The sequence below is a fragment of the Macaca fascicularis genome, chromosome 5, assembly GCF_037993035.2.
Source record: "Macaca fascicularis isolate 582-1 chromosome 5, T2T-MFA8v1.1".
Lineage (NCBI taxonomy): Eukaryota > Metazoa > Chordata > Mammalia > Primates > Cercopithecidae > Macaca > Macaca fascicularis.
In genome coordinates this window covers 97,249,931-97,322,019 of record NC_088379.1, presented here as the reverse complement: position 1 = coordinate 97,322,019, position 72,089 = coordinate 97,249,931, and positions in this window count along the sequence as shown.

The window sequence follows — 72,089 nt, the reverse complement described above, 5'->3', positions numbered from 1 at the left end:
CAAAAAGAAATTATCGTCAGTGTGAACAGGCAACCTACAGAATGGGAGAAAATCTGACAAAGGGCTAATATCCAGAATCTACAAGGAATTTAAACAAATTTACAATAAAAAAAAAAAAAAACCCTATCAAAAAGTGGACAAAGCATATAAAGAGACACTTCTCAAATGAAGACATTTGTGCGGCCAACACGCCTATGAAAAAAAAGCTCATCATCACTGGTCATTAGAGGAATGCAAATTAATACCTCAATGAGATACAATCTCGTGACAGTTAGAATAGTAATCATTAAAAGTCATGAAACAACAGATGCTGGAGAGGATGTGTAGAAATAGGAACACTTTTACACTGTTGGTGGGAGTGTAAATTAGTTCGACCATTGTGGAAGACAGTGTGGCAACTCCTCAAGGATCTAGAACCAGAAATACTATTTGACCCAGCAATACCATTACTGGGTAGATACCCAAAGGATAATAAATCTTTCTACTATAAAGACACATGCACACGTATGTTTATTGTAGCACTATTCACAATAGCAAAGACTTGGAACAAACCCAAATGCCCATCAATGATAGACTGGATTAAGAAAATGTGGCACATATACACCATGGAATACTATGCAGCCATAAAAAAGGATGAGTTCATGTCCTTTTCAGGGAAATGGATGAAGCTGGAAACCATCATTCTCACCAAACTAGCACAGGAACAGAAAACAAAACACTGCATGTTCTCACTCATAAGTGGGAGTTGAACAATGAGAACACATGAACACAGGGAGGGGAATATCACACACCAGGGCCTGTTGGGAGGTGGGGGGATAGGGGAGGGACAGCATTAGGAGAAATACCAAATGTAGATGGCGGGTTGATGGGTGCAGCAAACCACCATGGCACGTGTATACCTATGTAACAAACCTGAACATTCTGCACATATATACCAGAACTTAAAGTATAATTAAAAAAAAAAAAAGATTTACTACAAAAAAAAAAAAAAGAAAGAAAATTTACCAAAATATGCTATTTGTTCTTTTGCAGCTTGAGTTCTTAGAAGAAGAATATTTTCCTGGTAAGTTGAACACAAATTCACTTTTACAAATGGTTGAAAGATACAAGAACATTTCACTTTTTGGAACTCTAGACTCTTACTAGTTCAGGCAAAATTTATTAACACAAAATTTATAAACACAGTATTTTATAAAAACTATAAATTTCACTTATATAACCCATTCTTTTGCAATTCTTTGTATTCATATTAAAGTACAATTTTTGCAAACATTCTATTTTGTATTTGAAACTTTTTCTTTTACATCTAGGCAAAAGTGAAATACTACAGCAAATTTGATATTTACATCCAACATGAATCCAAAAGTTTATACCATTTCCCAAGGCTTAGCTTACTAAAGTCTATTATTGTGCATTATATTAGATAAGCACTTAGTTATAAACCCAAATATTGCAAGCTACAGGGGAAATAATCTGAGAATTATGAGTTTCAGCTGGTTAATGTGTAAAAACTAAGACAATACATCTTCCCTAATTTTGCCCACAATTTGACATGAGGGTATTGTACTAAGTGTCTAAGCAAGCTGGACTGGTTGGAAAGGCTCACCAGGCTGATGAAAGTTTGAAAGATGGTAATGATCAAGGGGGTAAGTCAGGACATAAATATTTATTCATTTAAGACATAAGTCAGGAGAGGACTCCAGGGAGTCTTTTGATCAAATAATAGTGGTTACTAGTTCAGTTTTCAGAAAAAGATACTTGAAAGTTAAAAGCATGGTTAAATATAATTAAACTCATTTATTTGATAACAAGTTCTCAGTTTTTTATAATCATAAAAAGCCAATAAATATCAAAATTTAAACCTAAAAACTAAGCCATATTAAATGCTCAAGAGTTATGAAGAAAAGAGCCTTGATTTCAGAGCTTCCTTAAGGGGCACATATTTTAAAAGTTAAGCAATGTCATGATTAATAATAAATATGTAACAAAAAATATTATTAGACTCTAAAGAGGTTTGAGATATTTAAGGGTTCTCTTTCCTAATAGGCCTAATCATTTCATCATGATAAGCATGTTCTATTACTGTTTGGATCAAACCTTGTCACCCTTACCATCTTCAGCCAGCTCTTTTGTTTCTGAACCTATTGACACAGTCTAAGATATGGTCTTCCTATCTGTGTCCTTTATTTGCTGCTGCCAGGCCTTCTTGCTCAGATACTTAGCTCTCTAGATGCACCTGTATCGCTTCCGCAGGTGTTTGGCCAAAAAGAAAAACAAAGTGAAGGAGAATTAGGCACGGTTGTTTCTCTATCACATAAAACTTTAACAAAAGAGATTTAAACTGGTGTCTAAATAGACAAATAGACAGGTTAGGGCGCCAAGAAAGTTATCTACATTTTTATAGAAACGTAATATATGTGAGAGCAAGTAGTAATGACGAAAAGTTAAATTTTAAAAAATGATTACACATATGGGGAGAAAACATAAATTTGATTGTCTCTTCAGACCATAAATAAAACTCAATTCTAGGAGGATTAAAACTTTAAATATGACTTTAGGATGGGAAAGGACTTCTTAACTCAGATTTATGAATGACAAATATTGAAAATATTAGTTAACTAAATTATCATAAATTTTTAAAATGAAAAGACAAAAAACTGAAGGTTTTTCATATTAGATTAATTTTTGCAACATATTTAACAACATATACGTCGTATAAAATATGACACAAAAACATAATGTAACAGATAAACTATAAAAATATATATAGTAATAGTCAATTTTAAAAGTAATTTTTAATGTCATTTAAAAAATCACCATAACAAAATATGAAAAAAATCTAAAGGCAAAATAAAATTTTTACAAAAGCTTACACATAATTAGCCAATAAATTAAAAATAGGCTCAGTCTTTTAGCTTCTGGTAATACAAATTTAACCAAAATAAGTCATTATTCATTCAACAATTTGGCAAAAATAAATAAACAGTGACAACACAGTAGGTTGATAAAGATATAGGACAAGACAAATTTAATTTGTTGTTTGTAGATATATAAATTGGTATATCCACATTGAAAAGCATACATACTTCATTATTATTTTTTTCTCTACAGAACATTTGTTTGAATGAGAACTGTTATAAGAATATTCATAGAGTTATTGTTTGTAATAGGAAAAATATGCATAAGCCACCCAAATATCTATTGACAAGGTAATAAATATATCTGTCATATATTTACACAGTAAAATATAATGCCCTATTTTAATGAATAAGAATACAACTTCTAGAGTCAGATTTCATAGATTTGAATTTCACATCTGCTACTAATTTTTATATTACAAATGTATTTCTATATTATACTAATTGTTCTATATTTTTATCTCTGTACCTCAGCTTGATTATGTATAAAATAATGATATGATAATTTCTACCACTTTTTCTGTAGAAAATAAAGAATGTGGATACACAAAGGCTTAGAACAGTTTCTGGAACATAATGAGTACCAGATAAGCACTGTTTATTGCATTATTTGTGCACAATGATGAAAACGAATAAATATATTTCTTGTATGATCACATGATAAAATGAAGTTATTTAGTATCATGTTAAACCATAAAATCATGTGCCAGAAAGACATGTACAGTATGTTACTAATTGTAATGATTTCCAAAACAATGATAATCAATACAATGCCATGTTTGGATGTGGTTAAATTTGTGATAAAAAATATTTAAAAAAGAAAAGAAAAGCAAGAAGCAGTTAATTACAATTTTAATTAAAGCAACAACATCTCGAAACAGAAGGGTGGGAAAGGAACAGGAAACACAGTGGCTTTAAGGAGAGCAGTAATTTCAAAGGTTTTAAGCAGGTTGTGGGTTTACCAGTGCCATTCATTATACACTACTGATAGATTACATATTATTTTGTGTATAAAATATTTCTGAATAAAAATAAAAAAACATTATTCATAACCATTTGTAGCACACTCACTTTCAGGATTACTAGAAATAGAGTAGGCAGCCATCTTGGGTTTCCAAGGACTGAAGAGTCTCCCTAAAAGCTGGAATTTCAGTGCTAAAATCGGGATAGTCAATAGGCAAACTGGAATGGTTGGTCACCCCAGAAATACGTGAGCATATGTGCAAATAACTGAACGCCACCAAAAAAAAAAAAAAAAAAATTCATCAAGCTCTCCATTATTTTCGCATATAATAACAAACAAATTTCAAATATAGTAATAAATGTAAGTTTTTGGAGATTCTTGTGCTCCTTTTCTTATATGCATGTATCTCTATTTATATCACTTTCAAGTTGTTTTCATCCATATCCTTTTTAGTAAACTATCTGAGGCTCTTTTTTCTTTTTTTGGAAACTCTGTAACTGTTGTTAATGAAGATTTTAAGTAAATTTGGCTTAAGGCATGAAGCCAAACAGAAGTGTACATCTCTTGTCCAAACTGCATGTGTTGTCATTTGTGATAAAGAGCATATGTTCTTAATCCCGGTAATTAATACATGCACTTTGTAATTTCAAGTATCGCCTATTGTTAAATAATACATTCTTATTACTAATGTCAGAAAATGGAAACCATAATTTTTTGTTGGTGATATTTTCTACTATCAATCATTCTGACGCATAATATCCTGGAACTATTAGATCATTAAGACATGAGCAGATCACAGTCTCAAGAGTCAAATCTTCTCAGGAAAGATAGCTTATTGTCCTGTTTGCACATGTTAGTTAAATCTTTTTTCTAGTCACATTTAGACCAGTGACTACTTGAATGCAAATGGAATTTATTTTTCTATAAAAGCCAAATACTTTACCATGCTTGATATGATCTAGACACTTGCTTGTCTCTGTAAGACTTAATATCTTATCCTTTTACAACTCCTGCTACCCTGTTTATTCAGGTCACAGCAGTCCCTTTGTTCCAGAACGTGTCAAGCAGGCTTTCACCTCTGGAACTTAGTTATTTTACAGTGTGTCTGCTTGTCCCTGAACTACTTTACTGTTAAGTTATTCTCCCTTAATAGGTCTCTCTCTCTCTTTTTATTCAAATATTGCCTCAATGAAGGACCTTCCCTTTATTAAATGGAAAAACCACGATGACATTCAACAAATGATTTTATTATATTATTGGAACTTTTAAAGAACAAATGAAAGTCTCTGTGCATATATCAGATTCATGGTTTTTTTTACTGGTAACATTACTAACTTATTTAAAAGTGGTTTTGTGTTTTACACTTTCTCTTGTGATATGTGAATTTAGATAATATTATATAATATGTGAATTTAGAAAATATAATATGATATTTCTAGTTACATGGCTTAATGGAAAATGTAACTTGTGGCCATGAATAAAAAGGAGTTAAAGACTTAACTTCTGTCTTTATTTTTGTAGACTTTGATAAATGACTTACACAAGTCACTTGGCTCTTTTGGCCTCCATTACGGAATAAAGATTATAATAATATTTTATACCAGTGTAAAGCAGGGAGAAAACAGAACATCTCAGGAGGTTCTTCCTGCTATGAGATTCATTTTTCACTCTCATTTGTTTACCATGACCATTGGGCTATTATTTGGTTGAGAAGGAGTGGTTAGAAACTTTTAACATTTAGTGTAAAAGGGCTTACTACCTTCTCATATTTACAGTTGACTGAGGTATAATTGTAGTACCATAAACTACAAATGCTTAAAGTGTACAATTTGATAAGTTCATTATATGTTTATGTATTTATATATATTTGTATGTCACTACAATCATTATAATAAACATTTCCATTCACCCATTTGTAATAGATCCTTTGATCCACTACCTCCTACCCAGGCAATCACTAGTCTGTTTTCACTATAGATTAGTTTGCATTTTCTAAAAGTATTCATCAATGAAATCACACACTATGTAGTTTTATTTTGTTTGGATTTTATCACTCAGGATAATTATTTTAATATTTATATGTTGTATTTTTTTTGTTTGTTTGTTACATATGTATACTTGTGCCATGTTGGTGTGCTGCACCCATCAACTCATCATTTACATCAGGTATAACTCCCAATGCAATCCCTCCCGCCTCCCCCCTCCCCATGATAGGCCCCGGTGTGTGATGTTCCCCTTCCTGAGTCCAAGTGATCTCATTGTTCAGTTCCCACCTATGAGTGAGAACATGCGGTGTTTGGTTTTCTGTTCTTGTGATAGTTTGCTAAGAATGATGGTTTCCAGCTGCATCCATGTCCCTACAAAGGACACAAACTCATCCTTTTTTATGGCTGCATAGTATTCCATGGTGTATATGTGCCACATTTTCTTAATCCAATCTGTCACTGATGGACATTTGGGTTGATTCCAAGTCTTTGCTATTGTGAATAGTGCTGCAATAAACATACGTGTGCATGTGTCTTTATAGCAGCATAATTTATAATCCTTTGGGTATATACCCAGTAATGGGATGGCTGGGTCATATGGTACATCTAGTTCTAGATCTTTGAGGAATCGCCATACTGTTTTCCATAATGGTTGAACTAGTTTACAATCCCACCAACAGTTTAAAAGTGTTCCTATTTCTCCACATCCTCTCCAGCACCTGTTGTTTCCTGACTTTTTAATGATCGCCATTCTAACTGGTGTGAGATGGTATCTCATTGTGGTTTTGATTTGCATTTCTCTTATGGCCAGTGATGATGAACATTTTTTCATGTGTCTGTTGGCTGTATGCATGTCTTCTTTTGAGAAATGTCTGTTCATATCCTTTGCCCACTTTTTGATGGGGTTGTTTGTTTTTTCTTGTAAATTTGTTTGAGTTCTTTGTAGGTTCTGGATATTAGCCCTTTGTCAGATGAGTAGATTGCAAAAATTTTCTCCCATTCTGTAGGTTGCCTGTTCACTCTGATGGTAGTTTCTTTTGCTGTGCAGAAGCTCTTTAGTTTAATGAGATCCCATTTGTCAATTTTGGCTTTTGCTGCCGTTGCTTTTGGTGTTTTAGACATGAAGTCTTTGCCCATGCCCATGTCCTGAATGGTACTACCTAGGTTTTCTTCTAGGATTTTTATGGTATTAGGTCTAACATTTAAGTCTCTAATCCATCTTGAATTAATTTTCGTATAAGGAGTAAGGAAAGGATCCAGTTTCAGCTTTCTAATTATGGCTAGCCAATTTTCCCAGCACCATTTATTAAATAGGGAATCCTTTCCCCATTTCTTGTTTCTCTCAGGTTTGTCAAAGATCAGATGGCTGTAGATGTGTGGTATTATTTCTGAGGACTCTGTTCTGTTCCATTGGTCTATATCTCTGTTTTGGTACCAGTACCATGCTGTTTTGGTTACTGTAGCCTTGTAGTATAGTTTGAAGTCAGGTAGCGTGATGCCTCCAGCTTTGTTCTTTTGACTTACGATTGTCTTGGAGATGCGGGCTCTTTTTTGGTTCCATATGAACTTTAAAGCAGTTTTTTCCAATTCTGTGAAGAAACTCATTGGTAGCTTGATGGGTATGGCATTGAATCTATAAATTACCTTGGGCAGTATGGCCATTTTCATGATATTGATTCGTCCTATCCATGAGCATGGTATGTTCTTCCATTTGTTTGTGTCCTCTTTTATTTCACTGAGCAGTGGTTTGTAGTTCTCCTTGAAGAGGTCCTTGACATCCCTTGTAAGTTGGATTCCTAGGTATTTGATTCTCTTTGAAGCAATTGTGAATGGAAGTTCATTCCTGATTTGGCTCTCTGTTTGTGTGTTACTGGTGTATAAGAATGCTTGTGATTTTTGCACATTAATTTTGTATCCTGAGACTTTGCTGAAGTTGCTTAGCAGCTTAAGGAGATTTTGGGCTGAGACAATGGGGTTCTCTAAATATACAATCATGTCATCTGCAAACAGGGACAGTTTGACTTCTTCTTTTCCTAACTGAATACCCTTGATTTCTTTCTCTTGCCTGATTGCCCTAGCCAGAATTTCCAACACTATGTTGAATAGGAGTGGTGAGAGAGGGCATCCCTGTCTTGTGCCAGTTTTCAAAGGGAATTTTTCCAGTTTTTGCCCATTCAGTATGATATTGGCTGTGGGTTTGTCATAAATAGCTCTTATTATTTTGAGGTACGTTCCATCAATACCAAATTTATTGAGCGTTTTTAGCATGAAGGGCTGTTGAATTTTGTCAAAAGCCTTTTCTGCATCTATTGAGATAATCATGTGGTTCTTGTCTTTGGTTCTGTTTATATGCTGGATTATGTTTATTGATTTGCGAATGTTGAACCAGCCTTGCATCCCAGGGATGAAGCCCACTTGATCATGGTGGATAAGCTTTTTGATGTGTTGCTGAATCCGGTTTGCCAGTATTTTATTGAGAATTTTTGCATCGATGTTCATCAGGGATATTGGTCTAAAATTCTCTTTTTTTGTTGTGTCTCTGCCAGGCTTTGGTATCAGGATGATGTTGGCCTCATCAAATGAGTTAGGGAGGATTCCCTCTTTTTCTATTCATTGGAATAGTTTCAGAAGGAATGGTACCAACTCCTCCTTGTACCTCTGGTAGAATTCAGCTGTGAATCCATCTGGTCCTGGACTTTTTTTGGTTGGTAGGCTATTAATTGTTGCCTCAATTTCAGAGCCTGCTATTGGTCTATTCAGGGATTCAACTTCTTCCTGGTTTAGTCTTGGAAGAGTGTAAGTGTCCAGGAAATTATCCATTTCTTCTAGATTTTCCAGTTTATTTGCATAGAGGTGTTTATAGTATTCTCTGATGGTAGTTTGTATTTCTGTGGGGTCAGTGGTGATATCCCCTTTATCATTTTTAATTGCGTCAATTTGATTCTTCTCTCTTTTCTTCTTTATTAGTCTTGCTAGTGGTCTGTCAATTTTGTTGATCTTTTCAAAAAACCAACTCCTGGATTCATTGATTTTTTGGAGAGTTTTTTGTGTCTCTATCTCCTTCAGTTCTGCTCTGATATTAGTTATTTCTAGCCTTCTGCTAGCTTTCAAATGTCTTTGCTCTTGCTTCTCTAGTTCTTTTAATTGTGATGTTAGAGTGTCAATTTTAGATCTTTCCTGCTTTCTCTTGTGGGCATTTAGTGCTATAAATTTCCCTCTACACACTGCTTTAAATGTGTCCCAGAGATTCTGGTATGTTGTATCTTTGTTCTCATTGGTTTCAAAAACATCTTTATTTCTGCCTTCATTTCGTTATGTACCCAGTAGTCATTCAGGAGCAGGTTGTTCAGTTTCCATGTAGTTGAGCGGTTTTGATTGAGTTTCTTAGTCCTGAGTTCTAGTTTGATTGCACTGTGGTCTGAGAGACAGTTTGTTATAATTTCTGTTCTTGTACATTTGCTGAGGAGTGCTTTACTTCCAATTACGTGGTCAATTTTGGAGTAAGTACGATGTGGTGCTGAGAAGAATGTATATTCTGTTGATTTGGGGTGGAGAGTTCTATAGATGTCTATTAGGTCTGCTTGCTGCAGAGATGAGTTCAATTCCTGGATATCCTTGTTAACTTTCTGTCTTGTTGATCTGTCTAATGTTGACAGTGGAGTGTTGAAGTCTCCCATTATTATTGTATGGGAGTCTAAGTCTCTTTGTAAGTCTCTAAGGACTTGCTTGATGAATATGGGTGCTCCTGTATTGGGTGCATATATATTTAGGATAGTTAGCTCTTCCTGTTGAATTGATCCCTTTACCATTATGTAATGGCCTTCTTTGTCTCTTTTGATCTTTGATGGTTTAAAGTCTGTTTTATCAGAGACTAGTATTGCAACCCCTGCTTTTTTTTGTTCTCCATTTGCTTGGTAAATCTTCCTCCATCCCTTTATTTTGAGCCTATGTATGTCTCTGTGTGTGAGATGGGTCTCCTGAATACAGCAGACTGATGGGTTTCGACTCTTTATCCAGTTTGCCAGTCTGTGTCTTTTAATTGGAGCATTTAGTCCATTTACATTTAAGGTTAAGATTGTTATGTGTGAACTTGATCCTGCCATTATGATATTAACTGGTTATTTTGCTCGTTAGTTGATGCAGTTTCTTCCTAGCCTCAATGGTCTTTACATTTTGGCAATGGCTGGTTTTTGCAATGGCTGGTACCGGTTGTTCCTTTCCATGTTGAGTGCTTCCTTCAGGGTCTCTTGTAAGGCAGGCCTAGTGGTGACAAAATCTCTAAGCATTTGCTTATCTGTAAAGGATTTTATTTCTCCTTCACTTATGAAACTTAGTTTGGCTGGATATGAAATTCTGGGTTGAAAATTATTTTCTTTAAGAATGTTGAATATTGGCCCCCACTCTCTTCTGGCTTGGAGAGTTTCTGCCGAGAGATCTGCTGTTAGTCTGATGGGCTTCCCTTTGTGGGTAACCCGACCTTTCTCTCTGGCTGCCCTTAAGATTTTTTCCTTCATTTCAACTTTGGTGAATCTGGCAATTATGTGTCTTGGAGTTGCTCTTCTCGAGGAGTATCTTTGTGGCGTTCTCTGTATTTCCTGGATTTGAATGTTGGCCTGCCCTACTAGGTTGGGGAAGTTTTCCTGGATGATATCCTGAAGAGTGTTTTCCAACTTGGTTCCATTTTCCCCCTCACTTTCAGGCACCCCAATCAGATGTAGATTTGTTCTTTTTACATAATCCCATACTTCTTGCAGGCTTTGTTCATTTCTTTTTCTTCTTTTTTCTTTTGGTTTCTCTTCTCGCTTCATTTCATTCATTTGATCCTCAATCGCAGATACTCTTTCTTCCAGTTGATCGAGTCGGTTACTGAAGCTTGTGCATTTGTCACGTATTTCTCGTGTCATGGTTTTCATCTCTTTCATTTCGTTTAGGACCTTCTCTGCATTAATTACTCTAGCCATCAATTCTTCCACTTTTTTTTCAAGATTTTTAGTTTCTTTGTGCTGGGTACGTAATTCCTCCTTTAGCTCTGAGAAATTTGATGGACTGAAGCCTTCTTCTCTCATCTCGTCAAAGTCATTCTCCGTCCAGCTTTGATCCGTTGCTGGCGATGAGCTGCGCTCCTTTGCCGGGGGAGATGCGCTCTTATTTTTTGAATTTCCAGCTTTTCTGCCCTGCTTTTTCCCCATCTTTGTGGTTTTATCTGCCTCTGGTCTTTGATGATGGTGATGTACTGATGGGGTTTTGGTGTAGGTGTCCTTCCTGTTTGATTGTTTTCCTTCTAACTGTCAGGACCCTCAGCTGTAGGTCTGTTGGAGATTGCTTGAGGTCCACTCCAGACCCTGTTTGCCTGGGTATCAGCAACAGAGGCTGCAGAAGATAGAATATTTCTGAACAGCGAGTGTACCTGTCTGATTCTTGCTTTGGAAGCTTCCTCTCAGGGGTGTACTCCACCCTGTGAGGTGTGGAGTGTCAGACTGCCCCTAGTGGAGGATGTCTCCCAGTTAGGCTACTCAGGTGTCAGGGACCCACTTGAGCAGGGAGTCTGTCCCTTCTCAGATCTCAACCTCCGTGTTGGGAGATCCACTGCTGTCTTCAAAGCTGTCAGACAGAGTCGTTTGCGTCTGCAGACGTTTCGACTGTGTTTGTTATTGCCCTGTCCCCAGAGGTGGAGTCTACAGAGACAGGCAGGTTTCCTTGAGCTGCTGTGAGCTCCACCCAGTTCGAGCTTCCCAGCAGCTTTGTTTACCTACTTAAGCCTCAGCAATGGCGGGCGCCCCTCCCCCAGCCTCGCTGCTGCCTTGCCAGTAGATCACAGACTGCTGTGCTAGCAATGAGGGAGGCTCCCTGGGTGTGGGACCCTCCCGGCCAGGTGTGGGATATGATCTCCTGGTGTGCCTGTTTGCTTAAAGCGCAGTATTGGGGTGGGAGTTACCCGATTGTCCAGGTGTTGTGTGTCTCAGTTCCCCTGGCTAGGAAAAGGGATTCCCTTCCCCCTTGCGCTTCCCGGGTGAGGCAATGCCTCGCCCTGCTTCAGCTCTCGCTGGTCGGGCTGCAGCAGCTGACCAGCACTGATCGTCCGGCACTCCCCAGTGAGATGAACCCAGTACCTCAGTTGAAAATGCAGAAATCACAGGTCTTCTGTGTCGCTCACGCTGGGAGTTGGAGACTGGAGCTGTTCCTATTTGGCCATCTTGCTCCGCCACCCTGTATGTTTTAACTTATTTAAAATTTCTGAATATTATTCCCTTATGTCAATATGCCACGATTTATTTATCCATTTACTTATTGATAGACATTTGTATTATTTAGAGTTTTTTTGTTTTGTTTTTGCTATTACTAATAAAGCTGCTCTGAACATTTATGCAAAAAATGCTTACATGAACATACGCTTTGATTTCTTTTAAGGAAACACCTAAATGTGGAATGACTGGGTCAAATGTTGAGTGTAACTTTCGAAGAAACTACCAAACAGTATTCCAGAGGGCTTGTAAAATTTTACATTCCCTCCAGAAGAGATGAGAGATGATCTCATCAAGGAGAGATGAGAGTAGCAGTTCTTCCTCATGCTTGACAATGTTTCAAATGGTCAGTCTTTTTAGTTTTTGATTTAGATTTAATTTTAGAAATTCCAGTGGGTATAAATTGACAGCAATTGGCATTTTCCTAATGACTGATGATGTTGAGCTTCTTTTCACGTGCTTATTGCCATCAACACACCATCTTCAACAGTGTCTATTAAAATCTGTTGTTTTAGATTGTAAGGATAATTTACATATGCTATTATTAAAATAGCATATATTTGTTGGGCATGAGATAATATTTCTCCCAGCCTGTGGTTTGCCTTTTTACTTTCCTAAAAGAATCTTGCAAATAATGAAAGTTGCAAATGGTGTAAAATCAAATATAGTGACTTTTTTCATTTTTGATGCTTTTTGTGTTATTTAAACATCTTTTACAATTTTTGTTTTATCAAGAAGCTTTAGAATTTTAGTTTTACATTTGGGTCAATAATCCATTTTAACTAAACTCATGTATGTAATGTAAGAAAAGGGTCATTTTGCTGACTGTTAATTGACCATATGTATATATAACCATATTTCTGGGCATTATATTCTGTTATATTGACCTATGTGTTCACTTTTAGGACAATATCATACAGTCTTCATTACTATAGCTTTGTAATATAAATTGATATCAAATAGCGTAAAGACCTTTGATTTTGTTCTTTTTCGAAATTGTTTTTGACTCTCTTAGGTTCTTTCCATTTCCATACGTACTATAGAATAAATTCTTCATTTTCTACAAAGCAACCTGCTGAGATTTTTATAGGTATTATGTTAAAATGTATACATTAATACGAGAATAATTGGCATTTGAAGAATAGTGATAATTCTGACTCATGGACATAGTATATCTTGTCATTTATTTAGGTCTTCTTTAATTTTTCTAAGGAATTTATTGTACTTCTTAATGTACTAAAATTATACTGCATTTGTCAAATATATTTCTACCTTATTGCAGGTTTTTAATGCTGTTGTAAATGATACTAATTAAAATATTATTTTTGGCTGATCATTGCTAGCATCAATAAATAGAATCAATTGCTGTAGACAGCATTGACTTTCTACCCAGTAAACTTACTTACCTCTCATTAGTTCTAAAATCTTTTACGTCGATTCCTTAGGATATTCTAGATAGATGGTTATGTTTCTGTGAATTGAAACACTGGTAATTCTTTTTTTTGCTATTTAATGATATTGTGTTTCTCCCCTCCTTTCAACTTTATTATATTAGTTAAGAAGGTCATTTTTTTGCATTTTACTATGGTGAATTATATTGATTTTCAAATGTTACACTGATTTTGCATTCCTTGGAGGAAAATACCCTATAGCATCTTGATGCTACTTTTTCATATAATGTTGACTTCATCTTGCAAAAATTGTGTTAATAATTTTTTTATCTGTATTCATAAGAAATACCAATCTAGAGTTTTCTTGAAATAATTTTTTATCTAGTTTTAGTATCAGGGAAATGTTCGTCTCAAAAAATGAAATTACAGAGAGAATTGGTAAAATATCTCAGTAAATTATGAAATCATCAGAAGTTGATGTTTTCCTCAGGGAAATATTTTAACTGCAAATTCAATTTCTTTAATAAATATAAGGTTACTCAAATTGTGTATTGTGTCTGATATGCACTGTAGTAATAAATATGCCTGTTGCATCTATGTTATTAAATTTATTGCCATAAACCTGTTAGTAATATTTATGAATTAACATTTTAAATTTGTACAATGTAGAATTTACACTGATCTACCCTCACTTATTCTGTCATTGGTAAATTTTGTGTTCTCTGCCTATTTCATGGTCAGAGTTTATAGAGAGCTATCATTAGGATTATTTTAAAAACTAGCTTTGCCTATATTTTTTCCTATTATTTCTGCATTGTCTCTTTTAATAATGTTTGTTATTATTTTTATTATTAAATTTCTTCTATTTGCTTGGTTTTCATTTTCTTTCCTTTGTTTTCTAATTTATTAATTTGGGAAGTTAGGTCATTGGTTTTAACATTTATTCTTGAGAGTTGTCCCACATGAATGTGCTGATCAACACTCAACTGAAGACTTGAGGAAAACCCTCTGAAGTTCTTGGGTCCTCTCTCTCTCTCTCTCTCTCTCTCTCTCTCTCTCTCTCTCCAGATTTCTCCTCTCCACTACTTTACAAAATTTACCTGCCTTGACTTCTCTTATTCTGAACCCTGTTTTCTCCCTAGGAAGATTGCCTTGATCTGTTTGGGTTTCCCCTTTCTGCACTGCTGACTAGAAGTTCTCTCTAGGCAACAGGTTAAGGTTCCCCATTTGTTTTCATTCTCTCAAAGATTAATGTCTGTTTCCCCAAATTTGAAAACCATTGTTTTAGCAATTTGTCCAATTTTCTGCCTCTTTAAGACGTCAAGGTTAATCTGATTTCTGTTAGCCCACCACGGTCAAAACCAGAAGTCATTATAAACTTTCGGATATAGACATATAACCTACCAAGAAATAGTGATATTTTCCTCATTTAATTAGTGGAATACCAAATTAATCGGTAATTAAGAAATGTACCGCTGCCATTAATTGTCACAGTCATGTCATCCCAAGTATTGACAGAACACAACATCTAAGTTTGAATCCATAGAAATAGCCCAAAAGATAGTAAGATCTTTCAGCTATGGCTTTATGTTAACAAGGACTAAGACTAGGATCAACAATTATTTAATGTTTTACTTTGGTGATGCTTTATATGATGGATTGATTAATCCAATATTTTCATTTACATTTTATTATTAAATAATTTCTAGTTTCACTATGATCATTTTAATAATCTATATTTAAACATGGCTGTTCATAGTATATTCTTTTTATTTGTTTGTTTGTTTTGCCTTTATAAAACAAACACAGCCTAACTCCTTTTGCAACATCACATTGTGAGTCACCAGAATTTTACATCTCTCCCTAATAAACAATGATATCCACTTTTCCCCATACACTCAGATCTTTCAAACAAAACCCTTTGAATTCCACTAAACTCCATGTGGCTCAATGTAGTCTCCAAACCATTAGACAGAGACTTTTTACCTAAGAGTGACCAGAAGCATGGTATTAACTATGGTACATTGAAAATGGCTCTCATGACATTTGATACCATTACATACAACATATTCTTCCAATAGTTAGGAGAGAAAGAAAGAAATTCATTGGTGCAAAAAGATATTATTATTAAAGTAAAAAAGCCACTAGTACATATGTTGTAATGTCAATCATGATTATAATAAGTTAACATAAAAATAATAAATGTTTCTGAATAAAAATAAAATAAAAATATTCTATTAGTGGCTTATCATGGAGGAAAATGCCACTGCCATGTCATAGTAAAGTGGCCTCCAATTTTAGTTTTTTACTCATGTACTTTTATTCATGTACTCACATATAAACTCACACATACAAACAAACTCCTATTTTTCTCAGTTACTTTGGTAGACAATGCAATGAAAGGAAAAAATTGTTTACGTGTATGATTTACAAATGTTCTCACATGTAATTACAATGCTTAGATATATGTTTACTTAAGATGCAATTGAAAGCAAATACAAAAACATGCTGAATGAAAAATGTTTTGGTATAATTCAATTATAAATAAGTTATCACTAAATGCATATTCTGGTTTAAAGTCACTTGATATTTAAGCAGCAATGATATGCAGTTTGAATTCAGAATCTACATTTATTTATGATTCCCATGAGGTTGTAGAAATCATTCCCATTTGGGGTATGACTGAATAGTAGTAGAGAAGAAATTTTCAACATAACAGAAGTACTTAAGAAAAAATCTAATTTCCCTTCTAATCATTTGGACATGGTGATTTATAGATTGAAGATTATAGAGAAATCAAGACAAGAGTTTCCTAGCATCAAGAAAAAGAAATTCTCCTTAAATTCATAAAAGCTGCCCAGAATTTTCAGAGCTTCCTAGAAATTGTTCCTATTCCAGATAGTACAGCAATAATTTTCGCTCACTGAAAATGCTGGTAACAACCCTTGTCAGCAAGAGGAGGAAATAGATTTGATCTATTTATTCACTAAAATTGTAATACCTGAAAAGAATTTCTGAGATACTTACTACTCCTCATAGACATTCTAGTAGTTTTGTTAATATATCAATCACAGGGAAATAATATGCCATTTCTGGGTAGTTCTGAATTTATATAAGTTAACAGTGAGTAAAAAAGATCAAAGAATTAATTGTGACCCTTTTCAGCATGTATTAAAATGACCTTAGATCTTTAAAAAGTCAGCAGAATTAGAGTTTATTAGGTTGATTAAAAGTCCCTTTTAATGGGACACTTTTTAAAGCTTTCTCTTCTGCTTAGTGATAACTCAGCCTTTTATTCAAAGACTGTGCTATGTGACAAGATGATGGTTTCTATAACATGCAGTGGTCACTCAGAAACAAATTTTAAAAAGAAAAAAAAAACCCACCAAACTTCACATCTGAAAGAAACTATGAAAAATATGTAGTTCAATATGTCCACTTTACAGATTATGAAACTGCCCACTTCTCATTGTAGATTTCTCCAATTCATATGGAGACTCTCCTTTTTTGCTTTACTCCCACAGACTAATCACATTATACAGTAGTACACATTGAAATGAGCATGTGTACTACTGTTTGTCCACCATGAAGAAATAGAAAATCTGAACAGAAAAAAATATGAATAGGGACATTGAATCAGCAATCAAAAATTTCCCCACAAACAAAAGTCCAGAATAAGATGGCTTCAAGAGTGAATGCTACCAAACAATTAAATAATAATTATTGCCAACTTTTCACCAACTCTTTCAAAAATATGAGGAGGAAGAAAAACTTTCAATCTCATTCTATGAGGCCAACTTTGCCTTGATGCTCAAATCAGGCAGGAATAAAAAATTACAAATCAAGATTTCTGATGAAGATACATGCAAAAATCATTAAAATAACGGCAAATCAAATTCAACAGCCTATTAAAAGAATGATAATGTGGGATTTATTCCTGAGATGTAAGAGCAGTCTGACATATGAAACTCAATAAATATGATACACCACATAAGCAGAATGAAAAATAAAAGTCATGTGATTATTTCAATAGACACAGAAGAAGTATGGAGTTCTGATAGATAAGTAAGCAACAAGGAAGAGGTCCCAGGTGGAGGAGAACAACTATTTGGACAGACAGTGAATCACAGAGAAACTGCTGGCACAATATCCTGTTCCCAAATACATCATTCTGCACGTAGCCCCAGCAGCATGACAATATCCTATATACCTTATCTGCACACAGTCCCTCCAGCACCACCCTATAAAACTTCCCTCCAGCTCCTGCCTCTTCATAGACATCTCCTTCTCTGCCATGCTGCCTGTTGCATTCTTGCAGTGTATCTTCATAGTTTATCTAAAAAATAGACCTTTTTTTTTAACCTATAACTTTCTCAGCATATTATTTTACTGCCCAACCAGCCCCAGCCAGTGGCACCTGCAACATTTTGGTGGCTCATACAGGGAAATTACCCAGTTCTCCCTATGTCCTCTTCTTCAACTGCAGCCTATCAGTGGACAGCATCCAAGCCCAGAGATAACTGATGGTCCCTGGCCAGGGCCACGCCAAGATAGACCAAAAGGTTCACATGGAAAGATGCCTGACCACCACCTTTCATAACATGGGCTCTGAGAGCCCAGAGGGCCTCACCATTTTGGTTCTTCACTTTATCAGCCAGCCTTCTCCAGATGGTAGACACAAGCTTTAAAAGCTAGATTAGAGACCACAAACCCCTATTACCACATTGCTGGACACAGCCTTCAAGGTCTTCAATATCTGAGTGGAAGTCTTGAAAACTGAACTGGATGGGAAAGAATGAAAAAGAGATAAGTGGCAGGCCCACTGCATGGTCACCACTGTTGCTAATTCCCTATATATACTACTCTTGGATGAGAGTTTAGCGCTTGCTTTTCTTTTCAGTCTTCCAATGGACACTCTCTAGCATCCTCAGGCAACTGATGGCAACTGGTCAGGGCCACTCCCTGGTGTAGCCTGAAGGTTAGGGGTGGACGGGTTTGGCTGTCTTGTCTGGAAGGAAGGAAATGTCTCTCCTATTCTTTCTGGTCAAAAGTCCCCAAATTCCTATGTGTGGTACAGTTGGAAGAGTAAGACCGACCATGGTGAATTCACATATATTTAGGGGAACTTGGAACCCCTCTTTTTCACTCTAAGTTATTGCCTGCAGATAGCCAGTCACTTTGCTCTGGACGTCTTAAGCCAGGTAATCCTAAACAGCACCAGGACAGTGAGTCTCCCATCAACCTCTTCCTTTTGTACGTGGACTGAGCACCTAGCATAACGGGGCTGGCCATGCAGTGTAATTCTTACCTGCACTGACCTTACTCACCTAGCGTTCATCCAGTGTAAGGTTATATCACTGGGAGATCCTTTCCAATAGGTGGGACACCCCGTTGGAAAGCGCAACTTAGAGATTTTCAGTGGATGTCAGTGGATCCCTTTTCCCTCACGAGGACACCCCAAGAGAAGTTGCAGTTCATATTCCCAGTGGACATTCCCAGTCCCTCCATGGAACAAAGCCCCTACATTGCCTCAGACTCACACCTGGGCTGCATTTTAAAGCATTGGGATAAATTTGACTCTCAGACTCTCAGAAAGAAACATCTAATTTTCTCGTGTAATACGGCATGGCCACATTATAATTTCTGGATCAGGAATCCACCTGGCTTCCACGTGGGACCTTTGCCCCCAACACTATTCTGAAGCTTGACTTTTTTTCTGCCATAACTCCTCTAAATGGTCTGAAGTTCCTTATGTCCAGGCATTCATGACTTTCTCAGGATCCTGACCTCTGCCAAACCTGTTGAATGCTGTTGGCCAAATTCTCTGGCCCCATTGACTCTTCGGAAATTCTAGACTATCCTTCTTTTATTCTCTCCCATTATCTCCACCTGGCTGGACTAGATGAGGCTGGACCTTCTTCCCCTAACAAATCACCTTCACATTCAATTATATCTACTCCATCTGTTCCTTCCCCTCCTCCTTCCCCTAGGCCATCAGCCCCCAATCCCTCTCCTTCCCCTCACATTCTCAACCCCACAACCCCTCCCACTTATCAGATAACCTTCTCCCCTTCACATACTAGATCTAGATCTAGGACCACTTATGATCCCATTCTGGTCCCAGAAAAACTTCTGCCACTATGGGATGTGGCAACGAAGGATCTAAGAACCGTCAGAGTCCATATTTCTTTCTTAATGTCTGACTTTCTCAAATAGAAACCAAACTTAGTTCCTTTAGCCAGGATCCTTCCCATTTCATAAAAGAGTTCAAGTGATTTACTGGTTCCTTCGATCCTACTTGGTAAGACATCTATATTATGTTTACCTCCGATTGTACTCATGAGAAAAATTACCACATTTGAATCCTAGCTCAACAATTGGCAGATGAGTTTAATGCCTAGAACCCTCAAGAATCTTGTTTTTGTAGGGTAGCAGTGCCTGATGTTGATACTAGGTGATGCTACCAGGAGGGAGATACTGACAGGGTACTCCGTAATCATATTTACATGAGAGCATGTTTAATTGAGAGCATTAAAAGAGCTGCACTTAAACCTGTAAACTATGCAAAATTAAGAGAGATAACACAAGGGCAAAATGACAACTCAGCCTTATTTCATTCCAGGCTGGTGGAAGCCATAAGAAAATACACTAATATGAACCCTGAGAACGCAGAGGACCTCATTCTTTTGGTTGTTCATTTTATCAGCCAGGCTTCTCCAGATATTAGATACAAGCTTTAAAAGCTAGATCAGAGACCACAAGTTCCTTTCCTCACATTGCTGAACACAGCCTTCAAGATCCTCAATACCTGAGAAGAGGTCTTGGATTGGAAGAAATGAGAAAGAGATAAGTAGCAGGCCCACTACATGATCACCACTATTGGCAATTCCCTACCTATATCAACGGGCCCAGGCCAACCACTGGAATATGGTCCAGGGACCAAAAAAGAATCACTATCACTCATTTGCTATCACCATAACCAGTCAGGGTTATTAGCCAACACAGCTGAAACCATCCCCAGAACTGTCAACTAGTCCCCAGCAACCAACACTTAGCCCCTGCACACACCGCAAACAAATGGGGCACTAGAAACAGGACTGCCCCTCTCTCCCTAGTGTGAGAGGGTCTTCCCTTTACCAGTAACCTTAAGTGTGGGTCAACTTGGGAGAATGGCAAAGTTAAATGCCCTTAAATCTGTTCCTCAATGATGAGGAAACTGATGGGAACACAAAGGAAAAAAGGGATGAGTCCCATTAAGGGCCATTCCCTATCTGTCCTAGTGATTGATGGGGCCCAAAGGACATCCAGGCTCCTGTGTTTTCCATCACTATGGTTGGGCCTTGGGTAACCCTAGATGTTGTAGGAGGAAGGATTGAGTTCTTGATTGATACAGGAGACACTTATTCTGCCCTAATTAATTTTCCTGGAATTACGTTTTGGTCCTTGACACTCATCACTAGCAGAGATGGCCAGCCAAAACCGGAATGATTTACTTCCCCTTTGGCATGTACTTTTGGGAAAAACATTTCCATTCATTCTTTTCTTGTCTTGCCAAGTTGCTTAACCCTGCAACTTGGGAGTTGATCATGACAAAGCTCCTAACCAACCATCAGTCTTCTGAGCTTGTTTTTCCATTATTAGTCTTACTAGTCTTGACACCAAAAGCCCAAAGGTAATATAACCTTTCATTCTACAACAAGTTCCTCCAAAGATACGATATACTTCTACTCCAGGACATATTCTGTTCCCAGATCCTATAAAAATCCATCTTAAGAACCCCACTTCCTTCCCTTGAGAGCCCCAATAACCTTTAAAGTCTGAAGCTCAAATAGGCCTACATTTCCTAATATGAAACATTTTGGCCATAGGGTTACTGTGTCCTTGTAAGTCACCATGTAACATGCCCATCTTGGCACTCAAAAAAGTCAAACGGTACCTATAGAATGATATAAGATCTGAAAGGTATCAATAAAACAGTAATCCCAATACATCCCATTGTTCCAATGCTTACACCCTACTAGGGAAACTTCCTTCTTACGCTTCTTTGTTCACCATTCAAGGTATAAAAGATATATTCTTTTGCATTCTGTTATACTTGGACTCTCAATTTTTATTTGCCTTTGAATGGTGAGACCATTCCATTTGTGTTGCCAAACAATTAACCTGAAAAGTTCCACCCCAGGGAATTAGAGCTAGCTCACACCTGTTTCGACAGGCTCTTGCCAAAGATCTGTCCACCCTTCAACTTTCCCCTAATAGTTCCTTGCTTCAATATGTTGATGACTTGTGCTATGGTTTGGCTCAGTGTCCCCAACCAAATCTAATATTTAATTGTACTCCCATAATTCTCATGTGTTGCGGGAGGGACCTGGAGGGAGATACTGTGAATCATGGTGGTAGTTTCCCCCATACTGTTCTTGTGGTAGTGAATAAGTCTCACAAGGTCTGATGGCTTTATCAGGAGTTTCCACTTTCACATATTCCTCATTTTTCTCTTGACGTTGCCATTTAAGAAGTGTCTTTTGCCTCTAGTCATGATTCTGAAGCCTCCCTATCCATGTGGCACTGTAAGTCCAATTAAATCTCTTTTTCTTCCCAGGCTCAGGCTTGTCTTTATCAGCAATGTGAAAATGAACCAATACAATAAATTAGTACCAGCAGCGGGGTGTTGCTGAAAGATACCCGAAAATGTGGAAGGGACTATGGAAATGAGTAACAGGCAAAGGTTGGAACAGTTTGGAGGCCTCAGAAGAAGATAGGAGAATGTAGGAAAGTTTGGAAATTCCTAGAGACTTGTTGAATGGCTTTGACAAAAAGACTGATAATGACATGAACAATGAAATCCAAGCTGAGCTGGTCTCAGATGAAGATGAAGAACTTGGGAACTGGAACAAAGATCACTCTTGTTATGTTTTAGCAAAGGGACTGGTAACATTTTGCCCCTGCCTAGAGATTTGTGGAACTTTGAACTTGAAAGGCATGATTTGTGTTATCTGATGAAATAAATTGCTAAGCAGCAAAGAATTCAAGAGGCGACTTGGGTGCTATTAAAGGCATTCAGTTTTAAAACGGAAGCAGAGCATAAGAGTTTGGAAATTTTGCAGCCTGATAATGTGAAAGAAAAGAAAATCCCATATTCTGAGGAGAAATTCAAGCTGGCTGCAGATATTTGCATAAGGATAAAGGAGCTGGCCGGGCATGGTGGCTCACCCCTGTAATCCCAGCACTTTGGGAGGCCGAGGCAGGCAGATCATGAGATCAGGAGATTAAGAGCATCCTGGCTAATACGGTGAAACCCCATCTCTACCAAAAATACAAAAATTAGCCAGGCATGGTGGTGGGTGCCTGTAGTCCCAGTTACTCTGGAGGCTGAGGCAGGAGAATGGCCTGAACCCGGGAGGCGGGGCCATCAATGAGCCGAGATCGTGCCACTGCACTCCAAACCTCAGTGACAGAGCAAGACTCTGTCTCAAAAAAAAAAAAAAAAGGAGCTGAATGTTAATCCCCAAGACAATGGGGAAAATGTCTCCAGGGCATGTCAGAGACCTCTGAGGCAGCCTCTCCCAACACAGACCAAGAGGTTTAAGAGGAGAAAACTGGTTTCATGGGTGGGACCTAGGGTCCCCATGCTGTTTGTAGTCTAGGGACTTGGTCCCCTTCATCCCAGCCACTCCAGTCATGGCTGATAAGAGCCAATGTGTAGCTTGGGCTGTGACTTCAGACGGTGCAAACCACTAGCCTTGGCAGCTTCCATATGGTGTTGAGCCTGCAGGTGCACAGAAGTCAATAATTAGGGTTTGGGAACCTCTGCCTAGATTTCAGAAGATGTATGGAAACACAGGCAAAAGTTTACTGCAGGGGCATGGCTTTCATAGAGAACCTCTGCTAGGGCAGTGTCAAAGGGAAATCTGGGGTTGGAGACCCCACGCAGTGTCCCTATAGGGGTAATTCCTAGGGGAACTCTGAGAAGAGGACCATCATCCTCCAGAATCTAGAATGGTAGATCCACGGACAGCTTGCATCATGTGCCTGGAAAAGCCACAAAAACTCAACATTAGCCCATGAAAGCAGCCAGGAGGGAGGCTGTACCTTGCTAGGCCATGGGGGCAAAGCAAGCTGCCCAAGATGATAGGAACCTATGTCTTATATCAGTATGACCTAGGTGTGAGACCTGGAGTCAAAGGAGATCATTTTGGAGCTTTAAAATTTGACCGCCCCACTGGATTTCAGACTTGCACGGGTCTGTATCCCCTTTGTTTTGGCCAGTTTCACCCATTTGAAACAGTTGTATTTATCCAATACCTGTACCTCCATTGTATCTAGGAAGTAACTAGCTTGCTTTTGATTTTACAGGCTCATAGGTAGAAGAGATTTGCCTTGTCTCAGAAGAGATTTTGGATTGTGGACTTTTGGGTTAATGCAGAAATGAATTAAGACTTTGGAGGACTGTTGGGAAATCATGATTGGTTTTGAGATGTGAGGACATGAGATTTGAAGCGGCCAGGGACAGGATGCTATCGTTTGGTTGTGTCCCCACACAAATCTCATCTAGAATTGTACTTCTGTAATTCCCATGTGTGTGGGAGGGACCCAGTGGGAGCTAATTTGAATCATGGGGGCGGTTTCCCCCATACTATTCTCATGGTTGCAAATTAGTCTTGTGAGATCTGATATTTTCATCAGGGTTTTCTACTTTCTCATCTTCCCCATTTTTCTCTTGCCACCACCATGTAAGAAGTGCCTTTTGCTTCTTGCCATGATTCTTAGGCCTCCTTAGCCATGTGGAATTGTAAGTCTGATTAAATCTCTTTTTCTTTCCTGCCTTAAGTATGTCTTTTTCAGCAGTGTAAAAATGAACTAATACAACCTGCTTATTTGCTGTCCACCTGAAAATGCCTCAGACCTAAATATTGTTAACACTCTTCAGAGACTGGCCTCCTGTGGTTATAAAATTTCTCCTTCTAAAGTTCAAATCTCCTCTCAGGAGGTTTGATTCTTGGGACTAACATTAACCCCAGAGTTCAAGAGTCTCTCAGATCACAACAAAAATCTTGTTTTAAACATTGACATTCAATCCACTAAACAGCAGCTGCAGTCCTTTCTGGACATGGCAGGCTTCTGTCACACTTGGATACTGCAGTTTGGACTTAAAGCAAAATATCTTAATGAGATGCTACAAGGACCATAGGAAGAACTATTATATTGGAGTCTTGAAATGCACAATACTGTGAAAACCCTCAAATAAACAAACACCACTGCCCCAGACCTGGTCTTGCTAGATTTTAGAAAGCTTTTTTACTTCGTAATACATGAGAAAGGCAGTATTGCCCTTGGAGTTGTAACTCAGCCACTGGGACCCTTTCAATTATCAATTGCTTACTTGTCAGAAACCCTTAAACCAATGGCATAGAGAGAGCCTCCATGCCTCCAAGTGGTAGCATCTATGGTTCTCCTGATTGATGTGGGCCATATACATTTATTCCTTAACTCTGGTTCAAGGAATAACTGTATGTACCCCGCATTAGGTAATGAAACTCCTAAACTTGAAGGCCTTTCATTGGATCTCAGATAACTATTTGCAAGTATCAAACACACCTTCTACACGCACCAGAATTGGTGTATTAGCCCCTGCCAAACCCTTAATTCTACCACCTCATTACCAGATCCAAATGTGGAGGCACCACTTGAACTTTTTGTTTTATAACCATAGATCTCACCTGCAATGCTAAAGCAGACCTCTTGGAAACTCCAACCCCTTGGGAAACATTTTTAATCCCCTTTGCAACTACATCATAACTATAAATTGCACCAATATAAAATACATATCAGAGGGAAAACATAATTTGATACCAGTTAGAACATCAGGCCCAGGTGACTCAATGCCTCAAATCTCCAAAATATGACATTTCACTTTTGCACAGGATGCCCATCTCAGACACTTGCCCTGACTTAATTTAATGCAAAATTGCAAGATTGCAAATTCCTCTAATAATTGCCCACAAATTCTCACACTTAGCAACCCAAAATCTTGAATGTTTCTTGACATTCAATGATTTCATTTATTCTGTGACAACAAAACCCACGCAAATGCTAACTTTAACATCCAAGCCTTGAATCCTCTTACAATTACTACTCTAGCTGCTCAATACTTCAGAAGACCAAAACACACTCCATTTCTTCACTCTAAGCCTAATTCCATGGCTTAAATCTGAGGAAGCCTTCTTCCTCTGCAGATCAATTGCGTATATTTGTCTTCCAACCAATGGGACAGCAATTTGTACACTAGTTTACCTAGCCCCAGACATCCAAATTGCTCCTTCCCATAAATACCTCTCAATCCCACTTTACAGTTCTAGCAGGGAAGAATGGTTAATCTATCTGATCCCTTTACTTATTGGCGTAGGGATTGCTACCGGATTAAGTATGGGAAGAACAGGTATGAGCCTCGCAGCCCATACTTGTACTCTCTTGATTGAACTCTCCACCAAGGTCAAAGTATCTCTGACACCTTGGAAGTCCTCCAAGATCAGATAGACCTCCCAGCAGCAGTTGTTCTCCAAAACTGCTGTGGCCTAAATTTACTTACAGCAGCCCAAGGGCTCATTTGTTTAGCCCTCCAGAAAGAATGTTGTGTTTATGTTAATCAATGAGGAATAGTGGTGGATCTTGCCAAAAAGCTCAGGAAACAAGTAGTTGAAATTGAGGAAAAAGCATCACAAGGATAATCTTCATGGACATCCACCTGGGGATGATAATCCTGGTTGCTTCCATTCCTGGGGACACTGACACATATTTTATTATCCCTTCTCTTCAGCCCTTGCATATTCACCTTTTGTTGTTGTTGTTGTTGTTAAATTTGTGTCTTTTTAAATTCAGTAAGTTTACCTTCAAATGATACTGTGAATGGTATATCAGACTCTCCCCAATGATGCCTGCTACCTTTACAAGTCTCCCTTGGACTCAGCTGGACATCAGTTTTGCCTTGACATGCTCACCCTCTTTGATCAGTCTCTCCCTCCAGCAAGATTCAATATCCTAAGTCCCACAGTTCAGGACGATGACACACAGCGTCCTCTGCCAGACCAACAACCAAAAGTAGGGCCAACTCTATGCCACAGGCCAGTAGGAAGTAGATGAAAGATGAGACCTTCCCCTTATTACCAAAGATTTGTCATTATTGTCCTCTCAAAAACATATGGAGTCCTGATAAGTAATCAACAACAGGGAACGGGTCCCAGGTAGAGGAGAAAAATTGTTTTGAGAGACAACTAATCACAGACAACCCACTGGCACAACATCCTCTTCCCAAATACCTCATTCTGCACATAGCCCCAGCAGCATGACTTTATCTGCACACCTTATCTGCTTGTGGCCCATCCAGCATGACCCTCTAAAGCTTCTCCTTATGCCTACCGCTTGGAAGACCGTCTCTTCTCTGCTGTGCTGCCCATTGTCTTCTTGTAACTTATCTTTGTAGTTTCTCTAATAAATCTGCCTTTCTTTACCTATGACTACCTTGGTAAATTAGTTTACCACCCACACCACCAGCCCAAGCCTGTTGCCCCTAAAAGAGAAAGTATTTGACAAAATTCAGTATTTTTTCATGATGTTTTAAATAAATTAGGCAGAGAAGAAATGTACCTAAACATAATAAAGTCTGTATATGATAAGCCCTCACCTGATATCATAATCAATGGTGAAAAGTTGAAAGCTTTTTCTGTAAGACAAGGAAGGTGAAAAGAATCCCTACTCTCACCACTTCTATTTCAACATAGTACCATATGTTCTAGCCACTACAATTAAGTAGAAAAGGAATAAAAGTATAAAAGTTGGAAAAAAAGAACAATTTTATTTTTTGCTGATGATATAATCTTATATAAATAAAAGCCCTATATAGTCCACTAAAGAAGCTAGAATTAATAAATTAATTCAGTGAAGGTGCAGGATAAAAAATCAACTTGCAAAAATCAACTTTATTCTTACATACTAGTAACGCAAAGGAAAAATAGGCCAAGGACTGAAACAGACATTTTTCAAAAGGAGACATACAAATGCCAAGAGGCATATGAAAAGTTGCTCAACCTGATTATCACAGAAATGCAAATCAGGACCTCAAGTAAACATCCATTAAGATTGCTATTATTTAAAACACTAAAAGCTAAGAAGTGGTGGAAAGGTACATTGGCATAAAAAATACTATTCAAAAAAATAGTATTGAGTTTCATTAAAAAATTAAAATGAGAATTATCATAAGATTCAGCAATCCCACTTCTGAGTAAATATTTAAAATCTAAAAGAGATATCAGCACTCCCATGATTATTTCAGCATTATTGACAATAACCAAGGTAGAATCTGAAACAGTCAAATTCGTAGAAGCAGAAGATGTAATGGTAGTTGTCAGGGCTGGAGGGAGGTGGAGATGGTGACGGTTAAAAGGTATGAAGTTTCAGTTACGCAAGATAAATAAATTTATGGAGATTTTTACACAGCATAATGCCTATAGCTAACAATGTTAGGTTTATACTGAAGATGGTTAGAGGTTAAATCGTCTTAAGTGTTCTTACAAACAAAAAATAGTAATTAAGGGGGTAGGAAGAAATTTTGGAAAGTAATGGATATGTTTATGGTCTTAGTAGTAATGGTTTCAAAAGTGTATATTTACTTCACACTCACGGAGATATATACATTACATATGTGTCATTTTTTCATGCTAATCATACCTCAATAAAGTATAGCATGCAGATCCTTGAATAACATAGTTTTGTTCAAATAGTTTCCTTGTGAGGCTGACAAGGAAAGAAAAAATGATTCCAGGTCGGGGCCACTGTCTTTATGGGGTTTGTATGTTCTCCCTACATCAGCATGGGTTTTCTCTGGGTATTCCAGTTTCCTCCCACATTGCAGAGATGTGCACATGGGATTAGTTGGCATGTGTAAACTGTCCCAAAGAGTAAGTGTGGGGGTGAAGTGTGAGTGCTCCTGTGATGGAATGGTATTCTGTCCAGGCTCAGTTCTGCCTTGGGCCCTGAGCTGCAGGGACAGGCTCCAGTCACACATGTCTCTGAACAGGAGCGACTGGGTAGATAATTATCGTGTTTCTATTAACCTTTCTTAAATGTATGCAGAGCTCACATTTATTTCTATGTTTAAAATCAGTAGTTTTGGGGTTTTATTTACAATTTTGTGATGTTTCTGTGATAATAAATATGTCATAGGGAATTAGCTTTTCCTTATATATCAATTAGATTATGGTAAAATAGATTGCTATGTGTTGTTTCTCTATTTTTTATTCTTTATTTTTTTTGTTTTTGTTTTTAGAGACAAGGTCTCCCTAGTCACCCAGGCTAGTGTGTAGTGGCATGAAAATGGTTCACTGCAGTCTCAAACTCCTGGGCTCCATAGATCCTCCCACCTGAGCCTCTGGAGTAGCTGAAACTACAGGTACACACTGCCACACCCAACCAATTATTTTGTTTTGTTTTGTTTTTGGTTTTTTGCAGATACAGGGTCTCCCTATATTGCCTATGCTGGTCTCAAGCTTCTGACCCCAATCTATCCTGCTGGGTCTGCCTCCCAAAGCCTCCCAAAGTGCTGGGATTAAAAGCATGAGGCACAAGGCCAGCCCCTCCTTCCTCTTAAAGTCATAATTTCTAAGAACCCATGGATGACATTAAGTGAGGACTTACTGCAGTTTAAAGAAAATAAAAGTTTAAATGCTTGGACTATATAAAACATACACATACATACATACATACATATATATGTATGTATGTGTATATATGTATGAGAACATATATATAGAGAGAGATATATTTCTGCAAAAACTAAAACCTCAATTAAGTACTCTGATGCAATTATTTTGTTGTTTTGACTACAGATCTTAGATATCTTTTTCATTGTATACCACAAAACTAAAAGTTGCCTTCCTTTGTATTTGAAAACTATGTATTTAATGGTTAATTTTGGATCCTTCCCTACCAATTATTATGAGGGGGAGATTCTTACATAGTTTTACAGCTATGAAGCCAAATAAAATTTCAGTGACCATTTACTATTTAATGATAGTTGAATTACTTAAACTGTGTGAAATAATTGTATTAGTCTGTTCTCACACTGCTAATAAAGACAACCCTGAGACTAGGTAATTTATAAAGGAAACAGGTTTGATTCACAGTTAGACATGGTTGGGGGGGAGGCCTCACAATCGTGGCAGAAGGTAAATGAGGAGCCCTAGGTGGGGACTTTGTGTGGAAACTCCAACTCCACATTTCCCTTTTGCACTCTCCTGGCAGAGGTTCTCCATGAGGGCTTCATTCCTGCAGAAAATTTCTTCCAGGACATCCAGGCATTTCCATACATCCTGTGATATTTAAGTCAAGGTTCCAAAACCTCAGCTGTAGGCTTCTGTGCACCCACAGCCCCAACACTCTGTATAAGCCACCAAGGCTTGGGGCTTTCACCCTCTGAAGTAATGGCCTGAGCTGTACCTTGGCCCTCCCCTTTTTTAAAATTAATTAATTAATTAATTTTTTATTAGACTTTAAGTTATAGGGTACATGTACACAATGTGTAGGTTTGTTGCATATGTATACATGTGCCATGTTGGTGTGCTGCACCCATTAACTCATCATTTACATTTGGTATATTTCCTAATGCTATCCCTTCCCTCTCCCCCCACACCATGACAGGTCCCAGTGTGTGATGTCCCCCTTCCTGTGTCCAAGTGTTCTCATTGTTCAATTCCCACCTATGAGTGAGAACATGCAGTGTTTGGTTTTCTGTTCTTGTGATAGTTTGCTGAGAATGACAGTTTCCAGCTGCATCCATGTCCCTACAAAAGACATGAACTCATCCTTTTTCATGGCTGCATAGTATTCCATTGTGTATATGTGCCACATTTTCTTAATCCAGTCTATCATTGATAGACATTTGGATTGGTTCCCAAGTCTTTCTTATTGTGAATAGTGCCAAAATAAACATAACTGCCCATGTTTCTTTATAGCAGCATGATTTATAATCCTTTGGGTATATCCCCAGTAATGGGATGGCTGGGTCAAATGGTCTTTCTAGTTCTAGATCCTTGAGGAATCGCCACACTGTCTTCCACAATGGTTGAACTAGTTTACCATCCCACCAACAGTGTAAAAGTGTTGCTATTTCTCCACATCCTCTCCAGCACTTGTTGTTTCCTGACTTTTTAATGATCGCCATTCTAACTGGTGTGAGATGGTATCTCATCGTGGTTTTGATTTGCATTTCTCTGATGGTGAGTGATGATGAGCATTTTTTAGTGTGTCTGTTAGCTGCATAAATGTCTTCTTTTCAGATGTGTCTGTTCATATCCTTTGCCCACTTTTTGATGGGGTTGTTAGTTTTTTCTTGTAATTTTTGTTTGAGTTCTTTGTAGGTTCTGGATATTAGCCCCTTATCAGATGAGTAGATTGCAAAAATTTTCTCCCATTCTGTAAGTTGCCTGTTCACTCTGATGGTAGTTTCTTTTGCTGTGCAGAAGCTCTTTAGTTTAATTAGATCCCATTTATCAATTTTGGCTTTTGTTACCATTGCTTTTGATGTTTTAGTCATGCAGTTCTTGGCCATGCCTATGTCCTGAATGGTATTGCCTAGGTTTTCTTCTAGGATTTTTATGGTTTTAGGTCTAACATTTAAGTCTCTAATCCATCTTGAATTAATTTTTATATAAGGTGTAAGGAAGGGATCCAGTTTCAGCTTTCTACATATGGCTAGCCAGTTTTCCCAGCATCATTTATTAAATAGGGAATCCTTTCCCCATTTCTTGTTTTTGTCAGGTTTGTCAAAGATCAGATGGTTGTAGATGTTTGGTATTATTTCTGAGGGCTCTGTTCTGTTCCATTGGTCTATATCTCTGTTTTGGTACCAGTACCACACTGTTTTGGTTACTGTAGCCTTGTAGTATAGTTTGAAGTCAGGTGGCGTGATGCCTCCAGCTTTGTTCTTTTGGCTTAGTATTGTCTTGGCAACGTGGGTTCTTTTTTGTTCCATATGAACTTTAAAGTAGTTTTTTTTCCAATTCTGTGAAGAAAGTCATTGGTAGCTTAATGGGGATGGTATTGAATCTATAAATTACCTTGGGCAGTATGGCTATTTTCACGATATTGATTCTTCCTATCCATCAGCATGGAATGTTCTTCCATTTGTTTGTGTCCTCTTTTATTTCATTGAGCCGTGGTTTGTAGTTCTCCTTGAAGAGGTCCTTCGCATCCCTTGTAAGTTGGATTCCTAGGTATTTTATTCTATTTGAAGCAATTGTGAATGGGAGTTCACTCATGGTTTTGCTCTCTGTTTGTGTGTTATTGGTGTATAAGAATGCTTGTGAATTTTGCACATTGATTTTGTATCCTGAACTTTGTAATTCAACAGCCCTTCATGCTAAAAACTCTCAATAAATTCGGTATTGATGGAACGTATCTCAAAATAATAAGAGCTATTTATGACACAACCACAGCCAATATCATACTGAATGGGCAAAAACTGGAAGCATTCCCTTTGAAAACTGGCATACGGCAGGGATGCCCTGTCTCACCACTCCTATTCAACATAGTGTTGGAAGTACTGGCCAGGGCAATCAGGCAGGAGAAATAAATAAAGCGTATTCAATTAGGAAAAGAGGAAGTCAAATTGTCCCTGTTTGCAGATGATATGATTGTGTATTTAGAAAACCCCATCATCTCAGCCCAAAATCTCCTTAACCTGGGCCTCTTTTAACCAGAGCGCCTGGAGCTGAAGCAGCTGGGACACGGGAAACTGTATCCTGAGACTACATAGACCAGGGGGACCTTGGGCCTGGCCCACAAAATTATTTTTCCTTTCTAGGCCTGGAGAGGCCTGTGATGAATGGGGCTTCTGTGAAGATCTTTGACAGGTCCTGAAGATATTTTCCCCATTATCTTGGTGATTAACATTAGGTTCCTCGTTACTTATGCAAATGTCTGCAGTTGGCTTGAATTTCCCCCTGGAAAACGGGTTTTTCTTTTCTACTGCATCATCAGGTGGGAAATATTTCCAAATTTTATGCTCTGCTTCCTCTTGAATACTTTGCTGCTTAGAAATTTCTTCCACCAGATACCCTAAATCATCTCTCTCAAGTTCAAAGTTTCACAGATCCCTAGGGCAGGGCAAAATGCCACCAGTCCCTTTGCTAAAACATGGCAAGAGCCACCTTTGTTCCAGTTTCCAACAAGTTCCTTATCTAGATCTGAGACTGCCTCAGTCTGAGCTTTATTGCCCATATCGCTATCAGCCTTTTGGTCAAAGCCATTCAACAAGACTCTAGGAAGTTCCAAACTTTCCTACATTTTCCTGTCTACTGAGCCCTCCAAACTCTTCCAACCTCTGCCTCTTACCCAGTTCCAAAGTCACTTCCACATTTTGGGATATCCTTACAGCAGCACTCCACTCTACCAGTACCAATTTACTGTATTAGTCTGTTCTTACGCTGCTAATGAAGACATACACAAAACTGGGTAATTTATAAAGGAAGGAGGTTTATTTGACTCACAGTTCCACTTGGCTGGGAAGGCCTCACAGTCATGGCAGAAGGCGAATGTGGAGCAAAATCATGTCTTACATAGAGGCAGGCAAGAGAGCTTGGTTGGGGGAACTCCCATTTATAAAACCATCAGATCTCCTGAGACATATTCACTAGACTTCTTCAAAACAGTATGGGGGAAACCACACTCATGAGTAAATTATTTCCACCTGGCCCTACCCTTGACACATGGGGATTATTAGAATTCAAGGGGATGTTTGGGTGGGGACACAGCCAAACCATATCAGTGGGTGATAGCTATATGGAAATGACTAATCTCAAGTGAGTATTATCAAGCAATCTCCCTTAAGGAAAGTTAATCTTCCTTAAGTCCTGCCAGAACAAGGACTACCCTCTTTTGGTTGTAACTGATATCACTTACTTAAAACCAGGTGATGAGAAATATGAGAAATACATTTCATTCTAGAGAGCAATACAATTTCAATTTTCCTTAAATGTCTTCCAATAGATGTCACAGCATTACTTTTCTTCTATCTTCAAATAATTTAATATAAAGTTAAATTAGGTCTTCACAGGTCACCATTTCCTTGTAATTTCCTCTCTTATAATGAACTGATAAGCTCAGTTTTCCCTGTGACTATGAACCCGAGCTACAATCTATTGAGATCATTAAAACCTTTGTTATAAAAGACTTGTATAGTTCAGTGTTTATCATTTAATAATAATATTGCTTCAGAATCTTATCTCTGTGTAAGGAAGGAGAAAATATGAGAGTTAACCATTGTTCTCAATTAGGAATGAGTTTTTTTAGTATGAAACTTTAAATTGCTAATTTTTCATTAAATAAAATGTATATTTATACATCTTCAACACTTCTAAAACATTTAAACATGCTCTTTATAAACTAATTCTTCTCCACAACTCTCAGAACCTCTGAATTCAAAACACTATTAGAAAAAAGGTGCTGGATGCAAAACAATGTTGCACAGTTCATTCCACTCCCCAATTATCTGTGTTGCTTGTTTTCATAGTAGTTACTTCTGTCAATTTTAATTTCATCTTGGCTGAAACAAAAAGTGGAGTGAAGGCTAAGCAGATGGTTGTGACAAACACAAGAGCACAAATACAATTTATGGGAAATTTTCCAGTCTGGTAGCAGAAAAGGGAATTAGTCACCAAACTCATTTTAGTGTTCATGAATGTAATGTACAAAACTCTTTGTATAATAAGTGGAAAATAATCCTATTTATAAAACCAAACAATTTATAAAACATTTAACTGAATTGCTATATGACTGTTTGTAAACAGTTAGTAGAGGTTATACTGCAATGACTTTTTTATTAATAGATAAAAATATGTAACAGGATGAATTAGGAAATAAACTGTATATGCTTATTTTTGTATTGCTAGGCAGTCTTTACCTTGAACTGAACTGTGGTTCACTGAAAGAAATTTTAGGAAAAATTTATTTATATTTGTGTATTTTGGTACAGGGTTTGAGTAGGGGAAACATTGGAGTTCTCGCTTCTCTTTTCACTTAAGGTAACATTAATAATGTAAATACGTTCATCTTTTGAATCCAAACTTTAGAGAAATTAAGATAAACCATTTTGTATATATTTTTCAGTTCTGGAAAAATAGTAAGAGATGTGAATAATTGATTTTTTATATTATGAGCCCTTGATACATTTCATATATTTTTGCATAGAAGGGCATGGGTAAATTGGACTGCTTCAGATATTTCTAATACTGTAAATTAGCACAAACAACTAATGCAAGATACTTAGTTCTCAAGCTATCCTAAAGAAAGATCACTATTCTTACTCTCATAAAATATGTTAATTAAAGATTTAACCCAGCACAGATATAAATTTGTAATATTATATCAAACTTAACCACAGAATCTATGATCACTTCAAAAACAGCAGATCAGCAGGCTTACCTGAATTTTAATGAGAACCTACAGACTTCTATCTTACTTCTCCCAAAGATAAATCTAAATGAATAAATGCTGAAGAAAAAATTTTCCTCGTTTATTTTAAGGAGAGTTGTGGTGTGAAGTCGTGATTCTTGATGGAAATTTAGCACTATGAATTAAATACATTTATCTTAAAAAGAGGAAATGACACATGTATAAATTGTGTGGCTGACCTGAAGACCTTTTAAGATACAGTAGATAAAAGTAGTATTTATATTTTAGAAACTTCATTGCATTAATTAATTATTATAGAGGTCTATATTCAAATTTACAGGTCAGGTCAAATGTCACATTTAATTATTCTCACCAAAACTATGAAAAGCAACATATATATCATATAAAATATATATTCATATATATATGAAAAATAATGAGAGACTGAGAGGAGCACTGTCTAGAAATCATTTTGGAATAAATATTATCAGTTGCAACATAAGACAACATTAACTTCTAATTTTGAGTACAAAAAAAACAAACACCTCCATCATGAATAATTCAAAAAATTGTTAATTTAAAAATATATATTCATTTTTAGATATATCGTAATGCCAGAATAAGAAAGTATAATATACTGAAAGGGGAGGGCCAACGTATTGATCCAAAATTCAATTCAGTATCTAGTTTTTCTCTGGGGAATAGGGGCGTTTGCCAATTCTGGGTGAAAGTGATATTGTTTGGTTCTGCATCCCCACCAAATCTCATGTGGAATTGTAATCCCCAGTATTAGACGTGGGCCTGGTGAGAGATGTTTGGATCATGGGGATGGATTTCTCATGAATGGTTTAGCACCATTCCCCGTCCCAGTACTGTCCTCATGATAGTGAGTGAGCTCTCATGAGATCTGGTCATTTAAAGTGTGGTACCTCCCCGCTCACAGTCTCTTGCTCCTGCTCCCACCATGTGAGACACCTCACTCCTCTTTTGCCTTCTGCCACGATTAGGAGTTTCCTGAGACTTCTACAGAAGCAGAAACTATGCTTTCTGTACAGCCTGCAGAACTATGAGCCAATTAAACTTCTTTTCTTTATAAATTACCCAGTCTCAGGTATTTCGTTATAGCAATGAAAGAAAGGACTGATACAGCAAGTCAAGAGGCCGAGAATCTAGGCATAACCAGAAATAGCTACTAATATGGAACATATAAACCATCAGAATTCTTGGCAGAATTGCATGAATGGAAATATGAAAAGAATGAGCCATATGGCTAGTGTTTCTCTTATGGAAAAGCTTTTCCATGGAACGTACATCACTTGATTCAGATGACATTTTAGTTCTCCCTTTGTTCTCACCCACAAACTGGAATCTTCAAAGCCTCCTCTTTTTTCAGAAGCTGTTTTTATATTGAACTTTGGAGCATTCCATGCCAAGTAGAAAATTTCTCAAGTTTGGCTTATGTACTCTTTGGCAATTTGGTATCTTTTTTGCTATTTTGCTGCCATAACAAAGTACCACCCACTGGTTGCCTTAATTTATTGTTTGACAGTTTCGAAACTAGAAGTCTGAGATCAAGGTGTGGAAAGGGTTGGTTCCTTCTGATGGATATGAGGGAGAATCTGTTCCACTTATTTTCCTAAGCTTCTGTTGGTTTCCCGGCAATAGTTTTCCTTGGCATGTAAATTCATCACCCCAATTTCTGCCTTCATATTTACATGACATTCTCCCTTGTGTGTGTCTGTCTCTATGTCTAAATTTCCCCTCCTTATAAGGACAACAGTTATATTAGATTACAGCTCACCCTAATTACCTCATTTTAATCTGATTTCTATCAAGACCCCAATTCCAAATAAGATCACATTTGTCATACTGGGGTTAGGGCTTCCACGTATCTTTTTGAGAAATCACATTTCAAACTACAACAGGGTCTTTAGTTTTCAGAGACATCAGAAGTCTCTTTGACTTCTCTCCATTTCTTTCTACATGACTTAGGACATTATTAAGATCTTGCTTCTGTAGGTGGTTTGGGATTATCCCCTCCACCTTTGGTGTTGATTATAATGTTGTATCATTTAACTTTGTTGCAGAGGTTGTCTGTGAGTTTTATTATGTACACTTGCTTCTATCTGTTTTGATAGAAGAATATCATGAGATTCAATAACCAGCAACCGGCTGTTAGCCTCATAAGTTATTTTGTAACCATACTGAACATTGAGGTTTTTTGTTTGGTTGGTTGGCTTTAAGAATCAGGTTCTTTATTTAGTTCTGGAAATTTTCAGTCATTTTCTTCTTAATTCTTGTTCCTCTACTCCAGTCTTTCCGTAAGTTCCTTTAGAAAATCTTTATAGCCATTGGTTGAAGACACTTAGATTATCTTTTTTGTCTGTAACTTTTTTCCTATATTTTCCTTACTTTCATTTATCCACCTTGCATGCAGATGGATTTGAAAATTTTTATCTAAATTAGGATCCTCTTTTCAGTTTGCTAAAACCAGCGTTTAGTTCACTATTACATTTACCATATTTTCATGATTATTCCCAGATAACTTGTTTTAAACTTAACTCTTAACTCGAAACCTTTAATAGATGTCATTTCTACCTATAATTTGAAAACTTTAATCACAACTTAACCTCTTTTTAAGTTATTGTATTCTCTTTATTTTCTTGAATGTGTGGTGTTTCCTGTTTTTCATCTTGGATTTACATTATATGGTGGCATAGTATTTCTTAATGAATTTTGCAATTTCTGTTTGAAATGCAAACTTTTTTGAAGAGGTTTCTATTCTTTGTTCAATAATATTTTTAGTTACTTATTTGCAAGATATTTGAAGTTCATATCTCTAAAGTAAGCCTTGTATTAATAGCTTCAGGCCAGAGGCTGGCTGGGTTTATGCTCTTTAGTGTATACATTTGGTTCTTTTTCTGGATATAAGCAACCTTAAATTTTCTACAGACTCTTAGGTGATGGATAGAGACATTTTCTTTCTTATTTTTGATTAAGGAGCATAACACCACACTCTACCTCAAACATAGAGCTTAGAGTCATTTTTCTGATATTTGCGGTATATATTTGACCCCAGCATTCACTTAGACAAAAACACAAGCTTTTAATACTAGCTTTTATAGTACATTGTGACTTCAGAGAAAATGTAGAGGTTTGAATTTCATTTTAATATGCTTGTGAAAGTATTTATCTTCTTTTTACACGTAGACACGTACTTTAATAGTATTTTTCTAAATTTTACTTCTCTTGAATGTGCTTGAGGCAGACTTTCAGGTTTCAAAATCTGTTAATGCCACCATCTTGTCTAAAAATTCCAAGAATATATTTCCAAGAATATTTCATATATTCCAAGAATATTTTCATAGTTTCCTAGTCATACTTCCAGAAATACAACTCCTAAGAGACCTTTCTTATATGAACATTGTAAAGGTCATAGCTCAGAAATCTGGCTCCACATGAATTTTTACTAATAATTCCATAAACTTGATAACATTACTATGCTTATGAAAGACCCACTAGTAAGTTAGGAAGCAGAGGGATTTTCTTGTTAAAAGTTGATCCAGTTAACTCCAGTTCTACTATTCATCTGAAGAAAACAGTTTATCTTCTTATACATAAAATACATATAAATTATTATCCTATGTCTGATTATTTCTCTTCCCAGCAAAGTTTCAGAATGGCCATGGTATTCTTGCAGTTAGTCTAAAAATGAAGCTGTTCATTTCTTCCTCCCAGGAAGACAATGAGTGTGTGAAGGCAGAGATAAAACACTCTACTTCACAAGTAGACACTGTCGAGATAAGCACATTTCTTTCCTCTCTAGGTCACTTGCCCAGATGGATCACCACATGCATCCTAAATATTCTTTTTATGATTAATGAGTCACTTGGCACAACCGAACATGGCTTAGTCATAGTTTCAGAAATGAAACCCCTGAGAGACCTCTCTTATGTTTGAGCATTAAAAAGGTCACAGCTCAGAAATCTGTCTCTGTGTGAGTTTTCACTTAGAATTTCATAACCTTGATAACATTACTAAGTTTATGAAAGTATTAGTTTGTCTGAAAATCCTGAATTGTAACTCATAGAATTGTTTCATAATTTTTAACAGTATGATATTAAATTAAGCATATATACAGCTATCAGTTATGTCATCATACAAATGTATTTTTTCATTTGACTTTTAGTGTTGAAACTAAATTTTATATAAAACCTAAAAAAATTAAAATCATTTCTCTCAAAATTACATTGTGATAAATCAATGGCAGTATCTGCCAAGGTAATCAGAAATGTCAGGTTTAAATTTAACATGCTTGAAGCATTTATTTAACCATCTGCCTACTTCCCTTAGCAATATAGAAAAAAGTAGAAGAAATCATGTGGATATCAGTGAAATACACAAGATAAGAACAGACTTTCAATGAAACATTATTTTATTGCTTCAAAAATATACTCTAGGCTAACCTTACTTCAAGTCATGGGAGTACAAAACTGTAGGAACTCATAAGCAACAAACATACTAATATTGACCAAAAACCCACGGCATATATATCAGAATCATTGCCTAGAAGAGTAACATACAAGTTCTTTGGTTCATATTTTAACCTTACAGAACTACTATACCTAATCGCACAGTCCTGAATCACCATCCTGAAAATTCACATTGGCCATAAAGTAAACCAAATTCCCTCAGCCCATACAAAAGCAGTCATTTTGACAACTCTGACTTATTCTTACACTAATGTTCCACAAAACATGTTCTGTAAAAAATGTTTTCGTAGTGTGTTGATAGGCATTAGAGAAGTTCCTCATTATCTGAATGAAATTGGCAGCAGGGTAAGTACAATTAAATCCCCCACTTAGAAAATGGAATTTATTTGCACACTAAATACTTTAAATTTCTTGATTTGCATTTATCTTACAAAATAAAATGAAAAATAATAAAAATTAGTAAAGACCATTATCTAACAAAAATTAAGTTAGTTTTATAATGTGCTAACTTTATTTAAAACTATTTTAATTTTTTACATAGTTTTTCTACCAATATTATCAAATACAATCATATCACATCATGTTTGAATTTTATAAAATTTATGAGGATCATTCTACAAAAGTATCTGAAAACTAATTTAATTTGTAATATCTTCTTAATCTTTTGATATTCAAATCAGTCAATGTTTTTCTCACATTTTTATTTTGTTTACAATGATTGCACTGTATTTGCATTGTTTAACTATACAGTACAGTTGGCCATAGACTGTGCTGCTACTGTGCTAGATATTTACTGGTTATCTTTCAACTTTTAACTGCTAAGCTGAGAGTCTCAAATCATGTTTCCCAGGCTCCCTTGCTCAGGTGCTTCCTCTGGGCATTACCAGTAGGAAGTAGCGGTAGGAAATCACAAGGCAGAAAGGAGAAAGAAACATCCGTCTGATGTCTTTATAAGTATGAGTTGCTGAAGGTTGTCTTGAGACAACATGGGTAAGATACTTACAAATTCTTGCAGCCTAAGCAGAGGCAAACTTGTCCACACTCCCAGGCCTGGTCATTGTACACATTTTTTTTTTTTTTTTTGGCTCCAAATCCAAGTGTAACAATGTCTCCCAATACAGCAGCAGTTGTAGTCTTACAGATTCTAGAGTAGGAGTGGCGGCAGTTCCTCATTATTAACTTTTCTTTCTTTTTCTTCCTCTAATGACCCCTCTTTGTTCCTTTATTTTTGAAGTCCTTTCAACAACTTTGGAATCATTTGCCTGGATTAAACACCACCTATTTGAAACCAGCAGAGTGATTTCTATTTTCTGGACTGTGGCCTCACTTAAAGAGGGACGAAAGTGTTGATTAAGATGGATGGGGATACATTCTCATGTTACGTATGGTAAACTGTTGAAGTAGCATTCATCTTTAAGTAACCAGTTTGTTAGAGAATATTTTTGTGTAAGGAACGCTTTTGTTTCTCTCTCAGCCATATACTTTTGGAACTAATGTGATGAAATCTTAGATATCAGGGATACCCTTTAATCTGAGTAATGATGATCACAGTCACATCTCTGAGAAGGGTGGGTATTATGGACTAAATTATGTCCCCCTAAAATCCCTACGTTGGAACCCTAATTCCCAGTACCTCAGAATGTGACTGTATTTGGATATAGGGCCTTTAAAAAGGTAATTAGGGTCACATGAATCCCTAATCCAATCTAACTGTTGTCTTTATAGAAGAGGACAGAGAGAGGCATCAGGGAGGCTCATGTGCTAAGTAAAGGCCATGTGAGGACACAGCAAGATGGTTATCTGCAAACCAAGAAGAAAGACCTCAGGAAAAACTAAGTGCAACAACACCTTGATCTTGGATTATTAGCCACCAGAATTGTGAGAAAATACATTTGTTGTTTAAACCACCCAGTGTGTGTTATTCTATTATGGCAGCTCTAGCTGCCTAACACAGTGTGTTAAAGTAAGGTAAATTGGTTTTCATTTTCTTTTACAGTGCAAATGTTCATGGTGATTTTTTTCAACGAGATTGTGCCATAGATTCTCCTCTCTTTTATTTCCGCACTGTGCATTTCACAGACCTGGTGTTAGCAGATACACTCTCCAAATGCTGCCAGTCTTAGTTCAGGCTGCTATAACAAATACACTATAAACTGGACGGCTTAAACAAAAGACATTTATTTCTCATAGTTCTGGAGGCTGAAAACTCTGAAAGCAGGGTGTCAACATGGCTGGGTTGCCCTCACTTGGCGAAGTGCAGAGAGAGAAAGAGACAGAGAGGAAAAAGGCTGTCATGCCTCGTGCTCTTAAAGGCACTAATCCTATCATGAGAACTTCACCCTCGGGACCTAATTACATACCCAAAGCTTCACCTCCTGGTACCATCCCAAGGGGGTTAGAGTTTCAACACATGAATTTGGGGGAGACACAGCATGCAGACCATTATACTGCCTTACACATTTTGTTTATTTCCTCATTTTCTTCCTCTACCCCATATCCTTCAATTTCCTTAATAAGACATTTAGGACTATGACTCTTGAGCCCAAGCAGCACTGTCCATTTCTTTTATCTTTTCATAATCGTAACTATAGACATCCTATTGAAAGTCCTAAAACATTTTTCCCAGGCAATCCCTATATCAGCCCCTCCACAAAAGTGATTTATTATTGTAAGCATGATTTAATGGCACCTTTATTTCCCCCTCAATACTCAACAAAACAAAATCAGGAATTAACAGGAAACCTTAGAGAGAAAGAAAGAACATATTGAACATAATTTTAACAATAATTGAATTCAAAAAACATATTAATATTTTCTCTGATAAATTAATCCAAAATATAAAAATCCTCACAGATTTATAAATTTATTTATTTTCTCTGTTCTTTAGGGGAAAAAAATAGTGCATTAGTTTTCTGTTGCTGTGCTACAAATTAACCCAAACCTTTTTGTGGCTTAAAACCACAAGCATTTATTATCAGATAGTCCTAGAAGACAAGAATTTTAAAGTAGCTTAGTTGGCAAGTGGGGCTCAGGGTTTTTAATGAGGTTTTAGGCCAGCTGTTGGCCTAAGCTGCAGTCTTCTGGAGGTCTGATGAGGACTGGAAGATCTACTTCCTGACTCACATGGCTGTTAGTAGGATGCCTTTCTCCCTCATTAGCTGTGTTGAAGAAAGCTTAGTTCTTCAAAACTTGAACTTCTCACTACATGACATCCAGATTTCCCCAGAGCTCCCAACCCAACAGAGAGGAAGAAGCCACACCATCTTCAATAGACCACCCTCAGAAGTGACATACCATTCTGTTTGGTCATAGTGACCAGTCCTGACACAAAGTGGGAGGAGACTGATTGTACAAGGTATGGATATCAAGAGGTCAGGATTTTTGAGACATCATGGAGGTTAACTAAAACAGATAGAGAATTGTAAATAGTTTAATTAAATTTTGACACGAGTTACTAAAGTCTTTATTCAGTTTTCATCTTAAATATTTCAGCAATATAACCTGTTTCTTAGGATTTTTAACACTGTGAGTTTTGACATTGCCAAGGTTTGTGAACAGTTTTAATAATTTATACTAACCACAACACAATGAATATCAAGAAGGTTTTCTTCATACTTGTGAAAAAAATAGAGTGAGAAACAGGTGAGAGGTAGGTATAAATTTCTCTTGTGACACTCGGGCTCACGTATGTATTTTATATTAGACGTTTTCTCATGTTTACAAAAAAGTAGTTTGGCCAGGAGTACTGACATGTGCCTGTAGTCAGCTACTGAGATGGAGGCTGAAGCAGGAGGTTAACTGAGCACAGGAATTTGAGCCTGTAGTATGCAATGATCACTCCTAAGACTATGCAATGGACAATATAGTGAGACCCCTCTATAAAAATACTTTTGAATTAGTGCATACTAGACTGGAAAATGAATGACAAATGTACATAGCAGATAATGCATATTAGACTGATGGTAACAATCTAAGTAACGAAACGCTTACAACAGATGAAAATGTTTTCTTCATGCGATTATACTCTATGATTTATAATGGTCAGGTAACTTCAGTGTGTCTACCTCAATTATTATAGAACTTGATAGCATTTTTCCAAATTTTGGTAAATGCCTCTTTATTTATTTATTTATTTATTTATTTATTTTTGAGATGGAGCTTTGCTCTTGTTGCCTAGGCTGGAGTGCAATGGCCCGAGTAGCTGGGATTACAGGTGCCCACCACCATGCCCAGTTAAGTTTTGTATTTTCAGTAGAAATGGGATTTCACCACATTGGCCAGGCTGGTCTCAAACTCCTGACCTTGTTATCCACTCGCCTCAACCTCCCAAAGTGCTAGGCTTACAGGCATGAGCCACCGCACCCAGTCGGTAAATGCCTCTTTATGCATGCAATTTCTCCAGCTGTACTGCGAACAAAATTCTCAATTTCTGCTTTCTTCTCATTCTCTACATCCAATTAATCAGCAAATTCTGTTGATTCAACCTCCAAATGATGTAACATATCTAGTTTTTTTTGTCAATCAGTCCAACTCTACACCATCAGTATTCTTTCCCTAGCTTGTGCAACAGCCTTTTGTCTCCTTGCCTATGAGTTTTCTTCTCTCAAGTTCAGTCTTCACTGAGGAAAAAGTCATTCTTTCAAATGGACATACATAGATAATAATTGTCAGTGTCTTCCCATTGCATTTAGATTAACATCTAAACTCATTACGGTGGCCTTCAAGGTCCTGCATCGTATCTTCTCTCTGGCCTCATTTTTCCCGAAGTTCCAATCACACTAGTCTTCTTTCATTTGTTCAATAACAACACACCTATTTTGTAATGCCTCAAGGTCTCCACTCATGCACTGTTCTCTTTGAGAAAGCTTATTTCCCTACTCTTCCTCTGCCTGACTTTACTTTCAACTTAAATACCACGTCCTCACCAGGATTTCTTGCTAGATAGAGGTGAGTTCTCTTTCTAGCAACATATGTTTCAGCCAATAATCTCCCAATTTTGTTATTCTCTATTATAGCAACCCCCACTCCATTGCTTTCTTTATTTATTGGTCCATTTTTCCATTGTCACTAAGAACGCAGAAACCTTTTTCCCACTCCCTGTAACCTCACTGCCTGCCAAATAACCTTGTATATTTTTGAATAAATATATAAATAAATATTCAACTAAAGATGCATTGCCAAATTACCCAAACTGAATAACTGGAGTAATTCCTCTTCAGCAGCTGTGATTAGAGCCTAGACATTTGACTTGTTCGTCTGACCCATTGCCTTTTTCCTGAAACTGTGTATAATGTTTGTAAGCCAAGAACTTTTCACATCTGAACCAGATTCTTCCCAATTTTCACCCTCATACCAGACTCAGTTTTTCAACATAGAAAGTACCTTTTGATAGCTGCAAATTATTTCAAATAATAAAAATATTTTACTAGAAGTCAAATACTGTAAAAGTCAATATTCTTAATACTAACCAGGCTGATAATAGAAACAAAATATAACCTTAACTTATGAAGAAAAGTTACAGCTAGAACTCCCCTTTCCCTGTCTTCCAGAAGTTAGTCAGTCCCCTTAAAAGATATTACACATTGGCACTAATGTTACTTTTGAGCCACTAATAACATTTACAGATAACAGGGAATTCAATAAATGGAAACTAATAAAAAGTATTACCATAGTCCACCATTTATAATCCCCCTTAAAAGTCTTCAAGGTCTTTAGTGCTGTATAGCAAGCCAAAAATCACACATGCTTTCAACATCTCAGAAGCAGCAGACACAGCACGATTAAGTGTGTGCTTTATTGGTGCTTTTAGCCATGTTATTGGAGGACCCTTCTCAGACAAATGTTGCCATATTAAAGTGCCTGTATCACAGTTAATACATAATAAATGACACAGGCCAACACATTTAAGACAGGAATCCAAAATCCGAAAACACTTTGATCATTCAACTATTTATGACAATTTTGTGAGTTTTAAACATCACAAATAATTTATATAATACAAAGCAATATTCATTTTGTCTAGTCACAATGATAAAACTTTTACATTTATATTTATTATGTGTTTCTCCCCATTCTAGCTGGATACATGATTTTAAATTATTTGAAGCAGTAACTTCAAGTAAATAAGTTTTATATTTTTCATCCCTCACAAATAGTTTTAATCCTGATGATACTTAAGTAGGTCCCTCCTTAATGATTTACATTTTATTGGATATGGGAAGTCTGATAATTATACTATGCCTTAGTTTATTCAGTTAAAAAGATGGCCTGAGTCTCAGTCAATCAATACCTAATATTAACTGTATGTCTACTGTGTGCCTTGCATTTTGTTAAACCCAGTATGAAATTCAGACTGGTTTATGTCATTTTTTCTGCCTTCTGGAAATGAATCAAGCAGGGATAAATCTGAGTACCTCAAAACCTCACATTCCCTGACCACCTGGCCTCTGAAATTTCACTAGTTTCCCTTGGAAGTAATGCTGCCTTGGAAACATCCTGAATCAAAGACAGAAACTCTGGTTTCTAAAGGCCTTCTTTAGAACAGGATAAGCATGGTGGAGTTGCCTTGGGATGGCACCTGTGATAATTCCTCTGCCTGTAACAGGTATTGTCTCAGCACGATTCACCTTTAGTTCCTTCCAGTTGCACATGGCTGAGGGCTTCTATTATATTTTTTCACAAGGAGAATTCAACAGGATAGTAGAAAAGTTATAGCTAAGAAGTATGGTATCAAATTGAACTGCCTTGAAACTTTTAAATAATCTTACTCTAATTTTATTTTATATTAACATATTCTTTGAAATTATGATTCATATAGTATTAACCATATAATTAGCCTGCTGTTAAGAACACTGACACCATAGAATACATATTGATTTAAATGCTGCATTTCATATTATTTTATAGACAACCCTCCTTACCTTAGCAGTTCTTATCTACAGAAATGATACCTAAATTATGAGACATTTTTATGACCGTTATTTCAATCATATTAGCTCTTAAGTTTTGTTGTATGTTTTTCAAGTTTAAGGAAACATCTAAGTATCAGAAAGAAGAAACTGTCTTTATCAGTGTCTGAAATTATCAGGAAGACTTGGCCCATTAAAAAAAGCTGTTCTAAATTATCTATGATTTCTCTTAGAGGCTTATTAAAGATAACAACAGAAGCATTTGTTTACAACTGAAATACTAGAAACATAATCAAATACACTCCCAGGGACGCCATCCGTCAGAAATACATCTTGCATGACAAATCTCTGTGAGATTATCTGACATTGTTGTGGGTTCCCTTGATTTCTCTGATGACTAGAAACATGACATATACTGTTTTGGACGTATTCTTTGATTTAGATGGGAGTGGTGATCTAAATTTCCTGCCTCAACAGTTTTCTTATCATTGCTTTTCTACTGTTATGTTTAGGTAAAAACTTCAAAACCATTTACCTGAATGAGTATTCTTTCTCTTAGCAGGACAAACGATATAAAATGATTCTCTTAGCAGGACAAATGATACAAAAAATAGCACTTTAAAAGTGAAAATTGAGCCAAAAGAAAAGTCCTTTTCAGATTTTTAGGGGGAAATTTATAGGATTTGCATATTTTATTGGCATAAATCTAAATAATTGTTTTTCCAAGTGAGGATCATAGACGTGACTGTAGGAGGAGACCTCTAAGATTTCCCAGGGTAACACTAGGAACGATGAGTATAATATTTTATGTCTTGTGAATATGTTACATTTTTACTTTAAAATAAGTTAATTATTTTGGATTGTCAGGCAGACTTAATCAAATTGCATGAATCCTTAAACACAGAGTTTTCTCCAGCTAGTTGGAAAAGGAAAAGTCATAGAAATTGGAAGGCTGACAATGAAAATGCTGTTTTTGACATATGATGGAGAGAACCATAAGCAAGGACTGGAGAGTGGCCTCTATGAGCTAAGAGCATACCCTGGCAGGCAGTAAATAAGAAAAGAGAACTTTACTCCTATAAGTCATAGAGCTGAATTCTGCCAATAACTTAGATTACTCTGAAAAGAGATTCTTTCTTAGAGCCTCCAGAGAAGAGCCCATCCTGTCAACACTCTGATTTCAGCAATGTGAGACCAGTAACAGAGATTCGCCAGTTGAGTCAGCCCTGCCTTCTGCCCTAGCGGACTTTGAGAAAATAAATGAGTGGTATCTTAAGCTGCTAACGTTGTAGCGACTGTCACACAGCAATAGATGATTCATACTAAGATATTCTAGATTGAATCCCTTCTTAGAAATTGTTATAGATCTAATGTAATTCTCCAAAATGCCATCATTTTCATTAATTTCCTTTGGAATAAATTTAATGAATATTTTCTCCATATTGTTAAATTAAGCAATATCTATTACTTAAGATATCAAGGATATTTCAGTTTGTAGACCTTCAATAATTATGTTAATGTGTGTTGGTCAAGTGTAAAATAAGCAAGAATGTAATATGAGTGGTGGCTATAAACATCATGTTTCAACTTTTAACAAATATTAAAACCGAAACACTTTTTTTCTTTCTTTTTTTTTAAATTGATTTATTATTATTATACTTTAAGTTGTAGGGTACATGTGCATAACGTGCAGGTTTGTTACATATGTACACTTGTGCCATCACCCATCAACTCGTCATTTACATCAGGTATAACTCCCAATGCAATCCCTCCCCCCTCCCCCCTCCGCATGATAGGCCTCAGTGTGTGATGTTCCCCTTCCCGAGTCCAAGTGATCTCATTGTTCAGTTCCCATCTATGAGTGAGAACATGCGGTGTTTGGTTTTCTGTTCTTGTGATAGTTTGCTAAGAATGATGGTTTCCAGCTGCATCCATGTCCCTACAAAGGACACAAACTCATCCTTTTTGATGGCTGCATAGTATTCCATGGTGTATATGTGCCACATTTTCTTAATCCAATCTGTCACTGATGGACATTTGGGTTGATTCCAAGTCTTTGCTATTGTGAATAGTGCTGCAATAAACATACGTGTGCATGTGTCTTTATGGCAGCATAATTTATAATCCTTTGGGTATATACCCAGTAATGGGATGGCTGGGTCATATGGTACATCTAGTTCTAGATCTTTGAGGAATCGCCATACTGTTTTCCATAATGGTTGAACTAGTTTACAATCCTACCAACAGTGTAAAAGTGCTCCTATTTCTCCACATCCTCTCCAGCACCTGTTGTTTCCTGACTTTTTAATGATCGCCATTCTAACTGGTGTGAGATGGTATCTCATTGTGGTTTTGATTTGCATTTCTCTGATGGCCAGTGATGATGAGCATTTTTTCATGTGTCTGTTGGCTGTATGAATGTCTTCTTTTGAGAAATGTCTGTTCATATCCTTTGCCCACTTTTTGATGGGGTTGTTTGTTTTTTTCTTGTAAATTTGTTTGAGTTCTTTGTAGGTTCTGGATATTAGCCCTTTGTCAGATGAGTAGATTGCAAAAATTTTCTCCCATTCTGTAGGTTGCCTGTTCACTCTGATGGTAGTTTCTTTTGCTGTGCAGAAGCTCTTTAGTTTAATGAGATCCCATTTGTCAATTTTGGCTTTTGCTGCCGTTGCTTTTGGTGTTTTAGACATGAAGTCTTTGCCCATGCCTATGTCCTGAATGGTACTACCTAGGTTTTCCTCTAGGATTTTTATGGTATTAGGTCTAACATTTAAGTCTCCCATCCCCATCAAGCTACCAATGAGTTTCTTCACAGAATTGGAAAAAACTGCTTTAAAGTTCATATGGAACCAAAAAAGAGCCCACATCTCCAAGACAATCCTAAGTCAAAAGAACAAAGCTGGAGGCATCACGCTACCTGACTTCAAACTGTACTACAAGGCTACAGTAACCAAAACAGCATGGTACTGGTACCAAAACAGAGATATAGACCAATGGAACAGAACAGAGTCCTCAGAAATAATACCACACATCAACAGCCATCTGATCTTTGACAAACCTGAGAGAAACAAGAAATGGGGAAAGGATTCCCTATTTAATAAATGGTGCTGGGAAAATTGGCTAGCCATAAGTAGAAAGCTGAAACTGGATCCTTTCCTTACTCCTTATATGAAAATTAAAACCGAAACTCTTTCATTTTGAAAGTTTCAGGTTTTTAATTTTGTCTCCCCTAGTTTCCACTTTACCTCTAAGCACAGATAAATTACATAAAATGGCCCTTATACAGTCAACTCAAATAGTTTTTTATTTTTTAAATTCTAGTATAAAACATAATTTCATAAGAAAACACTGCAATGTAGAGTATATATTTACTCTAATTTTTCTAGAATTTGAATAAATCAATTTCAAAGTCATGTACATCAGGCAGTACTGTTTATGATGCATTAACTCAGTTCTAATATTGCTTCTGTGGTGTCATTAAAGTCTTCTGAAAATCAGTTTGAATTATAAATTAAGTGTAGTGAAAAGAAATTTACTTTGAAAAAAATCATCTATTTCATTCATAGTAGTGCTATTCTATTTCCTATCCCTCATTTTGTTCTTCAGAGGTCCTTTATCCTTTGTTTCTCAGATCCTAGTCTCTTTAATATTGGGACAATTTATGAAATAATGGCTCAGAAACCTTAATGAGATATGTATCACTTTTTAAATAATTATTATAGATTTCTGGGTCCAAAAAAGACCATTTAAAACTTTTATTCCATTGGATTAGTATTTTTAAATGTTTGAATAATCAAATCAAATAATTAGTTCATTATATCTTATGATTAGTGCATAAATGATTATTTCTTTTTCTATACTGTCTTTCAAACTAGAGCAATCTTTATGGGTGAGGTTAGGAAGCACCTACATAGACAGCATAATTTTAGGAATGTTTTATAACTCCTAAATATTTCTACTGTATCCACAATTCCCACATAATCCCTCTTTCTAGAGGGGTTTCTCTTGGAGAGATATAAAGTGCCATTTATTTATTTATCCATTCACTTATCTATTTATTCATTATCTCAATAAATATTTATCGAGCATTTGTAAAGTTTGCTGAGGCTAAATTACTGAATGAGGAATCTTTGCTGCATTTTGAAGATAATGAAAATGATTATAATAAACTTGTAAGTGTGCTCACTCAACAGATGAAAAAAGAGTAATATGGGAACATTAATATTGTCTGAAAATACTAGGACAGGCTTCCATAAGATGTGAAATTTCAGGAGGATGCTGAAAAACAAAATAAGTTTGATAAGTGAATTGAAGACTAATTACATTTATTTCTTTGAACTTTCCTAGGATTTCAAAAGGCAAACTTATGTGTGCTTCTGCACATAAATAGGAAAAGTTAGAGAAGTTATAACACCTTTGAAGAACAGGAAGTTTGGTGCCTTTGGGGAATACACAGAGCAATTTGGTCAATGTGGATGGAGTGTAGAGTGTAAAACTGAATTTGAGGTTAAAATAAGACATTAGCCATATTAAAAGGGACCTTGCCATTTTAAGATTCAAGTATACATTTTATGCATATTATTTAATAATTTTCAGATTTTACCACTTTAGATTCTTCTCACAGTGTTTAATACTACAAAATAAAATTTTTCATGACGTAGAAAATTTGGGGGAGTTATAATAAGTGTATCCCTGAAGAGAAAAATTATTTTTAATGCTTTTTGGAAATTTTTCTTCATATTTACGTTAATTTACCTATTAAATACTGTATTATGCCATTAATGACAGAGTAATAATATTGGATTGATCTTTCCATAAATAGAAATTGTAAAAGCAATCATCATGGCAGATAGGAGGCAAGACTGGATTGCAACTACAGACAGAGCAGCATGCGATAGCTTGCATTGTGAATTTTAGCTCCAGAGAGACTGCAAGAACAAACGAGCAATCCCAAGAGGACCCATAGACCCGCTGATGGAAGTGGACTGCTCCTGCAGGAGCCGGGACACACTCCAAATACTGTGTGTGTCCCAGTTGTGGAAGAGGGAAAGTCCTGTCCAGAACACCAACCCAACTGGAGAAGCTGACTTTGTTTGCAGGAGAAGTTTCTGACCTTACTTGGAGCTGAGCCAATTTAGAGAGTGGGGTGAAATACAGGAATAGAGGAAGCAGCATAAAGGCCCTGGGAGCTCACTGTGTACCCTAGCAGGCCGTTCCTGCCTGGCACCAAAGGGATCCATCAAGTGGCTGACCAGAGGAACAGGGGCAAAACTCCACAGGGAGAAAGAAATCTCTAGCTGAATGTCGTAACAATCTGCATGGGATAAGAAGCCTCCTGGACAGAACTCCAGGGAGGGGGCAAATCTGGTATGCAGACTCCACAGGCAGGGGAAGAACCAAGCCCTTTTGTCTCACAGCTGGGAAGCAGGTAGCCCGGGGCAAGTTTTCAACCCCATCACACTCTCCACGTGGAAACAGACTAGGGGCTGTTGAGGGTGTTAAGGTGGGAGTGAGACTGGCCCTTCATTTTCTGTGGGAGCTATGTGAGGCCTGTGACTGCCGACTTCCTCCACTTTCCTGACAACCTGCATGACACAGCAGAGGCTGCCATAATCCTCTTAGATACACAACTCCAGTGACCTGGGAATCTCACTCCATCTCCCACAGCAGCAGCAGCACGACCCACCCAAGGAGAGTCTGAGCTCAGACATGCATAGCCCACTCCCCCTGATGGTCCTTCCCTATCCACCCTGGTAGCAGAAGACAAAGGGCATACTATCTTGGGAGTTCCAGGGCCCCACCCACCTCTGGTCCCTCTCTATACTACTACAGTTGATGCTTTCTGGAAAGCGCCACCTCCTGGTCGGAGGCAAACCAGCACACAAAAAAATAGGGCATTAAACCCCCAATCCTAAAATCTCTCATGGAGTCCATTGCACCCACCCCTTGCTACCTCCACTGGAACAGGTGCTGGTATCCACAGCTGAGAGTCCCATAGACCATTCATGTCACAAGACTCTGTGCAGACAACCTCTAGTACTGGCCCAGACCTGGGTAGACTCCCTGAGTGGCTAGACCTAGAATAGAGACAACAATCAGTGCAGTTTGGCTCACAGGAAGCCACATTCATATGGAAAGGGGAAGAGTACTACATCAAGGAAACACCCCGTGGGATGAAAGAATCTGAACAACAGCCTTCATCCCTAGAACTTCCCTCTGACAGAGCCTACCCAAATGAGAGGGAACCAGAAAACCAACCCTGGTAAATATGACACAACAAAGTTCTTCAGCAACCCCCCAAAATCACACTAGATCACCAGCAATGGTTTCAAGCCAAGAAGAAATCCCTGGTTTACCTGAAAAAGAATTCAGGAGGTTAGTTATTCAGCTAATCAGGGAGGGGCCAGAGAAAGGCAAAGCCCAATGCAAGGAAATCCAAAAAATGATACAAGAATTGAAGGGAGAAATATTCAAGGAAACAGCTTAAAGAAAAAACAAAAAATTCAGGAAACTTTGGACACACTTTTAGAAATGAGAAATGTTCTGGAAAATGTCAGCAATAGAATTGAACAAGTAGAAGAAAGAAATTCAGAGTATGAAGACAAGGTCTTCAAGTTAACCCAATCCAACAAAGACAAAGAAAAAAGAATAAGAAAATTTGAACAGAGTCTCCAAGAAGTCTGGGATTACGTTAAATGACCAAATTTAAGAATAATTGGTGTTCCTGAGGAAGAAGAGAACTCTAAAAGCTTGGAAAACATATTCTGGGGAAGAATTGAGGAATCCTTCCCCAACCTGCTAGAGACCTAGACATCCAAATACAAGAAGCACAAAGAACACCTGGGAAATTCATCGCAATAAGTTCTGCACCTAGGCACATTGTCTTCAGGTTATCCAAAGTTAGGATGAAGGAAAGACTCTTAAGAGCTGTGAGACAGAAGTACCAAGTAACCTATAATGGAAAACCTATCAGATTAACAGCAGATTTCTTAGAAGAAACCCTAAAAGACAGAAGGGATTGGGTTCCTATCTCCAGCCTCCTCCAGCAAAACAATTATCAGCCAAGAATTTTGTATCCAGCAAAACTAAACATCATATGTGAAGGAAAGATACAGACATTTTCAGACAAACAAATGCTGAGAGAATGAGCCATTACCAAATTACCACTACAAGAACTGCTAAAAGGAGCTCTAAATCTTGAAACAAATCCTGGAAACACATCAAAACAGAACCTCTTTAAAGCATAAATCACACAAGACTATAAAATAAAACTACATTTTAAAAAGCAAAAACAAAAAAACAAATAAACCAAAGTACACAGGCAACAAAAAGCATGACGAATGCAACAGTACCTTACCTTTCAATACCAGCATTAAATGTGAATGGCCTAAATGCTCCACTTAAAAGATACAGAACTGCAGAATGGATAAGAACTCACCAATCAACCACCTGCTGTTTTCAGGGAGCTCACCTTACACATAAGGATTCAAATAAAGTAAAGCTGTGGAAAAAGGCATTTTATGCAAATAGACACCAAAAGTGAGCAGGGGTAGCTATTCTTGTATCAGACAAAACAAATTTTAAAGCAACAGCTGTTAAAAAAGACAAAGAGGGGCTGGGCACGATGGCTCATGCTTGTAATCCCAGCATTTTGGGAGACTGAGGTGGGCAGATCACCTGATATCAGGAGTTCGAGACCAGCCTGACCAACATGGAGAAATCCCATCTCTACTAAAGATACAAAAGTAGCCAGGCATGGTGGCACATGCCTGTAATCCCAGCTACTCGGGAGGCTGAGGCAGGAGAATTGCTTGAATCTGAGAGGTGGAGTTTATGGTGAGCCGAGATTGTGCCATTGCACTCCAGCCTGAGCAGCAAGAGCAAAACCCCATCTAAAAAAAAAAAAAAAAAACAAACAAAAACAAAGAGGGACATTATGAAATGGTAAAATGCCTTGTCCAACAGGAAAATATCACAACCCTAAATATATACACACCTAACATTGGAGATCCTGTATTTATAAAGCAATTAGTGAAAGACTTAAGAAATGAGATAGTCAGCAACACAATAATAGTGCGGGACTTCAATATTCCACTGACAGCACTAGACAAGCCATTAAGAAAGAAAGTCAATAAAGAAACAATGGATTTAAACTAAACCTTGGAAAAAATGGACTTAACAGGTATGTACAGAACATTTCATCCAACAACCACAGAATAAACATTCTATTCAACAGCACATGGAACTTTCTCCAAGAGAGACCATATTTTAGGCCATAAAATGAGCTTCAATAAATCTAAGAAAACTGAAATTATATCAAGCACTCTCTGAGACCGCAGTGAAATAAAACTGGAAAATCAACTCCATAGGAAATCTTCAGAACCATGCAAATACATGGAAATTACATAACCTGCTCCTGAATGAGCAATGGGACAAAAACAAAATCAAGATGGAAATTAAATCGAGCTGAATGACAATAATGACACAACCTATCAAAACCACTGGGATACAGCAAAGGCGGTACTAAGAGGAAAGTTCATAACCCCTAGTGCTTACATCAAAAAGACCAAAAGGGCACAAACTGACCTTCTAAGGTCACACCTTAAAGAACTAGAGAAACAAGAATAAGCCAAACCCAAACCCAGCAGAAGAAAGGAAATAACCAAGATCAGAGCAGAGCTAAACGAAATAGAAACAAACAAACAAACAAACACAAAAATACAAAAGATAAATGAAACAAAACATTGGTTCTTTGAAAAGATAAGTAAACTTGATAGACCATTAGCAAGATTAACCAAGAAAAGAAGAGAGAAAATCCAAATAACCTCACTATGAAATGAAAAGGAGATGTTACAGCTGACACCAGTGAAATACAAAAGATCATTCATGGCTACTATGAACACCTTTACACACATAAACTAGAAAACCTAGAAGAAATGTATAAATTCCCGGAAAAAAAACAACCCTCCTAGCATAAATCAGGAAGAATTGGATACCCTGAACACATCAATAACAAGCAGCGAGACTGAAATGCTAATTTAAAAATTACTGGCCGGGCTCGGTGGCTCACTCCTGTAATCCCAGCGCTTTGGTAAGCCGAGACGGGCAGATCATGAGGTCAGGAGATCAAGACCATCCTGGCTAACACGGTGAAACCCTATCTTTATTAAAAATACAAAAAAAAATGCCAGGTGTGGTGGCGAGCACCTGTAGTCTTAGCTACTCAGGAGGCTGAGGCAGAATCACTTGAACCCGGGAGGCGGAGGTTGCAGTGAGCCGACATTGCACCACTGCATGCCAGCCTGGGCAACAGAGCAAGACTCTGCCTCAAAAATAATTAATAATAATAATAATAATAATAATAATAACAACAACAACAAAAGTCCAGGATCATACAGATTAACAGCAGAATTCTACCAGACATTCAAATAAGTGGTACCAATCCATTTGACACCATTTCATAAGATAGAGAAAGAAGGAACTCTCCCTAATTCATTTTATAAAGCCAGCATCACCCTAATACCAAAGCCAGGAAAGGACATAACCAAAAAAGAAAACTAAAGACCGATATCATTGACAAACATCAATGCTAAAAGTAGAACTACCATTTGATCCACTAATCCTACTACTGGGTATCTACTCAAAGGAAAAGAAGTCATTATTCAAAAAAGATACTTCCACACACATGTTTACAGTGGCACAATTCACAATAGCAAAATCATGGAACCAACCCATGTGCCCATCAATCAATGAGTGGATAAAGAAACTGTGGTATATATGTACGACGGAATACTATGGAGTAATGAAAAGGAATGAATTAACAGCATTTTCAGTGACCTGGAGGGGACTGGAGACTATAATTCTAAGTAAAGTAGCTCAGGAATGGAAAACCAAACATCATGTGTTCTCACTGTTATGTGGGAGCTAAGCTACGCGGATGAAAAGGCATAAGAATAATACAATGGACTTTGGGGATTTGGGGAGGAAGAGTGGGAGAGGGATGATGGATAAAAGACTACAAATATGGTGCAGTGTATACTATTCAGGTGATGGGTGCAACAAAATCTCACAAATCACCAGAAAAGAACTTACTCATGTAACCAAATGCCACCTGTACCCCACTAACTTACGAAAACAAACTTAATTAATTTCAAAAAGAAATTATAAAATCAGGACTAAATATTTTTCTAATATTAGCTGGAACTCAAGAAAAAAGCCACAGTATTATTGATTTGGAGACAATGAATGAAAGTTAGTGTTGCCTGGATAGCTGGCATGTGAGCAAAAATGTATTAGAAATGAAAGAGCTATGAGACGGTGACCTCAAATATCTGGGTACAAATTCTATCCAAATATTTAATGTATGAATTAGGCATACTCTACAAAGCTTTTCACCAGAGGCCCGTTGTTTCAGCTTGGTTGAAAGAATTCAGCGGAGATTTTGGCTGCTGCCCGCATCATGGAGAGACACTTTAGAATATGAACCCACTGGAGTTAATTGCCTCTTACAACAAAAAGTAATACTTTTCAGAGGAAGATAACAAAATCCAGCCTCTACGATATATCTTCCACAATGTCCAGTATACCATGGGGAGGCCAAGGCGGGCGGATCATGAGGTCAAGAGATCGAGACCATCCTGGCTAACACGGTGAAACCCCGTCTCTACTAAAAATACAAAAAAAAAAAAAAAAAAAAAAAAAAAAAAAAAAAAAAGCCAGGCGTGGTGGTGGGCCCCTGTAGTCCCAGCTATTTGGGAGGCTGAGGTAGGAGAGTGTCATGAACCTGGGAGGTGGAGCTTGCAATGAGCCAAGATTGTGCCACTGCACTCCAGCCTGGGTGACAGGGTGAGACTCTGTCTCAAAAAAAAAAAAAAAAAAATTAGTTATGTAAAGAAATTATAAAATGTGACTGAGAATAGAAAGAACATGCTGCTATCAGAAACAAACCTTTATATTTATTGTTACCAAAGAAGTTGGAGGTTTAAATCAGATTAGGAAACAGGAACATTATTTCAGCTAATAGAAATATGTTCAAAAACTCACATCAATAGATAAACCCAACTAATCTCATCTATTGCCACATGGTATTTGTTTTATGTCTATAGAAACCAGACTATGTTGTTTGGTACAACTATATATTTATTTATGTAAATTGAATTAGTTACATATCACATTGCTATTTGCTACTCTGAATAAACAAAAATGTTTTAATAGTAATAATTGGAGCCATGTGTACATCTATCAGAAACTTCAAACTTTTCACATTCACATTTTATCTCACTTCTCTCCCATGGATGGCCACATTGATTGGTTGTATGTCCATCACATTGATAAAATGTGCATCCTGGTGAAGCAGGATATTTTCCTGACCCCTTCATGGGAATTGCAACAGGGGTGCCTTGTTTACCCAGCCAGCAGCTTTCAAATCCTCACAGGAGGGAACATGCAAGCAAACAAGGTGGGAACTGGAGTGCATGAATGCAGGAACCAGCCAGCTCCTTCCATGCCAGTCTAAACTCGACTCACTGAGACCCACCACATTCTACCCCTTGCTGGTGGAAGTGCGCCGGTGAGCAGGTGCAGGAGTCAGGGCAAGTACTTTTGTGCACCAGCAAGAGCAAACTCTTTGGGGGTCCGACAGAAGCATCTAGGGGGAGTGGGAGTTCCTGTAACCCCTGAAGTCCCAGAGGTGGTATTGAGACATGAAGCCAGCTGGGCTTCTGGGTGGGGTGGGGACCTGGAGAACTTTTCTGTCTCGCTAAAGGATTATAAATGCACCAATCAACACTCTATGTCTAGCTAAAGGTTTGTAAATGCACCAGTCGGCACTCTGTCAAAATGCACCAATCAGTGTTCTGTAAAATGGACCAATCAGCTCTCTGTAAAACGGACCAATCAGCAAGATGTGGGTGGGGCCAAATAAGGGAATAAAAGCAGGCCACCCGAACCAGCAGCCACAAGGCACTCAGGTTCCCTTCCACCATATGGGAGCTTTGTTTTTTCACTCTTCACAGTAAATCTTGCTGCTGCTCACTCTTTGGGTCTGCACCACCTTTATCAAGTGTAACACTCACCAGGAAGGTCTGCATCTTCACTCCTGAAGCCATAGAGACCACAAACTCACTGGGAGGAGTGAACAACTCCGGAGGCACCACCTTTAAGAGTTGTAACACTCACAGCCAAGGTCTGCAACTTCACTCCAGAAGTCAGCAAGACGACGAACCCACCAGAAGGAAGAAACTCTGCACATATCCGAACATCAGAAGGAACAAACTGTGGACACATCATCCTTAAGAACTGTAACAGTCACCACCAGCGTCCGTGGTTTCATTCTTGAAGTCAGCAAGACAAAGAACGCACCAATTCCGGACACAGTATTACGGTGCTGTTTTAGCTCTGGTGTCCACAGATGACATAAGTGGGCCCTCTGCCTTTTCGTGTGAGGTACCTGTCTTCTGCCAGCAAGGGCAAAAGGCCAACGTGATAGCCTTTTGTATCCACAGTCGTGGCTCCTGAGCTCTTGTCCAGGAGAAATGAGGTTACACTACTGAATTGAAGGATGGTAAGTGCAGGAGATTTTATTGTGGATGAAAGTGGGTCTCAGTGGGAATGGGAGCCGAAAAGAAAAAGGAACAGGAAGGTAGTCATCCCCTGAAGTCTGGCCAACTCCAGCTGGATTCTTCTCTGAAATTATGCCATCAAGCTGTCCTTCTGAAATCAAGCTTCTGCTCTCCGATTTCCAGCCATAGTCTCTGACATTCAGCTGCTTCTCCTATCTCCGCAGGCTGAGTCTGGGGTTTTTATAGTTACAGGATGGGAGATAGGGCAGGGCCATAGGTGGTTTTGGAAAAGACAACTTTTGATCAGGAAACAGGGATTGTAAGTCTTCACTTTGGGTGGTGGTCTCAGTCTTTTTGACTTGGGGTAGGGCTTTGCCAGGGACCCATGCTGTCTGACTAGAATTTCTCTGCTCCCTGTCTCTATTACTGGTATGTGCCTTTTATGCCCCTATGTGATAATTTCCTCGGATATATACCCAAAAGTAGACTTCTGTGTCATAAGATACGTGTTTTGTAGTTCTGCAGAATGGCTGCAGCAATGTACACTCTTACCCGCATCACGTGACTTACTGTATTCTAGTATTTTCACCAATACTTGGCATTGCTATTTTGTGTCTAATACACAAAATTTCATTATAGATTATATTGACAATATTCATCTGCATGTTAGCCTTCAAGATTTCCTTTTCCTTAAATTAGCTACTCATAACATTTGCCAAATTTTCTGACAGTTGAAATTTTCTGTTTAATTTGTAGACGCAACACAAATATTCTGTTTTAGACATTGCAAATACTATCCCCAGTTGATCATCTGTCAAGTAAATTTGTCAGTGCTATACTGTGTTGAATATAAAATCTTTTCTTACATAATCTTCTGTAAGCTTCTAAAAATATTTGTAGAAACAAAGGAATCATAAGTAGATTGATATGTACATTATCTCCAGTTGCAATTTTCTTTAAATATCATTGTCATTTTCATTTCCCATATTTTGATTTAAACTTTTTTATATTGCCTTATTATTTATTTCTGAAATTTAATTTTTGAAGTTCTTCTCCACTCCAGGTCACAAAGATATTCTCCTAAAGTTTCTTCTACTAACTTGGTAGTTTTACCTTTCATTTTTGCCTTTAATTAATCAGAAGTCAGTTTTTTACATCTAGTTATTTCTAACTCAAACTAAGAAACATTAAAGGCAATCTATTTTGTCCCAAGATTAATTACCAATTTTTATTGCTAGTCATGAGGATACAAGTTGTCCTCCAGAAGGCTGTATCAGTTCCTCTTCCTTCTAAATCTTTTGGAGTAAGCTGACTGATGAATCAACAATTGCCCATAACATTGTCTTCTGATGGATATGAAATCTATCAAAAATATCTCTCTGTGGATAACATAGTGTATATATATTTTTTGATTCCCCACTTTTATCATACTGCATATAGAGCGTCTAATAGTGAATGCTTCATAATAAGGTGTAGCCACACTAAAAAACGAAACAAAAAAGAATGACCAAAAGAAACTAATTCTAGGACCATGGAACACCTATCTAACTTTACCTTTCCTTCAGTATGATTCCAACTCCCTCTCTACTGTATAAACATACTTTTTGTTTGTTTGTTTGCGTTTGCTTTTGCTTTTTTTTTTGAGATGGAGTCTTCCACTGTCACCAGGCTGGAGTGCAGTGGTGTGATCTTGGCTCACTGCAACTTCTTGCTCCTGTGTTCAAGCAATTCCCCTGCTTCCCCCCACCCGCTCCCCCTGAGTAGCTGGGCCTACATGCACAAGCCACCATGTCTGGCTAATTTTTGTATTTAAGTAGAGACAGTGCTTCACCACGTTGACCAGAATGGTCTTCATCTCGTGACCTCATGAGATGCCTGCCATGACCTCCTAAAGTGCTGGGATTACAGGCGCAAGCCACTGCGCCTGGCCAAAACCATAATTTATTATATAAGTGTTTACTAACTAAGGAAGAAAATTCATATGTAACACCTTTAGGGGGTTTTTTTGATGTGAAAGGATTCAACCAGATCCTAATATCATTATTCCTATACTGATTTTTCTGTTTTGGTCAAATTCTACATATCTATGGTAGTAATAATATTTTGAAATGTTATCTTTAATTTCATATGTTTTGTTTCATCACATGTCAAAAATACTTTCACTTTTTAAAGTATCATTTTAAATTCTCTGACAAATATTACATTTACAATTTTCCCTTAGATGAAGATTGATAAAATAAATGGGATGGTTTAAAGCACAGAAAATATTCGATGTGATAAAAAGAAAGACCATGTTTTTCTTACATAATCTTCTGTAAAATTTTCTGTAAGCTTCTAAAAAAAGATTTGTAGAAACAAAGGAATCATAAGTAGGTTATCATGTACATTATCTAGAGTTGCAATTTTCTTTAAATATCACGTCATTTTCATTTCCCATATCAATTTAAAATTGTATGAAAATTATTTGATTTAGTACTACCTTTTTATGTTTTCTGTTTCTCCAGTCCTCATCCCTCTCTTTTCTTCTTTCCCTTTTCTAAGTTTAAAATAAATTTCTAGTAAAGTTTAGAGTAAGATATATGGATTCAACATCATATTACTATGATAATTCTCTGAACTATCTTGCAGGAAAATACTTTGAAATAAATATCAATCTGCTGCAATTGACATTTCAGTAACAAGAACACTATAAAAAGGGTTTTTTCCCACATAGTTTTACATTCCTGGTTGAAATATTAAAATGGCAAAATAATAGTTTAACTCTGTTTTTTGAAAATGCAAATACAGCATAACCTAAGGATCAATGGCTAACACACTAATACTAAAGATTCCATTTGTGAAGAGACACAATTTAATAATGATGCTAATTTATCAAGGTTTCTACACCTTATGTAGAAAGAAAATAGGAAAACAAATGGCCTTAGGTACTCTGAGAATGTACATGATTGATTTTCAGATAGTCACCCATGAAAAATGAAATGGTTTTCGTTGTAGCACATACAAATACCAACGATATTTAAGAACATTATTCCTTCAAAACACATTTAAAATACATCAACAAAAATTACAGAACTGCATCTATTAATGAAGCTTAAGATATTTTTCCTGACACCATTGAATTTCAGTGGTTCTTATTATCTGTGTAAGAAAATATTGTAACTATTCTAATTATCCCAGTTTTATCTCAAATTAATAATAATCAAAATGACTATGAATGTTTTAGACTGCATGACAGAAAAAACCGTGGTGATAAAATTTCGGTGCTAATGCATTGTACAGATAAGAATTTTCTGGAGCTATGTGTAGAAAGGCCGATTAATGAGAAATAAGGATAATGCATTTGGACTTAGCTAAGTTCATAAATCTTCTCCCTGAACAGCAGTAGAAATTTTTGGAGGGAGCATCTAAACTGTAGACAATGCTCCAAATATAATCAGGGCTTAGAAATCTAATTATAGAATATTGCTCAAATTTCTATGTTGAATTGGATTTCTGGGGTAGAATTTAATATAGTCAAATGGTTATGGCCATGTTAAAAATAAACAAACAAAAACACCAAATCAAATGTGCTAAATGTGCTACCACTAAGGAAAGAAATTTTGCATCTCCTAACTGTTGAAGTTACCCTTCAATATGTGTAATATCCCTACCTCTTGTAGACTTTTGATTTCAAATTCAGACAGATCTTTCATGAAAACCTTTCTTTAGCATTGAATAGGATTTCTTTTATCAAAATCAGTTGGTCCTACATCTTTTTAAAGAAATGGCAAACAAATGCAAAACATGTTTGTGTTGCTTTCCTATGTGGGGTATATTGTCTTATTTGGTACAGAATACTTGAGACTGGGTAATTTATAAAAGAAATAAATTTGTTTTTGACAGTTCTGGAGGCGATGCCCAGGAGCATGGTGTTGGCATCTTGTCAGGGCCTTCCTGCTGTGACATAACATGATACAGGGAATCACATGACAAGAGGACAAGAACATGTTAGACTAGGTCATTCTTCCTCCTCTTACAAAGCTGCCAGTCCCATGTGAGAGCCCCACCCTGATTACCTTATCTAATTCTAAATACCTCCCAAAGACCCCACATCCAAATATCATCAACACATGAATTTGGGGATTAAGTTTCAAACATAAAATTTGTGGGACACATTCAAACCATAGCATTTGCTCAATATTCTTTTCAGTTTCCTTGAAATTTGAATTCTGAATTTGAATTCTGAATACCTGAATTCAGAATTAAGGTATGTGAAAGAGAGAAAGGGTGAAGAATACTTATTTTACTAAATTTGCTCAAAACAGTATGGAATAGTTCTGAAGTCAGAAGCTTCCTGAATCCACAGCTTACTACAGCAATGACATCATTTGTCTAGATCACACGTCTAGCTACAATGGTGATAGCTGCACTCTCTCGCATAGGTTATTCCTAAAGTAGCAGCAGCAGCTTTCCCATATGTGGCAGTAGCAGAAAGGACTGGCTTAACTTAGTTTCAAGTGAGTTCAGTCTAGAACTTGCTCCTCTAGCCCGTTTAATAATTGTGTATCCTCCTATTAATACTTTCTGCATAATCTAAACCACACAGTGGTATGAAAAATGTTTGTGGCGCCTCAGCTTAAAGAAAAAAAAAAAAAAAAGAATCTGTGGTTGCTTCTCTGATCTGATTGGTTTGATACTAATGAAAATCAAGTTAACATTAGCAGATGGGACACAATTTCATGATATCATATCACAGACCAGGGAATCAATTACTTACAGTAACAACTGCTACTTGATATGAAATACCTATTGAAATCAAGATTTTGATGGATCATGAGGCTACAAAAATAGAATAAGATCGACAAGGAATATACTAACTCTGTGTTTGGGAGCTTCTTATAAGAGCTTAAAGAAATAAAGTCATATCTTTATGTTTCAATCCTAAGAAAGGCAGTTCAAAAAATCAGGGAGTTTCTATGACCATCTAAAAATAATTTCTTAAATATTTTGATCAAAACTATTTTAATATTTACAGTAAAGTTGATAACAGTGTTCCAGTTTTGGCTTGCTAGAAGTCATAGAGATGGAATTTAAAACTCCTAAATTATCTCTTTAATACTGGTGCTAAGTATTGTATAGGATACCATAATTTGGAATAATCAGACTGGGAATATGTATGATGAGCTTCTTAGTATAATTTTTACTAAAACTACACAATAATTCTTAATGCAAACATGATCACGAATCTGAAGTCTTGTTTGGAAAACAAAGTAAAGACACTATTTGGATTAGACTAGCCTTCAAATGTTTCCTGATATCAACAGATTCCAAAGTTTGATTAGAAGCTTTTTCCAAAAAAGGTTATCAGAATTTCATTGCAAGTACAGTTTATTATCAGATATCTGAAGTAAGCATACATTTTGACATATTTTTGTTTGCTTCACTTTGTTATTTGTTTATTTTACCTAAAATTTGCCATTTTCCTCATTACTAGGGGTAAAATTTAGTGACATTAATTACATTCACAATGTTATGCAAACATCACCACTATCTATTTGTCAAAATATTTCATGACTTCAAATGGAGACTCTGTGCCCATTAAGTGAAAACTCATTATGATATCCTCTTCCAAACTTCTTGTGGCATCCAATCTACTCTCTGTCTCAATGAATTTAACTAATTCTGGATATTTCATATAAGCAGAATAATATAATATCTGTCTTCTTGTGTTTGACTGTTTTCACTCAACACATTGTTTTCTAGGTGCATCTATGTTGTAGCATATATCAGAATTTCATTCCTTTTTATTGCTTAACAATGTTGCATTGTATGTATATACTTTATTTTCTTTGTCTGTTGATGGACGCTTGGGTTGCTTCCACCTTGTGGCTTTTGGGAGTAATCATTCTATAAATGTTCATTGTATATACTTAGGAGTAAAACTACAGGATGACTTGTTGATTTTTATGTTTAACTTCTTGGGGAGCCACCAAATTGTTTTCCACAATGCTAAACCATTTTTTATTCTCTCCAGAAATTTGAGTGTTACAATTTCTCTTCATCCTCACCAATACTAGTTGTTTTTTTTTTTTTTTTTCATTTTTATGATATCCAAATCAGTGTAACGTGATACTTTGTTGTGGCTTTGATTCACTTTTCTCTAATTACTAATGATGGTGACAACCTTCTTTTGTGCTTTTTGGCCATTTATATATCTTCTTTGGGGAAGTGTCTATTTAAGGACTTTGCCCATTTTTTAACTGAGTTGCCTTTTTGTTTTGACTTATAAATGTCTTTAGATATTCTAGATACTAGGATTTTATTAGATAAGTAATTTACAAATATTTTCTTCTATTCTACAGGTTGCTTTTTACTTTGTTGATAATGTATTTTAATACTCAGATATTTCTAATTTTTGTAGAATCTGTTTCTTTTTTTGTTGTTTATGTATTTGGTATTATATATAACAATTTATTCCCAGATTCTAGACCATCAGGGCTTACTGCCATGTCTTCTTGGATTTTTGTAGTTTTAGCTCTTATATATAGGCCACTGATCCATTCTGAGTTAATTTTGTGTGGGGTGTAAAGTAGGAGTCCAGCTTCATATTTTTTGGGTTAATATCTGGTTGTCTAGCCTATAGTTAACAAACTTTGTTAGATTTTGTTTTATCTAGAAATGTCCTATTTTTCCCCTAATTTGTGAAAGATTTGCAAGATATAGAATTATTTTTTGAGTTTTTTTTGTTCTCTTAGCACTTTAAATGCATTCATTACCTTCTGGCCTACATGAATCTCAGGATAAATCTGCCATTAATCTTATTGCAGCTTCCTTTATATGAGGAGTTGTTTCTTTCTTTCTTTCTTTTTTTTTTTTTCTTTCTTTTTTTGAGACAGAATCTCACTCTGTTGCCAGGCTGGAGTGCAGTGGCACGATCTCGGCTCACTGTGATCTCCGCCTTTCGGGTTCAAGTGATTCTCCTGCCTCAGCTTCCCGAGTAGCTAGGATTACAGGAGGGTGCCACCACATCCAGTCAATTTTTGTATTTTTAGTAGAGATGGAGTTTCACCATGTTGGCAAGGATGGTCTCGAACTCCTGACCTTGTGATCCGTCCACCTGAGCCTTCCAAAGTGCTGGGATTGTAGGCGTGAGCCACCATGCCCGGCCCGAGTTGCTTTGTTGCTTTCAAGATTCTATTTGTCTATATCTTTTGATAGGCTAATTATAATGTGTCTTGGTGTAGATATCCTTGCATTTACTTTACTGGGAGTTTGTTGAGCCTCTTAGATGTGTAGATTTATTCTTTCACCTAATAGGTAAATTTCTCATTTATTTATATTTTCTTTCTGACCCTTTCTCTCTTCTCCTGTTGGAGCTCTCATATGAATATTTTGATTCTTCTGGTGATGTCTAACAGGTCCACTAGGCTCAATTCACTTTTATTTCTTTATTTCTTATTGTTCCTCAGATAAGATTATTTCAAATGACCTATATTAAAGTTCATTAATTCGTTGTTCTGCCTGTTCAAAACTGCTGCTGAATCCTTTTTTAATGCATTACTAATTTTAATTATTCTACTTTTTAGCCATCTAGTTCCTTTTTATAATTTCTATCATTTCATTTTTATTCTCATCAGGTTCATAAATAATTATCCTGATTTTCTTTAGCTCTTTTCCCATAATTTCCTTTAGCTTTTTGAGTATATTTAGTTTATTTAAAGTATTTTAGTAAATCTTGTGTCTCTACTTCCTTAGGGGAAGTTTCTGTTGTTTTACCCTGTGAGTAAACTATTACTTCTGTTTTCTTTGCCTACTTAGTAACTTTTTTTTTCCTGAAGTGGCATACTGTTTGCTGTAAACTGTAATTATTTGTTTGTTTAGTGACTTTTCTAAAACATTTTTGTAAAGAGCCAAAAAAAGATGAAATGAGATTTAAAAAAAAAAAAAAAACAAAAACAAAAAAAAACCCTGAGAAAAACTGAGAGCAAGAGCGAGACTGAGAGTGGAATAGAAAGAAAAAAAAAAGAAGAAGAAGAAGAAGAAAAAATTTCACCCAATCTTTGAAGATGGGTTCTGTGCTAGGGAATTCTTTCAATGAGCAGCTAGGCTTGCTTTGAGACTAGACATTAGCCAAACATAAAAACATAAAGTCTTCTTATTTATTTAGCTTATGTCCTATTCTGGCCATGTGCACAGTTTTCTAATACCCTAGTCCACATATGCACTTTTAAATACCATGATTACTCAAATAAACTCTTTCACTAGCTTTGTCTTCCTAACTTTAAGTACTCTACTGTATGCCTCAACCACAACCACAGTCTTTTGTCACAAATGGTTATCGGTTTTTTTTCTCAATTTTACAATTTTTTTTTTTTTTTTGAAGAATGTGCACAGCCTTTATGTCCATCATTACTAGTTAGGCCAAGCACATACAAGTACCTTGCATGAATCCTTTAAATAGTCATCGAGCAGATTGGAATAAAGAAATATAACTCTTTTTAAATAAGGTCTGCCCTTTTCTCTCTAGATCTAGAGAACAGGGTTCATATTGGGAACACAGGATGCCATCTTTAAGGCCATCACTGAGCTGAGGAGTATTAGAGAAAGGTCAAATAAAAACATCACAAGGCGTCCCTACATTTAAAATTTGCCTATTTTTGTTTTGATTTATATTTATTTGCATTGCTGTAAATCTTCGAGTGCTTTCCAGAGTTTCGACAAAGTTGATTCTGACAGTTTTTTCTTGGCTATTCTATGTTTCTATGAAGAAGAATGCTTTAGGAGTTGCTAATCTTGACATTTTATCTAACTTTATCCTTATAAGCATGTTTTTACTCAGTTGACCCCACTCTCATTTCACTCAGTCGTGCTGCACTAACACCCTTTCCTTAACTCACAATTATGATTTCATAAAGACTCCCCTTCAATCTTGCTATTGAGTATATTGTCTAGCTATTGCCACGATAATGCTGTGCGTCTAACTCTAAAACGATGTGGTTTTAGATAATAATCATTCATTATTGCAAACAAATCTGTATATTTGGGTCTTGAGATTTAGCTGATGTTTTCTATGCTCAGTTAGGTGAATTTTCTTCTCACTGCAGCTATATAGGGCATTCAGCTTCAGGCTTCACTGTCCAGGGAAGCTTCACCATATTCCTCATGGTAATGACAAAGGTACGAGAAGGTATGTGGAAATATGTAAGACCTTGGTCAGAACTAGAACATCAGCACTTCAGTTGCATTCTTTTGGGCAAAGACATAAAGAAAGATCTAAGAAAATGAGTAAGGACTTATACTCTGATGCCTTAGGGAGAATAATTTACAAAGTAACATGGCCATGAATCTGGTATGTGAAGCAGTGAAGATTTAGAATTGAGTCTAAAAATGCAACGTGCCACAGTGGTTAAGAAAATACTAAAGCATGGTTCTGAAGCATTATAATCCCACTGACGGTGATGCTGGGAAATTGAGAGGAAAGGAAATATTTCCAAAGGGCAGAATTTCAAGCTGAACGTACAGTTATTCACTTTTCCTAGAAAGATAAGTGGTTAGATGTATGGAACTTTTCTGATTTCATGAGCATATGTTTGTAATTTGGCTTTATAGACAAAAACCTGGAAAGAACATGAATGAAAGATGAGAGAAAAGGAGAAGCTGTGCTGATAGAACTCTCCAAATAGGATGTGTGTGAGAAGTTCTGTCTTGTGTGAATTCTCACCTTAGATAAATACTTTAGATATTTGAGTAGACCTCTGTGGAAATTCTTCTTCTCTCTACAACTTCCCAGGTCACTAAATGAGCTCAGACAAAAAGAGGACATGCTGACTGTGGTAGAGATTTATACTTGGACTTTACAGAAACTTCTCTTCATCAAGATAGGTTACACTACTACCAAAACTGATTGTTCAGTGTGCCAACCTACAGCTCAGACAAGTACTAAGCCCCTGATGCAGCACTATGATATGGGGGCTATTACAGCAAACAAGAAACAAAAAAGTTGATGTGTTTGTGGGGAGAATTATTCAGATCATCACAGAAAAGTGAGATTCCTCTTACACAAAGGGAACATGGAGGGATAACTATTTTCTCTCTATCTAATGGTAAAACCTATTAAGATGATATCAAGATAAAATAGCCATGTAATAAAGGATTCAGAAACATCAAAAATAAAACCTAAGTCATTTAGTCAGATAAAGAACCCAGTTCAGCAAAGATCCTGAGTGGGAACAAAGAAAATGCATGGAATATGTCCCAAAAATTATCATACATGTGAATTATGGTCTCATGGTTGTTGTGAAAACAAAGACCATATGAACTATCCATTGTTTTGTAATTTTATTATATACTTATATAATTTAATTAATTCTTTCTGTTCCCTTCCCATTTTACAGTATTATTTTGTATGGGATGGTGGTATGTAAATTTAACTTTCATTTCATAGATTGCAAAAAATTGAGGACAGATTGTGACTGAAATAAATGGGGAATTAAAAACACCCAGATATATAAATGTGACAGATGAGTTGTCTCCCCTAAAGAATAGGATAAGAGCATTCAGTGAATGGTTGATGTTAGTGTAGTTGGTAGTAGGCTATTCCTGTAATTGTTGTTCAGTTTGTAAGCACAAGAAGCAGAGTATGTGTGCTATGTGTCATTGTTGAATAGCTGTTGACTGTGGCAAATTGGCTCATTCAACGTCTATTCCTGCAATATCTCAGAAGCCGATTACAGACAGGAAAAAGTGCATACCAAAGATTTCCTTTCATCTAGAGTTTTGAATATAATGTACTGTATAGCAATCAGATGCATTTTCAAGACTTACATCAGGTAAAAGAAAGCTAAGAATGTAGAACATCCATTTGGCTAACACAGGTCATGGCTATGGTGGAACGTTCTGAAGCTAGCAGATTCTTGGTTCATCAATTTCTGCAGTGATGGAGCAGTTTTACTGATTTTGGCAGAGACAGAATATATCTGGGTGCTAAAAATTTTCCTAAAACCTTAGCCTAGATACTGAATTTTTACATTCACACAATTATTTAACCATGTAACTTCTTGTATTAAGTCGTTTCTTAGCTTAAACAGACTATAATGCATTCTTTTGTTTACAACTGACTGCTTTCCAATATAGTCTCTAGATGAAAACTTAATTAATTTATTCAGAACAAAAAGGTTGAAACTCTAACCAAAAAAAAAATCTAATTAAAAATAATGTTTTAAAATACTTAAAAACAATAACAAGGGGATAGATGTGGAAAACACTTCCATGATGTTGCTAACAATACATTTTCAATCTGCTAAAAGTACAAACACTATATCAAAATAACCCAAGAAAATGTCATTCAAGCTATAATTTGATGCATTTTCAGTTGACAAAACAGTTTTTCAGGTTTTCCACACTTCTTTTTATTTTTTAAATGCCCTTATGTATGGGTTAAAGAAAATCTGTTTCCATGACAATTAACTAATGCTGATATTATATAAAATTGCTTTCTACCCTTTATGTTAGGTAAATGAAAATAAAATACATTACTGTATTTCTTTAAACCACTAATGGTAAGTGAACAATGGAGATAATAACAATATTGCAATTTTTTGACAAACCAAATCTGATCTCAAATCCTGAAACTACCCCCTGAAGGATAGACAGAGGAAACTAGCAAAACAACTTACAATTATTTTGTATAGTCTATTTTAGACATCTAATATGATTATATTTTTAATTATTGCTTTTCAGATATCATCATAAATTATAAAACAAACTGGAAAACCTTAGGTGATTGATCCACCTGCATCCTAATTGTCTCAAAAGCTTGATGACAAAAGATATAACATGAAGTGAAAAAATGCCATCAATATCTAAAAGATGAAATGCAACAGAGTGACAATTAAGGCAGAAAATGCTACATCACACACCTCCTGTAATGCCAGACTAGTCCTTTTCACTTCTTACCTCCTGCACTAAAGTATAACTTGATAGATAATTTGGTATCTCAGTTCTCCCAACTATGTTGTATAAGATATGAAGTAAGACTGGTTCTGACCTGCAGGTTCACTGAAATGAAAAAGCAACATTCAAATACTATGAGGTTTGTGGTCAGAAAGACAAGGTAAAAATGCATATATACTAAGGAAGAGAAGTGGGAATTTAGTGCCACTTCCCCAAATCTTACCATGACCACAAATAAATGTTTCTTATGGTAAGTATTTAATAATCAATTTATAGTTCAATTTATAATAAGGCACTGAGAAATGGATAGACTAAGGTTTCTTACACTAAGCAATATAGTTAGAATCATAAGTCTGATCTACATTCAAAAATCTCAATAGAAACTTAATATAGATATTACATATAGAACTTGAAATTTTTTTTTAATGTGAAAAAAGCTCATAAAGGATGAGGACATCTTCAATCTTCAAAATTGTTATTTTTTTCTATCAAAATTAGCCAAAATGACACTTTGCAAAAGATATTCAAATTAGCTAGCTTAAACGTTAACATCCTTAACATGTTTATTCAATATTTTATGTAATAAAGTAAATTCTCATCACCTAGTTATTAGGCCTACTACTCACTAGTTATTTTTCCATTTCTAGCAATGTAATTAAGTCAAAAGGCATGAATACTGTTAAAGGATCAGCGTTTATACACCCATGAGTTGTTTCCATTATTTTTAGTTTTATATTATGTAAGCATTTATGTTAATTGCCTTCACTCTTTTATAAGCCAAGGTGTAGGCTAAGTAAACTAATAATGAAGTGAAAAAATAAATAAGTAAAATATAAAATAAAATAAATTCTTACAATATTACAAAAGACATACAAAATTAATCCCTAATTATGTGGAAATTAAGGCAATAGAGATAACTAGAAATTAGATGTATGTAATGCATACATGTGTGTGTGTATAAATGTAGGAGTATAGTTGATTCTAATATTTTCATGGTGTTGTGATCACTAAATTAGCAAATACTGAAGCATTGCTCCCGGGAAAACTACAGAGGTAGGTTCATGCTGAGAGATTCTGGCCATATTTTCATCTACTGATTAGTAGAGAGCCTTATTTATGTGTGCTTCTATTTAATTAATATATATTTTTGATTGATTAACATTGAACTCACAACCAATAGCACTATAATTCAAGCCTTATGTAACACAAGTATTTTTCCCTACAAGGCACATCGCAGTCTTCTTTTTCCTACAAAC